This window comes from Artemia sp. Qi Xiang Cuo, chromosome 18 (assembly GCF_049724085.1).
Source record: "Artemia sp. Qi Xiang Cuo chromosome 18, ASM4972408v1, whole genome shotgun sequence".
NCBI classification, from domain to species: domain Eukaryota; kingdom Metazoa; phylum Arthropoda; class Branchiopoda; order Anostraca; family Artemiidae; genus Artemia; species Artemia sp. Qi Xiang Cuo.
Genome location: NC_142811.1, coordinates 14,686,807 through 14,758,895, shown reverse-complemented (window position 1 = coordinate 14,758,895; position 72,089 = coordinate 14,686,807). Strand labels below are relative to the sequence as shown.

General features: G+C 36.1%; 1 protein-coding gene across 1 annotated transcript; it reads left to right on the top strand.

The window, feature by feature from the left end:
- Positions 1-22,868: 22,868 nt before the first annotated feature.
- On the top strand, positions 22,869-57,225 carry LOC148941233 (very long chain fatty acid elongase AAEL008004-like). Its single transcript, XM_089103960.1, has 4 exons — positions 22,869-22,997; positions 29,089-29,229; positions 39,066-39,256; positions 56,422-57,225. The coding sequence occupies exons 2-4, from the start codon at positions 29,106-29,108 to the stop codon at positions 56,977-56,979; spliced, it is 873 nt and encodes a 290-aa protein (XP_088960086.1). The 5' UTR covers positions 22,869-22,997; positions 29,089-29,105; the 3' UTR covers positions 56,980-57,225.
- The last annotated feature ends 14,864 nt before the right edge of the window (positions 57,226-72,089 follow it).

The window sequence follows — 72,089 nt, the reverse complement described above, 5'->3', positions numbered from 1 at the left end:
GGTACAAAAACCTAATGATGAAAAAAGAACTAGAACTGAAAATCCGTCTAGAAAGCAACAACGAAACAAAGTAAAAGAAAAAGAGACAAGCGACTCACACAAGCAGGTAATTTCGTTCTAACTTTAATCAATTGAAGCCTTAATTAATATGTTTGAAGGGTTTAGCTCTATCTATTATTTATATTTGCGTAATTTCACAATTTGAGCGGAGTGAGGATCTGGACTCTCCCAAAATCCCACCCGACTGTGCTACTATTTATACCAGAGACGTATGTAGGAATTTATTTCCGTAGGGCAGGGGTAGATTTAGAGACCCGTTGGGAAGAGCTTTCTATTCCTTTCTATTTAGCAATAGAATTGTGATGACCCTTTGGCTTTTTATTCCCATATCCATTTGTACGTACCGTTACTGCATTTAACAAAATTCAATGTAGACGTAATTTGGCTAGTAATCGGAATAATTACTTTCTTCAGACACCAATAACATGGGGGATTAGCCCCTCTCTTTGAAACTCCTTGTTTCTGCTCTGCTAATTAGTTATGGATTCCTTTCGCCTTAAAAAAAAAAAAAAAAAAAAAAAAAAAAAAAAAAAAAAAAAATGCGTGGAACTTTGTACAGACTTAACCAGAGAGGAGCCAAAAGTGACAGATAGGCAATTCCCATCTGGGGGAAGTGTTTGATTTCCCATCTGGGGGAAGGGAAATCTGGGGAAGTGTTTGAAAAGCAACCTAGGAGGAGAGGGGCAATTGCCCCATATATTTTTTTCTTTGGTATTTTCATTGAAAAAACCGGAAGGCCAGAAAAACTGAAGCCCCCCCCCCCTAGGTTTTGAAATTACACTTTTTGCATCTTTATTAGCAAAACCGCTGGGAAGAGCTACCGGGCTGGGAAAGCTCGGCTAACCGAGGTCTGGTAGTGGCAGTCCCCCCCCCTGCTCCAAAGCATATGGAACGAGCTTTTAGTACTTTACTGGCTGCTCATAACTACTACTGCTTTCTTCAGAAGTTCTCTTGCCTCTCTCAGAAGAGTGTAGCCGATATCTTTCTTCTGTTTAACCGTCTTTTTTAATCTTAAAATGTCTTGACTCTACCGGAAAGTATTAGACGGTTAATTTGTTTTTTTTTCTAATTGGTTTTACAGGATTTGAATGGCTACTTTTGTGATTTTAGTACCAAGGGGCAAAGCTTTGCTCGGTGAAAGAAAAGAACTTGAAGTTCATTTTATTCGCCAAGTCTTTCTACATATTTATGTTGGCTAATGATCGGAATAATTGCTTTCTTAAGCCTTTCTACGTAAGTTTTTGACAAATTAAACTATACTATCGACATTGAAATCAAATTTTAATGTGCTTTCTAAAATATTTAGCATAGGCAAACGGATTTTCCAAAATTCGCGACCTATTTAGATCATTTTTACACACCAGAAAAAAAAAACAAAAGAATTATTGTGATATATTTGACAAAAACTTGCAGATAAATAAATATATACACATATATACAATTATAGTTTGTTTAATTTGTGGTTATGCTATAAGCAGCAGAGCGGGTCATTCATTATGTTCGTTCTTGTAATATTCATTCTTGTTTGCAAAATTAAGTTATTCGCGAAAGCCAATAAAGGATCTAAGTGGCTCATAAATTTTTCTGATCTACTTTTCCTGAAGTTCAATTCGTGATAAAACAGAAACCTGTCTTAAGTGGAAAACTCTCCTGCTCCATTCAGGTTCCGCATAACACAGGTTTTACTTGAGGGTCTAACCGATATAAGAAGTGGTGTTCAGCTCGTGAAGCACCCCACGCGTGGTGTTAGTTGGTGATGCGTGGCACAAAGTATTTGTGTGTGGCTTAATGAAGCATGATATGGCGGAAGTGCGTTATGTCTGACGGGACAAATGGGGCTCTGAGACGGGCTCTAAGTGTTGGAGATTAAGGCCATGGTTTTCTGTAACGACAGTTGATTAATACTGTCATCGTTCATTGAGGTTTGGGGTTTGGTCCAGATTGAAATAGTTCTTTTCACTAGTTCCGTGTTTTTGCGAATTATCATGAAAAATATAAGCAATTCGTCTCGACCCTACCCATCCGGATCCCCCTCCCCATCCAAGGTCTTTGCAAAATAGTTGTTATGATCTTCATCTAAAGTTTAAATATAAAACTACACAAATTAGTCTCGTTTTCAGGAGGGGGTATGGCTAAGACCCGAACCTAAGCCATAAGATATCCAGGCTTTTCAATTACACTATAACTTATTTAAAAATTCCAGGAAAATTGTCTGTTTTTCTGAAGCTCTTCCCAACCCGTCTCTAAGTCTACCCCTGCCCTACGGAAAAAAATTCCTAATTAATTCTCTGGCATAAATAGTACCACAGTCGGGTGGGATTTTGGGAGAGTCCAGATCCTCATCCCGGTCAAATTGTGAAATTACACAAATATAAATAATAGCTAGAGCTAAACAATTCAAATATATTAATTAAGGCTTCAATTTTTTAAAGTTAGAACAAAATTACCTGCTTGTGTGAGTTGCTTGTCTCTTTCTCTTTCACTTTGTTTCTTTGTTGCTTTCTAGTCATATTTTCAGTTCTAGGTCTTTTTTTTATACCGTCGTTAAAGAAATTCTTTTATATATTGAGGAAGCATTACGGAGTCAAGCCCTCAACTTCTCCCCCTACCTTAGCAAAATATTCTTAAATTTCCAAACAAAGTAACCCAAGTTAGACAAAGATCTCTTTTTCAAGCATATTGTACATATTGAAAAGAACTAAAAACGAGTACAAAACGAAAACAATTGCTTCACAACCTCTGCAACTCACATTCGTGTCTATAATTGTAGCTCCGAGCAAAGCTTTGTCCCTTGGTACTAAAACAACAATAGCAATTCCGATCTTGTAAAACCAATTAGAAAAAAAAGACTAGTCTAATACTTTCCGTTACAAAGTGTTAAAACGTCTGCCATTACAAATTAAAACCGTTTAATCGTAAGCGGTTAAAACCGTTAAGTGTGCTTTAATTCCGTTGGCTTGTTTTTTGGGATGTGCTTTCGTAAGCCAATCACATTATTTTTTAAGCTTATGTCAGAAAGGCGAACCAAAGCGCTCGTCTTTTTCTTCTTGTTGCATTTAACGGATATTGCTATGTCGATGTTTGAGATAGTAAAACAAAAAACGCAAAAAAATGAATGACTCTTTTGTCTAAAATTTTAAGCCACTTTTTCAGTTTGTGGTGACGAACTGTGAGTAAGAAGCGACTCAGCACAATAACAACCAGAATTCTAAGAAACGGGACTTTATGGCCGTTCGATACCAAAAAATATCATTTTGTGAGTCTCAGCGTAGGCTGACAGTCTGAAAAACAAAAGTCCCATTAGCAAATTCTCTCAGCAACGCAGGGAGCTTCCGAAGCAATTTTGGTATAAACTGATATGGGATCTTAGATGTGTCAGCGGTTCGAAAAGCTAAAGAGAGGCTAGCTCAAAACAAAGGAAACATGTAATCTTTAACTAATTGTTAAGCGAAACAATGCCTAATCAACGTACATACAGCATAAAAATATGTATCCTGTGTCTGCAATGATTTCAATCAAGTTAGTTAGCCCAACAGGAACCTCCAAATCTGTCAAATTATTCAGTGAAACTTCTTTTGAGCTGATTTTTAATATTCTCCAAGCAGGCATATTAGAATATTTTTAGAGACAGTCCTTTCCTGAATTTAAAAAGAAATTTTGCTCCGTTCAATCAAAAAACACAATTTAAGGTTTTTAATGATGTAAGTTTCATTATAGCTGAATATCTCTATCTCTGGCACAAAACTGGAGAAGTTACCTGGTTTTTCTAAGATTTTTTAAAGATTTTCTAAGATTTCTGGGAATGTAGGTGTTGGGTTTTAGTTTTCTGTCGTTTATTCTGACCTCTTATCTAACACTGCCCAAGTAATTCTGAATAGCTTGGCCACGCAAACTGGAAAAGCTTGTAATGGACGAGATAGAGTGATAAAACAAGGTATCGAAGGACCTTAATAACAATGTATCCATCAAAAGATTTGGCCTTTTGTACTGATTCTAAAGATATAGAATTCATTGAGTCTAATAATATCCATTAAAAGCTACGAGGCTGAGAAAATTTGCCTGAATTTCAAAAAGGGAGGAAACATCCTTTAACAAGTCAAGGAATCTTAATGAAAATCACACCGTCAGACTCAGGGCATCAAAGAACCCTACTGAAGAGGTTTCAGGCTTCCATCGGCAGAAAAGCGTTTTTTTTTTTGCATATTAGTGTAATTTTTTATTTTGATTTGAAGAAAGATCACTGATGGGTGTTTATTTGATTTTTTTTTCCAGTGAGAATATTATCAAACCAATGGACCTAGAAGATCGGAAGATTTGCGACGTAATACCTTAAATTAGGAACTTATCACCATTTGAACGTTTATTCGTGCGATCGGAAGACGGATCATTCTAACGGGAATCAAAAGTTCTAGTGCCCTTTTGATTGACCAGAAAGAGTGGTGGGCAACTAGCCCCCTTCCCACACCCCCTTTTCCCTAAGTCGTCCTATAGACATTTTGAGATAGACATTTGATTCAGCATTGCTGAATGGTCCAAAAACTATGCATCTCTGGACGACATGACCACCCACAGCTCCTGGGGAAAGGGCTGTAAGTTATGAATTTTTCGTAATGTTTACTTATAGTATTTGTTATTGGGAAATATACAGAAATTCTTTGAAGGAAGATTTTCTTCGGGGGGATTTATTACGGAGAGAATTTCCCACGGGGAGGAAAGGCATGGATTCAAAGGACAATTTTACACGGCGGGAATTTTCCAGAATTCCTATACGAAATTCTTTTCATTTGTCTTACTGTCTCTCTGCTGCTCCAACTTATATGGAGATGTTCTGGAGGAACTGTCCGAGGGAAATTTTGAGCGGGGTTGGAATTGCCAGGGAGATTTTCCTGTGAGGGGGATTTTCCACGGGAGAAATGCTCTATGGGGGAATTTTGCGTGGATAAATTTTCCGTTGGGGGGGGGGGGGCATTTCTGTAAAATTTTCCTCAGAGGGGGGGGGGGTCCGTTGATTTGAAAAAGATCAGAAATTAAATAAAAAAACAAGTCCTTTTCAAAGGAGAGTAGGCTAAGAAGATTCACTTGTAAAGTAGGCTTACTACACTTGTTTCAGTTAAGATCTATTTAACACTAGGCTGGAAATTGTGAGTACAGGAGTCGGGGTGTCGCTGGTTATTTGGTTTGGAACGCGGGTCAATGGTCTGACTCTGTAAGCTCAGCCAGGGTCGACAAAGCCCTAAATGTGTTGGATGATTTGCCCCAAACCATGTATTTCACTCCCGGTCGAAGGCAGAGAATCGGAGATCGGTACCTGCGCAACTTAGACCGTTGGTCAGCATGCGAAGAAGGAGTTAATTGTTCGCAGGAAATTTTCCGAAAGGAATTTTAATTAAGAATTTATTTAGGACATGTATTCCACATGAAAGAAGGCCACCTTCCTCGGACAACCTACAACTGGAAACCAGGCGACAGAAGAAGACGAGGTCGTCCAGAGAACACTTTGCGGCGAACCTTTGACCGAGATCTGAGGACTACTGAGACCTCGCTATTACCTGAATGGGAAGATGTCATCGCTGCAGCATCGCTTCGAGACGAGTGGCTTTGTCGACACCCTATGCGCCACTAATGGCACCAGAGGAACTAAGGTCTAATGGGATTGTTTGGGGGAAATTTTTGGAGAGTGAAATTTTACGTGGGAGAAGCTTTTCATGAAGGAAATTTTTGTGAAGGGATTTTCCATAGAGGAGAGAGGCTGTTTTCCCGGCATTATTTGAAAAGTGACTAGAAATTAATAAAAAAACAAGTTTTTTCAACTGGAAGTAAGGAGCACCATTAAAACTTAAGACGAGCAGAAATATTCTGTATATTAGAGGGACTGGCCCTCCTCAATACCTCGCTCCTTACGCTAAAGTTTGACTATTTGTCCCAATTTCTTAAGAACGACTCATGAAACACAAGGGCCGTTTAATAAGAATAAGAAGCTTTCTTAAAATACTAAAATACTTTATTGTAAAGAGCGAGGTATTGAGAAGGGGTCAGCCTCACCTTTATACACGGTATAATTTCTATTCACTTAAAGTTTTAATGTTGCTCCTTAATATCAGTTGAAAAAAGTCGTTTTTAATTTATAAAAACAAAAAAAAGATTTGAACACAATTTTTTTTTCTTGTGAGCTCACTGTTTCTCTGTGGTGAAATCCTTGGCATTGGTAATGTAGTGCCTTTTACTGGGGTTCCCTCATACACAGGAGAAGAATGTGTCATATGGATGCTACAACGCCCCTAGGAACCACTGAAGCGTATCAAGTTGAATGAACTTTATCTAGGTCATCCCCTAGGGTACTCTTGAGGTTGAACGAACTTTATCTAGGTCATTCTCTATCATCCTTCTGTAGAAACACAAGAAAGCACTGAAGCGTATCAAATTGAATGAACTTAATCTGGGTGACTCCCAAGGGAACTATTGAACTCGAACGACCTTTATGTTGTTTCCATTATCCTTTGTAGAAGCCCAAGGAATCACGGAAGCGTATCAAGTTGAACGAAAATTATCTAGGTCATCCCCTAGGGCACTCTTGAGGTTGAACGACCTTTATTTAGGTCATTCTTTATTGAGGTTCCATTTCTATAGAGGCCATAGGAAGCACTGAAGCGTATCAAGTTGAATGAACTGTATCTAGGTCATCCCCTAGGGCACTTTTGAGGTTGAACAACCTTTATCTAGGTCATTCTCTATTGAGGTTCCATTTCTTTGGAAGCACTAGGAGCCACTGAAGCGTATCAAGTTGAATGAACTTTATCAAGGCGATTCCTTAGGGCACTCTTGAGGTTGAACGATCTTTATCTAGAATAAGAAGCTTTCTTACAGTACTAAAAGACTTTAGTGTAAAGAGCGAGGTATTGAGAAGGGGTTAGCCTCACCTTTATACACGGAATAATTTATATTCACTTAAAGTTTTAATGTTGCTCCTTAATATCAGTTGAAAAAGCTCGTTTTTTAATTTATAAAAACAAAAAAAAGATTTGAACGCAATTTTTTTTGAACGCAATACAAAGATTGAACGCAATACAAAAGTACCGTTTGAACAGTGTTGTCAATATAAAATACGGTCTAAAGTTTTTTTTTAACTTCTTTTTTTATTATTTTTTTTAACATCATATATTTTTTCAACTTTTTTTTACATCTCTTAGAATAACAAGAAACATACTCAAAACATAAAAAAAATCACATTATTTTACAAATTCAAAACGAGAATGATATAGAAATGGTAGTGGTGACTTTTATTGCTAGAAAAATAATGTTTGTAGTAACACTTTTTTTTTAATAATTTTTTTTTGGGAATCTAAAATTATTCAACCTTTTTTTAGGAAGATTATTTGTCGGATACGTCGGACAGCACTGATTACATCTATGTATTATAATGAATAAATTCCTGATCAACATCTTTTGTCGCGTATTTCAGAGAAAACGGATAAAATCTAAGTATCAAAGTGTATAAATGCTTTATCAACATCTTTTGTCGGATATGTCGGATAAAATTGACAAATTCTAAATATCAGAGTGAGTAAATTCATTATCAATATTCTTTGTCGGATGGATGGGATAAAATTGACAAAATCTAAGTATCAGAGTGATTAAATTCTATATCAGCATCCCCTTTCTCGGATACATGGGATAAAATTGACAAAATCTAAGTATCAGAGTGAAAAATGCTTTATTAATGTCCTTTAAGTGCGTTATTAACATCATTTGTCGGGTATATTGGATAAAATTAACAAAATCTAAGTATCAGATTGAATAAATGCTTTATCTACATTATTTGACGGATATCTCGGATAAAATTGACAAAATCTAAGTATCAGAGTGAATAAATTCATTATCAACATCCTTTGTCGGATATGTTGGATAAAATTGACAAAATATAAGTATCAGAGTAATTAATTTCTATATCAACATCCCTTTCTTAGATACATGGGATCAAATTGAAAAAATATAAATATCGGAGTGAAAAAATGCTTTATCCACATCCTTTAAATGCATTATCAACATCATTTGTCGGGTATATCGGATAAAATTAACAAAATCTAAACATCAGATTGATTAAATTCTATATCAACATCCATTTCTATAATACATGGGATAAAATTGAAAAAATCTAAGTGTCAGAGTGAATATTTTTTTTATCAACATCTTTTGTCAAATACAACGAATATAATTGACAAAATCTAAATATCAGAGTGAATAAATGCTTTATCATCATGTTTTGTCGGACATCTTGGATAAAATTGACAAAATCTAAGTATCAGAGTGAATAAATGCATTATCAACATCCTTTGTCGGGTATGTTGGATAAAATTGACAAAATCTAAGTATTAGAGTCATTAAATTCTATATCAACATCATTTTCTCGGATACATGGGATATAATTGACAAAATCTATGTGTCAGAGTGAATAAATTGTTTATCAGCATCCTTTGTCAGATACATCAAATATAATTGACAAAGTCTAAGTAACAGAGTGAATAAATGCTTTATCAACATCCTTTTTTGGGTATATCGGATAAAATTGACAAAATCTAAGTGTCAGAGTGAATACAATTTTTTTATCAACATCTTTTGTCATATACTACGAATATAATTGACAAAATCTAAACATCAGAGTGAATAAATGCTTTGTCAGCACCCTTTGTCGGATATGGTGGATAAAATTGACAAAAACTAAGTGTTAGAGTGAATAAATTTTTCCATCAACATCTGATAAAATTGACAAAATCTAAGTATCAGATTAAATAAATGCTTTATCTACATCATTTGTCGGATATCTCACATAAAATTGACGAAATCTAAGCATCAGAGTGAATAAAATCATTATCAATATCCTTTGTCGGATATGTCAGATAAAATTGACAAAATCTAAGTATCAGATTGAATAAATTCTTTATCAACATCATTTTTTGGATATCTCGGATAAAATTTACAAAATCTAAGTATCAGAATGAATAAATTCATTATCAATATCCTTTGTCGGATATGTCGGATAAAATTGACAAAATCTAAGTATCAGAGTGATTAAATGCTTTATCAATATCCTTTAAATGCATTATCCACATCATTTGTCGGATATATCGCATAAAATTGACAAAATCTAAGTATCAGATTGATTAAATTCTATGTCAACACCCCTTTCATGAAAACATGGGATAAAATTGACGAAGGCTATGCGTCAGTGTGAATTAATTTTTCTTACGAGCATATTTCCTCAGTCGAAACAAAAATAGTTGACAATAACTAAGTATCAAAATGAATTAGTACTTCATAAGCATCCTTTGTTAGATATGTTGGATCAATTTGACAAAATCTAAGTATCAGAGTGAATACAATTTTTTTATCAACATCTTTTGTCAGATACTACAAATATAATTGATAAAATCTAATTATAAGAGTGAATAAATGCTTTATCAGCATCCTTTGTCGGATATGTCGGATAAAATTGACAAAATCTAAGTGTTAGAGTGAATAATTTTTTTTCATCAACATCCTCAGTCAGATACTTCGGATAAAATTGACAAAATTTAAGCATCAGATTGAATAAATCCTTTATAAACATCATTTATTGGATATTTCGGATAAAAGTGACTAAATCTAAGTATCAGAGTGAATAATTTCATTATCAACAATCTTTGTAGGATCTATCGGATAACATTGTCAAAATCTAAGTATCAGAGTGATTAAATTCCATATCAACATTTTTTTCTCTGATACATGGGATAAAATTGACAAAATCTAAGTATCAGGGTGAATAAATACTTTATCAACATCCTTTAAATGCATTGTCAACATCATTTATCGGGTATATTGGATAAAATTGACAAAATCTAAGTATAAGATTGATTAAATTCTATATCAACATCCCTTTCTCGAATACATGGGATAAAATTGACAAAATATAAGTGTCAGAGTGAATAAAATTTTTTTATCAACATCTTTTGTCAGATACAACGAATATAATTTACAAAATCTAAATATCAGAGTGAATAAATGCTTTATCAGCATCCTTTGTCAGATATGTTGGAAAAAATTGACAAAATCTAAGTGTCAGAGTGAATAAATTATTTTTATTAACATCTTTCTCAGATACATCAAGTAATAATTGACAAAATTTAAGTATCAGAGTGAATAAACGCTTTATCAGCATCCTTTGTCGGATATGTCGGATAAAATTGACAAAATCTAAGTGTTAGAGTGAATAAATTTTTTTCATCAACATCCTCTGTCGGATACATCGGATAAAATTGACAAAATCAAAGTAACAGATTGAATAAATGCTTTATCAATATCATTTGTTGGATATGTCGGATAAAATTGAAGAAATCAAAGTAACAGATTGAATAAATGCTTTATCAACATCATTTGTTGGATATGTCGGATAAAATTGACAAAATCTGCGTATCAGAAAAAATAAATGCATTATCAACATCCTTTGTTGGGTATGTCGAATAAAATTGACAAAATCTAAGTATCAGAGTCATTAAATTCTATATCAAAATGCTTTTCTCGGATACATGGGATACAATTGACAAAATCTATGTGTCAGAGTGAATAATTTTTATACCAACATCTTTTGTCAGATATATCGAATATAATTGACAAAGTCTAAGTATTAGAGTGAATAAATGCTTTTTCAACATCCTTTGTCGGGTATATTGGATAAAATTGACAAAATCTAAGTATCAGATTGATTAAATTCTATATCAACATCCCTTTCTCGAATATATGGGATAAAATTGACAAAATCTAAGTGTCAGAGTGAATAAATTTTTTTTATCAACATCTTTTGTCAGATACAACTTATACAATTGACAAAATCTAAATATCAGAGTGAATATATTTTTTGTTCATCGACATCATTTGTCAGATACATCAAATATATTTGACAAAATCTAAGTATCAGAGTGAATAAATACTTTATCAGCATCCTTTGTCGGATATGTCGGATAAAATTGACAAATTCTAAGTGTTAGAGTGAATAAAATTTTTTTCATCAACATCCTCTGTCAGATACATCGGATAAAATTTACAAAATCTAAGTATCAGATTGAATAAATGCTTTGTCAACATCATTTGTCGGATATCTCGAATAAAATTGACAAAATCTAAGTATCAGAGTGATTAAATTTTATATCAACATCTCTTTCTCGGATACATGGGATACAATTCACAAAATTACAATTTTTTTTCATATGATAAAAAAAAATATTCACTCTGACACTTAGATTTTGTCAATTTATCTCATGTATCCGAGAAAAGGATGTTGATATAGAATTTAATCACCCTAATACTTAGATTTTGTCAATTTTATCCGACATACCCGACAAAAGGATGTTCATTATGCATTTATTCACTCTGGTACTTAGATTATGCATTTAAAGGATGTTGATAAAGCATTTATTCACTCTAGTACTTAGATTTTGTCAGTTTTATCCGACATATCCGACAAAGGACGTTGATAAGGCATTTATTCAGTCCGATACTTAGATTTTGTCAATTTTACCCGATGTATCTGGCAAAAGATATTGGTAAAAAAATTATTCACTCTGACACATAGATTTTTGTCAATTTTATCCCATGTATCCGAGAAAAGGATTTTGATATAGAATTTATTGACTCTGATACTTAGGTTTTGTCAATTTTATTCGACATACCCGACAAAGGATGTTGATAATGCATTTATTCACTCTGATACTTAGGTTTTGACAATTTTATCCGACACATCCGACAAATGATGTTCATAAACAATTTATTCAATCTGTTACTTTGAGTTTGTCAATTTTGTCCGATGTATCTGACAGGATGTTCTTACAGATAGATTATGTCAATTTTATTCCATTCATTTGAGAAAAGGATGTTGATATAGAATTTAATCAATCTGAAGCTTGAATTTGGGCAATTTTATCTGATATACCTGACAAAAGATGCTGATAAAGGACTTATTCACTGTGATATTTAGATTTTGTCAATTATATTCAATTTATCTGACAAACAATGCTGGTAAAGAATTTATCTACTCCGAAATATATATTTTGTCAATTTTATCCCATGTATCAAACAGAAGGATGTTGATATAGAATTTAAGGACTCTGATACTTAGATTTTGTCAATTTTATCCAACATACCCGACAAAGGATGTTGATGATACCTTTATTTACTCTGATACTTAGATTTTGTCTATTTTATCCAACATATCCGACAAAGGATGCTGATGAAGCGTTTATTCACTCTGATATTTAGATTTTGTCAATTATATTCGTTGTATTTGACGAAATATGTTGATAAAAAAATTATTCACTCTGACACTTAGATTTGGTCAATTTTATCCCATGTATTCGAGAAAGGGATGTTGATGTAGAATTTAATCAATCTGATACTTAGATTTTGTTAATTTTATCCGATGTACCCGACAAATGATGTTGATAATGCATTTAAAGGATGTCTATAAAGCATTTATTAACTCTAATACTTAAATTTTGTCAATTTTATCCCATGTATCCGAGAAAGACAAGTTGATATAGAATTTAATCACTCTGATACTTAGATTTTTTCATTTTTATCCGACATATCCGACAAAGGATGTTGATAATGAATTTATTAACTTTGATAATTATATTTTGTCAATTTTATAAGAGATATCCGTCAAATAATGTAGATAAAGCATTTATTCAATCTGATACTTAGGTTTTGTTAATTTTATCCGATATATCCGACAAATGATGTTGATAACGCATTTAAAGGATATTGATAAAGCATTTATTCACTCTGATACTTAAATTTTGTCAATTTTATCCCATGTATTCGAGAAAGGGATGCTGATATATAATTTAATCACTCTAATACTTAGGTTTTGTCAATTTTATCCGACATATCCAACAAAGGATGTTTATAATGAATTTGTTCACTCTGATACTTAGATTTTGTCAATTATATTTGATGTATCTGACAAAGGATACTCCTAAAGAATTTATTCACTCTGATTTATAGATTTTGTCAATTTTATTCAACATATCAGACAAAGGATGCTGATAAAGCATTTATTCACTCTGATATTTAGATTTTGTCAATTAAATTCGTTATATTTGACGAAAAATGCTGATAGAAAAAATTATTCACTCTGACACTTAGATTTTGTCAATTTTATTCCATAAATTCGAGAAAGGGATGTTGATATAGAATTTAAACAATCTGATACTTAGATTTTGTTAATTTTATCCGCTATACCCGACAAATGATGTTGATAATGCATTTAAAGGATGTTGATAGGGTATTTTTTCACGCTGATATTTAGATTTTTTCAATTTGATCCCCTGTATCCAAGAAAGAGATGTTGATGTAGAAATTAATCATTCTGATATTTGGATTTTGTCGTTTGTTTCTGATATATCTGTCAAATGAGGTAGATAAAGCATTTATTCAATCTGATACTTAGATTTTGTAAATTTTATCCGATATACCCGACAAATGATGTTGATAACGCATTTAAAGGTTGTTGATAAAGCATTTTTCACTCTGATACTTAGATTTTGTCAATTTTATCCCATGTATCCGAGAAAGGGATGCTGATATAGAATTTAATCACTCTGATACTTAGATTATGTCAATTTTATCCGATATATAATAATAATAATAATAATTTATTTATGGCCCACATATGAACATTATAAATGACACTGCGGAGTAATGGAAAATATAAAAGAAAAAATAACAGCATCATTACGAAATCAAACAACAGCAAAAAAAATACAAATTAAGCACTATCACGATGAAAAAAACAAACTAAGGGGTCAGTGACATAAACAACATTACTAGTATTCATAATCATATTAGAGGACACACTGGCCCGTCGCACGCAAGAATCAATGACACCATAACGGGAAACAATATTTAGATTTTTAAAACGATCGGGTAAATACATCAGATATTTACAATATCTAAAGTAACCACTTCTAAGTCTCCGTAAATCTTTTTCCTCAGTAAGTGGTGGAAACCAGATAGAAAATTTACACCTGGAGAGCAAAAACAATTATAAAGCCGGGCTAGGCCCTTACGATTATAACGCGCTCTATTTGGAGATATCTTACCATATGACACACGAATATTTTTTAATGCATTAGTAACCAACTCGGAGCAAGTTTTGTAAACGGACGGGCAAAACGATATACCAAGCCACTTGATTTTATCCAACCTATTAAATCAAATCGAACCAATGTTGAAGGAAGCTACAGAAATAATACTTTTAAAAAACATAAACTACCTCTCTTCCATATTAAGAAATATACAAGTATCACTAAGTAAAGCTGATAGCTTACTGATGTTATGAGCCAGCTCTCGACAAGAAATACAAACTAAATGAACATCGTCGGCGTATGCAATATAACTTACACCAATATCACGAAAAAACACAGTAGGAGATAGATGTTTTAAACAAGTAGCGAGAACACATTTAAATATATAAAGAGATAAAACTCCTCCCTGTCTAACGCCTTTCCTTTAAAAACAGCTACCGAATCAGAAGTATTTGACAGCCACTTAATACGCACATAAGAATTATCATACCAATATCGCAATGTAGAAATAACTAAATAATTGACTCCAGAACAAGCAAGGGAATGCAAGGCCTGGGCGTGAACAACATTATCAAAAGCCCCGGAAATGTCTACTGTGCAGCAATACAATAAACGCTTCTGGGCAAAAGCTTCCTTTAACAACCGGCTGAGCACATAATGCGCCTGGGGGCAACCAACCCCTCTTCTAAATCCTAGTTGAAAAGACGAAAAATCGCACTTAGAAGTTATTTCAGGCAAAAGGACATACTCAAAAATCTTACTCATGAAACATGATACAGTAATCGGTCTATAATTCGAGCATGAATCTGGATCTTTACCGCGTTTAAGTATAGGCGTGACACTACCGGAAAGAAAACTATCAGGTACCAGAGATTGAGCTATACAAATCTGGAATAATAACTGCAGGTGGTTCAACAATAATGGGCAATCATAAGCAAAATTCCTAAAGCATAGGCCATCACAATCAGGAGAATCTGATCTTTTTACTTTCTTCAGCTCCCAATGTAAATCACTCATACTTATCGCAGGGACTCTATATTGACAAATAGAAACTGTCAGGACTGAACTAAGTAGATTAGAAAAATGTTTCTGAACACACTGATTAAATACAGAAAATACGTCAATAAAATGGCGCACAAAATTCATAAGGTTTAATTCCAACTGAGGTGGGGGATAACAGCTACTGCTATTGATAACTATATTCCAAATCATTTTACTATTTGGAGCATCCCACGCGTTGAGCCTTGCATTAAGTAAACAAGATTTGTATTCTTTCTTCGTTTTTGCTTGACTGTAAACACAGCACCAGAGGAGGGTCGATCGCAAGCGTTCCACAATCGCAACCAAAACTTTGCGCGGTTCTTTACTTTTTCCACTTCCGGATGTATATTCCACAGGGGTTTGCGAGACCCAGAACGTACGTGCTCAATCGGAACTGCAACTTTTGTGGCCGACTTTAGACATGCCACTATCTGGTAATAATACGAATTTAGGTCTTCCTTGGAATCAGGGCACTTTATCGAAGTCTGGAGCAAGTGAAACGGGACTTTAATAGTTGAGAGTAGAGTGCATAAAGTAGTAATATACATCTCAACGTTTATCCGATTCCAATTGGGCTTTTGATACCATTTTGAATGGGGACCCTTAAAGTGGGCTTGAACATCAGGGGGCTCAATAAGGCACGAAATAGGGAGAAGGTCATCATTGATTTTATCTTCATCAACAAACACCTCGGATTTAATTAGACCGGGCTTAGACACAATAATATGGTCGAGGTTGGATTTAACGGAGCCTCGATTATGAATGTAAGTATAAGCCAGGTTCTTAGAAGCGACATGATAGACACTTGGCAAAGAATCTAGCAGGAGTTTAGATCGATCAGATGAGGTCAATATGTCAGTATTCATATCCCCGGCTAAGATCCAATCAACATTTTTATCTGCAAATTTTATGAAAAGAGATTTCAGTTTATGGCAAGCTTTAGCAAAAGCAGTAAATAATTGAGAATTTCGATGATTGCATGGGAGATACACATTTACAAAAGCCAAGTTATTACACTGGATTGCTAGAATATTAGCATCAGAATAAATTTGCATAGGCTGATATTCCGACCGAATGAAGATAGCAGTGCCACCGGAAGGGCGACCGCGGGTCTTTTGTGCTTCTCGAATAAATGTATCATGTGTAGCAGACCGCCTTAAACTGTTCGTATTAACTTTGGTAAGTAGATGCTCCTGTAGGAATACAAAATCAAAATTTAGCAGCTCGTCAATTTGCAGATCCTTATCTTTAGTACCATTAATGTTCAGAGAAACAAAACTTAAGGCTATAGGAGAATTCATCATGTTGTCTCGGCAAGCGCATTTCTCAGTACTGTGCATTTTAAACTATAAGAAACATGATTTCCTCCGCAATTGGCGCACTTAGGAGCAACTGAGCAAGGGTTGTCCGTGGTGTTTTCGTGAGCCCCAGCACAGCGGGAACATGTTGGTAAATCAGGAGAACGTGGGCATCTAGCAATAGTGTGATCTACCCCTTGGCACCGGAAACAACGACGCGGTAATTCTTGGTAGATTTTAACACGAAAAAGCTCATATCCAAGTCGGAGACCATGGTTAATTGCATTTTTCAGTGCTAACTGATCCAGAAATTCCAAACGAAAACATTTTGAATGTCCTATTTTTATAGCACGTACTAATCCCGGTATGCTTTCCTTTAGAGATGATTCTGATACATTTTTAGGGATACCCCGAACAATACCACGAGCTTTTTTATCAAGGACCTTGGTTTGAACATTAGGTAGGCTCTTAGAGGCTGAGGCGGCAAGAGATACGGCTGACTGCCTATCTCGAGTAACTACGATCAACTTTTTATTCTTATTATCAGGTTTTAGACTTAAAATCCCTCTATGACCTTCAAGCGTATTCAATTTATCTTTTCGCAAACCAGGATCACTTAAATCGGTAGGAACATTTTTCACAATTACTGCATATGTAGGTTTATCTTCAACTAAAGGGGGAGCGGTGGGGGGGAAAGGCGGCTGGGTTTGAAGCTTTTCTAACAAAGCGCGTAGTTCATTAAAACAGGCGTTTACCTTACTACTAAGCATTGAATATGCCGAAGCGGGAATTATCGGGATGTCACTCGCGTTCCTTATCACGAAGTCCGGCACATCTATATCTTTAGAGTCGCATCTTTCAAACGCTGCAATAATATCGGCAATACTATTTTGTTGGGCGTTGTTACCAACTCGCCTGGGTGGAACTTCCCTCGCAAACGCTTTCTGGAGGAAAAGCTTTCTCGCATCTAACACATCAGTAGCCGAAAAAAAATCCAAAGCATGATCTTTAATCGAATCGTGGGAAATCCCTTGTTCAGATTTTTCTGTATGAAATTCAACCCTGGATTATAAAAAAGTTTATCTTTCGCCGAAATTCCAGGATCAATCATTTTCAGTTACAGTAATATAGTCCATATATCGTAATCCATTATTCCACTTATGAGACCAGATTACTTCGATTAATCGTGTCCGTAAATCAAAAGCCATAAAAACTTATGTAAATGTCAAGAAACTAGGTTAAAAGATTTAGCAAAGGTCTCATATATAGATCAGGAACTATAATCCTTTGAAATATTGCGAAATGTAACTAACTTCACTGGGATTATAACTCAATGAAAAAGCTTACTGGTTTGACAATGTTAATAAAATATCCAATTTATGAGAGGTCCGTTCACTTTGAACTCTGAATATATATTGGAATCAATATATCCGACAAAGGATGTGGATAATGAATTTATTCACTCTGATACTTAGATTTTATCAATTTTCTCTGTCGTAACCGACAAAAGATGTTGATAAAGAATTTATTCATTCTAATACATAGATTTTGTCATTGTTTTCCTACGTATCCGACAAATGATGTCGATAAAAAAAGATTGAATAATTTCGAAGTCCAAAAAAAAATTTGTTAAAAAAAGTGCTACTACAAACAATATTTTTCTAATAGTTAAAGTCACGACTAACATTTCTATATCATTCTCATTTTGAATTTGGAAAATATTAAACGTGATTTTCTAAGTTTTAAGTATGTTTCATGTCATTCTAAAAGATGTAAAAAAAGAGTTGAAAAAATATATGATGTTAAGAAAATAATAAAAAAGAAGTTAAAAAAAAACTTCAAAAAAATTATAAAAAGTATAAGAAATGGGGGAGGCAAAAAAGTTGGGGAGGGGGCCCCTTGTGGGTTGGGGATAGGGGACCTTTGGAGGTCGAGGTCCCTGGTGGTTAGGGTCATTGGTGCTTATGATCCTTGACGGTTCATATTCATATACACCTCACTACTTGATTTGCAAGGATTTCTAAGGGTTGTTCTGAGTTTCATTATTAAAATTCTTTTCTTGACATCTACATCTCTATTAGTATCAACTTTTTAGTATACTATAACGTTAGACCGTATTTTATATTGACAAAAATGTTCAAACAGTACTTGTGTATTATACAGAACACATCGGTGAAGTAAAGCTAGGTCAACTCACAGGGCCATTTTATCATCGTTAAGCATTCCCATAGATTGATGCTATTCCAAATTTATAATAAATTGACTATGAGTTAACAGCCCCTTCAGGAATACCTTAACTGGTAATCAGTTTAACCCTTTTTTAACCACCTTCATACGATCCGGTCACTAATTAGAATCAGTCTCAACCCTATTATTCAATCAACAATTAAGGTCGTTCATAAAGTCCCATTCGCAAATGCTATATACCTTTTTCGCAAATATAGTTATTTTTTGAATAAATGTTACAACTTTTCATCATTCACAGGTCTGTAATTATCCCATGATGAATTCTTAACCAAACCCGATTAGATTTCTTTAAGCTAGAGGCTATCAAACTCTTTGACAGGTTTTGTTCATTCAACTTGATAATTTTCAGTAGTTCCTATGTGTCCCCGCAAAACGGAACCTAAATAGAGAGTGACTTAGATGAAGGTCATTCAACCTAAGTGCCCTAGGGGATGACATAGATTAAATTCATTCAACCTGTTACGCTTCAGTGGTTCCTGTGGCCTCAACCAAAATGGAATCTCAATAGAGGATGGCCTTGATAAAGGTCTTTTAGCCTCAAAAGTGCTCTAGGGGATGACACTGATAAAGTTCAATCACTTTGATACGCTTGAGTGGTTCCTATACGTCCCATAGAAATGGAACCTCAATAGAGAATTACCTAGATAAAGGTCATTCATGCTCAAGAGTGCCCTGGGGAGTAGCCTTGATAAAGTTCATTCAACTTGGTACGCTTCAGGGGTTCCTATACGTCCCATAGAAATGGAAACTCAATAGAGAATGAGCTAGATAAAGGTCGATCAACCTCAAGAGGGTCGTTCAACCTCTAGAGTGCCCTAGGAGATAACCTAGATTAAGTTCATTCAACTTGATACGCTTCAGTGTTTCCTAAGGGACCGATAGAAATGTCTTCCTATAGGGCCGGTAGAAGTATAATAGAGGCTGACCTAGATAAAGATCGTTCAAACACAAAAGTACCCTAGGGAATGACCTTGATAAAGTTCATTCTACTTGATACGCTTCAGTGGCTCCTAAGGGTGTCAGCAAGGTATAAGGTCACATTCTACTCACAGGCAGGAAAGTACACATTGGAGGGCCTCGCGGCCTGGGCCCACCCACAATTCTAAATTTTCTTGAATTTCTGGGCACTTCTTGCTCAATAATCGATTTCTATATTGTTCCTCCCCCCCCAAAAAAAATTGTTTGCCCCTGAAAAAGAATCATACGTACATCCTTGTACAAAGGTGCTAATTTCGAAGCAGACGGGGTCTCATTTTCATAAAAGGGGGGTAACACGCCCAAAAAAATCAAGTGATCTCAATGAAGATCATATTATCATATTCAGCATATCCGAGAACCCTACTGTAGAGGTTGCAAGGTTCTATATACAAAATGTGGAATTCTGCATTTTTTCCCAGAAGAAAGATCACGTTTATTGGTTATTTTTTTGTTTGTTTTCCCCTGGGGTGATCGTAACCAGTGATCCTTGAAGATCAGGAGAGGGCTAATTGGCCGGAAATCAATAATAAGCTACCCTTTTTAAGTGATCGAAATATTTTTTGAGCAGAGAGCCCCCTCCCATGCCTCGTTTTTCTTCTAAGTCGCCCAATCAAAATTTGTATAGTCATTTTGTTCAGCATAGTCGAAGGATCTAATATTTATGTCTTTGAGGATGACTTGGCTGCAAGCTATGAACTTTGCCCATTTTTCACATATAGTATTGGCTATTGGGAAGTATACATACATTTTTCAGGAGGACGGGGTTGGGCATGGAGGGGGGGGGGTTTCTGGTGGTAGGGGGTTTGGGTTACGTGGGAGGATCTTTCTATGGATCAATTTTTCATGGGTGAAGGGAATTTTCCAGTGTCGGAGCCAGATTTTCTGAGCAATATCTAAAACCGATTAGAAATTAAGTTTTAAAAAACAAGTTTTTTTAGCTGAAAGTAAGGAGCAATATTAAGACTTAAAACGAGCAGAAATTACTACGTATATGAGAAGGGTTATTCCCTCCTCAATATCTCGCTCTTTATTCTAAAGCTTTTTTCATAAGTTTTAAAAATGTTCATTATTCTAGTTAAACGGCCCTTGTGTTTCAGGAGTCATTCATAAATAATTGGAACAAAAAGTAAAAATTTATAGCCCAAATTAGTTTCTAAAGTAACGAAGAAACTAACAAAGAAATCGGTTTGTTCTCGAGTTTTACACATCTTAAACTTAAGATGTTTTTACACATCTTAAACAAGTTTTGAAAAACCTTGTTTTTTTAATTGAATTTCTGACCATTTTTAATTAATACCGGGAAAGCTGGCTCTCTCTCTATGAAAAATTCTGGTACTTGTGTTTTATGCGGCACTCACTCAAGTTTGCGATGTGTAAAACTCGAGAACAAACCGGTTTCTTTACTACTTTAGAAACAAATTTGGGATATATATTTGCACATTAGGGGGAGGGGGGGGGGGTTAAAGTAGAGCAGGTCTGCTGGCAAAATGGGTTTTGCGCAGTTATTTTGCATCTTATGAAGTAAGAATTATTTTCTGACTTCAAACTGTCCAAGTACTTTACCCCCCCTCTTATGTGGAAATATATAGCCCAAATTATATATTTGCCATCTATTCTGTCACTTGTTTTTGTCTTGTCTCACGCTAAGCTGAAATAAACTAACGTAGAAATCGGTTTGTTCTCCAGTTTTACACAGCGTAAGCTTGAATGAGTGGCGTATAATACATAAGCACCAAAATTCATCCCCCCCTACGGAAAAGAAAAAAGTAAAAATAAATAAAATTCTCAAATCTGGAAAGCCTTATTTTCCACGAGAATGGGGTGTTATTTTCCGTGGGGTAATTTCCTAGGGGTATTTTCCGCTGGGGGGGGGGTAAACACCGGGGGATGTTTTCCAGGGGAGTGTAAACGCCAGCCACCCCTGCTTAGACCTGTCAAGTGTTGTCAAACTAACATAGGCCTACCGGAATGAGAGTAGATTTTTATTCAAAATAATTCTTGAAACCAAAAATATGGATTAATTATCAGTTTCAGAGAAATTTTAGCTTTAATCTCAAAACATTGCAAAATAATCATGTCAGTTATCCAGTTTTTTTTTTCTACCAGCAGTTTTTAAGATAAATTTTCCAATTTAGAGATAGCTAAGAAACAGACATACTTTTGCATCAGAATTTCATCCTGATCCAAATATAACATTTGAAAATGAGTTCTAACATCTCCCCTTTAAAGTGCAAATCAGGACTTTATCCATGATTTTTCCGGGGGGATACACAAAAAAAAACTTTTAAAAACACATCAAAATTTGTTTATATACATTGTTGTTACGTTTCTACTAGTCGGACAAACATTTCGAAGGGGGGGGGGCTCAAACTCCCTAATCCTATACCTAAATACGACCTTGGTGCGATGATATGCACTGAATTTCCTGTAAATCCCTCTTTTCTTCAAGTTGACTTAACGGTCTACCAAAATAATGGAAGATTCGTCACATATATCATTGAAAATACGTATACAAAATAGAAATATACAATTCATTATTATTATTATTATTATACCAAAACATGATGAAAATATAATTCTTCAGTTCATATAATAATATAATTTGGGATATATTTGCAAATTAGGGGGGAGAGGGGAATAAAATAGCCTAACCTAACGTAACATTACCCCCTCCCAACCCCCTAATGTACAAACATCTGGCCTAAATTATAAAAGTCCAATGCATTCTGTCACCCGCCATTTGTCGTTGTCGCTATGAAACCGGTTTTCAAAGATCTTACATTAACCAAACTTCTAGAGTGTGTGTTGGATTGTACGGGAGTATCCTATTTCTTAGCTATTTCAATATCACGTTAATCGGAAAATTTTGTCAGATAAACATCATAATTCAATAAATAATGAAAAATCCATCAAACTGATTTTATCTCAATAATATATACAAATTTCTGAAAAGCTAATTTTGATTCTTTTTTGTTTTTTCAGAGAAATACCCGGAAGTGCAATATTCCGTGAATATTCGCAACAACCCTCTCGAATGTATGTTAATATTATGCTTCTTTATCAAAAGGCTAAACCTATCTACCCTACTAACCTTGATTATTTATAGTACAGCGGCGAATAAGCAAGCCGCTGAAAACGTCGCCTGACAAAAATACGTATCCGCGTATCTACCCGAAACTTATTTGATTATTTCATCTGCTGATTAGTTGATGTTTAGTTACGGAACAGGAAGGAAAAGGTTTATTTCACGGGTTTAAAGGTAAGGTTGTTGATTGGGTTGCTGGTTTTAAAAGTGACGGCCCGTCATATACATGCGTAAGGGGGGTGGGTAGTGAATGATTTTTAATTGAAATAAAAAAACATATTAAAGACAGGTGAAGCTTTATAACAAGACAACGACAGGTTATTTTTTACTGTCATCAAGAATAATTATTCGTTTTCTAAAATATTTTCGTTTCAATGGGTTGGCGGCATTTGCCCTCGTTCCCCCTTAGACTTATAAAAACGTTTTTTGTTTTCATGGAAAAATGGGTACTCTTCTATTAAACGGACTCTTTTATATAGTGCTAGTTAGGTTAATGCTAATGAAATAAAATATGATGAATATATAACAGTTTAGAAGCAAATTTAGGCTATATATTTGAATATTAGGGTGGTTTGGGGGCAAAGAATAGAATATATCAAATACGTAAGCTAACCTAGGTACCACCCCCCCCCCCAAAAAAAAACCAAAAAACAACACTTTTAATATCTTATACGCAATTAAAACCACGCTATATAGGTAAAGTTCTACCAAATCATATTATTGAGTTAGGAATAAAGTGAATACACCATTCGATGCCTTTTTTATGCTGATTACGAATATAATGATCATTTCTATCGGAAATTAATTTCAGCCCCCTTCTATATATACCTAACATAACCTAACCTAACCCTGAATTGGCATATATAGGGGGGGGGCTGAAATTCATTTCCGATAGAAATGATTATTATATTCGTAATCAGCATAAAAAACGGCATCGACTGGTGTATTCACTTTAGTCCTAACTCAATAATATGATTTGGTAGAACTTTACCGCTATATATTGTATTTCTCTACAGCGGTGTCTTGAATCATCCCGCAAAAACGGGTTTTTCGTCGCGTCTCCTGTTTGACGTTCCATATACACTAGATAAAACAGTCCGGTTAATAGAAGGGTACCGAAAATGTTTTTATTTAATGGAAAACTTCAAAAATGGCAAAACTGTGCCCCTCTAGATTTTAAAAAAATACAATTTGCTCCCCCTCCCCTCCAAATTTTCGTGCATTGACGTGAGTGTTTCTGCTTTGGGTTGACATATCCTTATTCTTTCTAATCCCCCTCCTCCCAGTCAAACGGCCAAGTACGTGCCTGCATCCATCCACAAAGCCTTAAGCCTATTCTTTACAGTTTCAATTAAGAACACTGTGGTAGATGAATAAAACCTAATCAATTTAAAGTCTCTTTTGCATCGGTTACTTACTTCTGGGAAACAACTGAATGCCCTCTTTAGGATATGTTTTGTTCGAAAACTTAATACTGCTGTGCAGGGGCGTAATTTACTATGAGGCTGGGGGAAACTGCCCCCTCCAGACCCTAGTCCCCCCAGCTGAAATTTAGTTTCTTCAAAAATCTTGTCAAAACGAAAATAAGCCTGCTTAATCCAAGCCTCCAGAGAAGCGCTTCAATTTTCTTATAATATAGCCTATCTGTGACTTTATGGTACTATATAACTCATTTTTCATTTTCACTTCATTTGGGAAAATTGGCTCTAACTTTGCATCCTTTCCCTCAGGATTGTGACGGAATTACGCCCCTGCTGTTGTGTCCAAAACAGAAGAGCACATCTAATAGCTTTATGCGAAAAAAAGGTATAACGCTTTTAGGTACAATCAAGGTGGCAAAGCTTGGCAATCTGTCCCCCCCCCCCCCACTTAGAAAACAAGAAGACATAAAAATGTTTAAAAACAAGAAAAAGGTGAAACTTTCAGATTTAAATCCGAAGATCTGTGCTGTATCACAAATGATTCTTAGAGAAAGTGCTTTTGAGGATGAGCGTGCGTAGGTTGCGTAGCTGTTTTGGCCTTAGGCGACTTAGCGTTGTGGTTGATTCCTTAATCGCACCATTAGTCAGGGTTGCCAACTGGATGCATTTTATGTCAAAACGACACATTCCCAAGTGCTGGGACACAATGACATAAAAAGAGCAAAAAATAACACATTTTAGGAATTTGTGACATAAAAGGGCAAAAATAAGACACATTTTGTAAACAATGACATAAAACGAAACAATTCCCAGCTGAATATATATTTTGATGAAAAAAGTCACTTTTCACCAAAGTAGCGATTTTGCTCGTTTTTTTTTTGAGCATCCAGATTTTACCAGAGATGTCGTAAGCAAAACATTTTCTCCAAAGGGAGTTACATGTTAATGAGTTTCGTGCTTTCATTTTGTATTGTTTTAGTTTATTATTTTTAGTTTAGCTTTTTAGTTTATTTTTTTTTATTTTTAGTTTAGTTTAGTTTTTAGTTTTAGTTTTTTTATTTTTGGTTTAGTTTAGTTATTGTTTTTAGTTTAGTTTTGTTTCAGTATTGTTTTATACAAAAGTCATTTTGTATGAATGTTTTAAATGTATTTTTCGGTTTCATTTGATTCTAACTGCTCGCTTTGAAAGAGGTTTACAAAGGGTCTTTTGGTCAATTATAAAACTGATGAAAAAAAAAAAATCACCTCCAGTTTTGAGATTTCAAGACGGACGCATTATAGCTAAAATGGCGTGTTTTTCGATGCTCAGGGGACACATTCATCGACCAAACAGTTGACAACCCTGTCAGTAGTAGAAAATGCTTCGAATCTTCGCTAAATTCTAATTTTTATGCTTTATCATCTTGACATTTTCTTTCTAGTTATTATCGACTAATATAATTTCTGTTATTATTATTATTAAAAATTAAACTAATATTATTAAATATAATATTATTATTTATCGACTAATAGTCATTATTTCTGTATATAAAGATTAACAAACATTTCATAAATGTATATTGGAAAAAAAATAGCCTAGGTAGCAGCCAAAGAAAAAAAACGCAGCTCCTGAACCTGCTCAAAAAATTTTCATATCATAGTTTTTTTTCCAATTTTTTTTCGATATTACGCCAGTGATTTTAAAGTTTCTATTTTTTCTTTCTTTTTTTTAGAGCGTCCACGGTAAAAAGGCCAAAATTGAACTACTTGCACAAATAAGCTTCTGCAATTGCTAATTACTTGTGACAATTCAAAAAGCACTATGTGACACTCATTGTCAAAAGGGTAATTATGCCCTGTCATATTAAAATAAACATGTTCGATTGAATTGTCTAGTCCACCTCCTTACACCTTTTTGTGGCTTAACATATTTAGGAGTTTCTATTTTCCTAAAAGTGCGGTAAAATTACCTCCTTCACAAGTAGTATACGTGTGAAGGTGAAGCAACCCCCCCCCCGTCCCACGATATATAGGGCCTAATGTCATTTTCAAAAGTGGTGTAATTCAAAAAGAGGCTTTCTTAGAAATTTAAATCCTTGGTCTGAAAGAAAGCACTTAAAAACATAATTTTCAGAATAGCATCTAGCATCAGTTAAGAATAGTACCACCTACCCAAACATGCGCGTGTCTTATCTTGAAATCTGGGTAAATAGTTTTGTAAAAACAATTGTTCGTTAATAAAAATCAAAAACTCCAAATGTTTCTTTCTAACTTTTTACTCTCTTCAATAATTTATAATGTGTAAGATACTGCCTTTTGAGTCAACACAGCAGTAATGTCATTACTGTGGCAATTGAGCTGTGGCATTAGTTTAGTTGTGGCAACTAAGCTAAATGAGTCGTATCAATTGGTCCATTCTGTTTTCTCTTATCTTATTTGGTTTTCTAGATACAGAGAAGGTTTTTTTTGGTACTTGTCTATTATATAAAACACACTCGATAAGTGAAGTTTGGTTAATCCTAATAAAAAAAAATACGATCAAAATAGAATACTTTGTCGGCAACATTGTGAAAACTATAACTTAGATACAGGCTCTTTCAACGCGAAAATGTTCTTAAGAGTTATATCAAAACGAACTTAGCCTTTTGCCTTGACTTCCGCCCGCCACATGTACTATACTAAGCATGAATGTTAACGACAAAGGGTCATAGACCAGTGCCGTTTATTCCTCCACTTTGTGGAACCCCATATTATCTCTTCTGATTGGGAAGCGACACTAGCTTCTGGGTAGGAAAAATTATGTTTGACGTTCAGTTTCAAATATGAGTAGTATGCTTGTTCCAGCCCAGTTGTGATGCAGCCCTTCCAAAAATCTGAAGATATTCTTGATCTTGTCCACAGGTAAAGCTTAATTTGTTGGAGTAAAGTCTCTGCTCCTCAGTCGGGGACGTCCACTAAAAATCTTCCATCGGTTTCCCGGCACACTCCACCAAATACCCAATGTTGCGGTACGATTCTTCCTGCATTATTTTTCCTTTTTGTAAATAGGATTCATCTATTTTCACTATATGACCAATTCCTCCAATTTTCCCACAATTTTTCTGTTGCACAGAAAACACGCACACTTCATGGAGGTAGTTATTCCAATCAACAACCTTTGTTTAGAAATGCCTAGCTCTTGTTGACCCCAGGCCACAGACGACAACTCGTTAACCGAGAAATAAATGAAACGAACCACAGTAACAAATGGTATTTTACTTTTTGAAAACAACGTATTGACAGTTTTCAAACAGGGCCTAACTTTTCAAACAACTTGGAAATATGCTCCCAGAACGTAGAAATGTCCTGAATGTAAATGATAGCGGGATGTACCTCGGTGCCGTTTGTTCCTTCACTTTGCGGAACCCTAGTGTTACACTTCCAAAACTGTTGCTTCTTGTAATAGTTCAAAATCATTGCATGTCCATTGACTCACTCTTTTCTTGTTGGCAACAACCCCCTATCCTGGAAAAATATAATTGCCTGTTCTTTGGTCCTTTACAAATCCCAAATCCTAATTTGAACATCCATGGTGAGACATTATATTCTATCACTAGTCAAAGCAAACTAACCGGTGTCCTCAAGAGTTGCGTTAATAATGAACTAAAATGAACTAGGTCAAGAATCGCTTTAATAATGCACTTTTATTTGTCTTTGAGACGGTCAGCTGACGCCGAAGCTCCCAATTAAATGAATCACAAATAACCTTCACCATTTTGGTCATGCAGTATTCCATTTTCGTTTTATTTTTCTGTCACCAAACTTCACTTCTCGAGTGTGTTTTATATAATAGACAAGTACCTTTTTTTCTGATTGCATCCTCTTTTCACACTCACCAAAATTTGGAAATGAGCATTTTTTTTTTGTTCAAAATGATTTGGTTGCATATTAAATGCGTCAAAAACGTTCCTTCTACCGACCGCTGGTCCTGAATTAGAGTTAAAGTCAAACATAGTTTTTGTTCTTCTGCTTTCGTGTAAAATGTATGCTATTTTAAGGATTAATGACGCTCATTGACTACACAGGTCCTAACACCAACTCGGCGGCACCTGTCATTGAGCCCTGAGCCCCGTTTCGCCAATCAGAGATCAATCATCTCTGCTTGGTACAGTTTCATACCGGCAGAATTTATATCATAGATTTGGAAAAATACCTTTATTTTGATATTTTCATGGAAACAGTCGAAAAAATAATAAAAATTCCCCCTCTAGATTTTGAGAAACAATTTTCATCTTTAGTATTTTCCTCCATGACCACACTGCCCTTTCTATGACGAAATCAATAAGAGTTCCAAATAGGGATAGGTCCTTTTATTAGACAGTGAAACAAAAATATAAAATAAAGCTCTAAATATTTCTTTTAGACTCAAAATATTTAGAGTTTTTGTTTTATATTTTTGTTTCACTGTCTAATAAAAGGATCTATCCCTATTTGGAACTCTTATTGATTTCGTAGTCTTTATCTTTTAAAAATGAAGAACAATCCTTGCCCTCCCCCCCAAATTTCTGTGAATGCACGCCCTGTATGTAGCATACCGCCAAGTATTGGGCATTGGCAACAGTCGAAAAAAATGCCCCCCCCCTCCCTCTAGATTTTGAGAAACTTCATCTTTTAAAAATGGAAAACAATCCTTGCCCCTCCCCCAGATTTCTGTGAATGCACGCCCTGGTTGTAGCATACTTCCAAGTATTGGTCATTGGCAACAGCAAATAATAGATATTTAAAGCAAAATTATAATAAAACAATTTTATAGTTAACGAATAATTTTTTAGCGATTAGGCTAAACTGTAAGCCAACAAACTTTTTAATTCAGTATTTCCGATTAGTTTTAGTTGAAAGCAAAATGGACTACGCAATGGACCACGAGGATGACTGGCTCAACATTACACACAACGAAAGCAGGCCTTCATACGATGAGTTTGATGAAGATTGGCAAAGATATAAGGGATCTGCGCTAGTTCCACTCCGTAAGTTCTTGGCTTTATGCCCAAGTCACATCTGTCCATAAAACAGCCAAAATGTTTGAATAACACGGTTCTAGGTGAATACCCCCCCCCCCCGGCGAATACCCCCCGCTGAAAATAATCCCCCGTGGAAAATACCCCCCCCCCCTAAAAGAAAAGCCCCCCCCTCCCCTTGGAATATAAGGATTTCCAAATTTGAGTTTTATTTGAGTTTTATTTTTTTTAATTTCCGTAGGGGGATGGAATTTTGGTACTTCTATATTATGCGCCACTCACTCAATTTTATGCTGTGTAAAATTCGAAAACACCGTTTTTTTGTTAGTTTCTTCGTTACTTTATAAATAAATTTGCGCCAAAACGCTAGCTAATTTCTCAAGAAAGGTGAAATTCACTTCGGCATCCGGATTTTTTCGTCGCCTGATAGAAAGAAATCTTCATGGATAAAAAATTGGTTTGATTCCGTGTCGAATCGGAGTTCAAAAATTATTTTTTTCAGCACGGCTTCGCAGCGAAGCAGCACCGCTTCGGAACGAGTGGAGAGGCTTCGTCGACGCCTGTGCGCCACCAATTGCTTGGGAGGAGCTCTCAATAGTTGAAAAATTGTTACACCCAGTCACTGCATCGTTATTTTCTCTCGAGGTCAGAACTCTGGCTATTTTCTCAAGAGAGGCAAAATTCGCTTCGGCATCCGTATTTTTCGTCGCCTGATAGAAAGATATCTTCATGGATACAAAATTGGTTCGTTTCCGTTTCGGAATTCAAAAATTAATTTTTTCAGCCGGGAAAAATGTGTTTAAATAAATACAAGTTTCTTATTCGACGGATGTACAGTTTCAATGGAATTCAGGCTTTTTATTCGTTTTAGATAAGCTATTGAACATTTGTATTTAAATCCAAATATAAATGTAATTTTAAAGTCAGCGCATAAATCTAGTCGTAAACTTGAGCGCTCCAAATTAGAAAGAAAAAAGCCACCTTAACAAACATATCAAACAAAAGAATTGAAAGTATTCCCCTAAAGAATTAACCCTCAGATAATCTTTCAGAAACCTCTGAAACGATCGTTTATAATCGTTAAGAATGTGCCCAGCTTTTAGTGGAACTGAGTTCCAGATTTTTGACCGAGGACGACAAACGCTGAAAGACCCTCTCAATGTTCGCCGGGTTTCACATGAAAAATCTGATCTATGAGATGAGTTAGAAGCTAATTATAGTAACCGGAATTTATTAGAAATATCCCAAGAAAATCAAAGGCAACATACCAGTCATCGCACATACTAGAAATAGAAATAAGATGTGATTGGTCCAAAGAAAAAAAATCCAAAAGTCCGGTAAAGATGTTTAATTGATGAACTACAATCAATATTAAAAAGAATCTTCATTGAATTATTTTTGAGTGTTTGATGAAATTTAAAAACAAATGAAAAGGTCAGAGGCGGTTCAAGGGGAGGGACAGAGGGGACACTTGCCCCGGGCGTGGAGAATTTAGGGGCGCCAAATTTCAAATAAATAATTTAACGGTGAATTTTATTTTTATAGAAATAAAGTAGAGGGCGCAGATAACTAAATAAAAATAATTAATACGCTATTAATTGATTAATTAAGTGAAATCAATTAAAAGAAAAAATAATTAAATAATAACAATTAAAACAATTAATAATATTTAAATAACTTAAATAACAAATAAAAAAATAAATTATCAATTAATAAATTGAAAACAATTTTATTAATAAATGAGAATTTGTTAAAATTTAGCCTGAAAATTTTGGGGGAGTCAGGGGAGATAATCAAGATTTTGCCCCGGGCACAAGAGAAGCCCGAACTGCCAGATGAAAAGGTAGAAGTCCAAACAGAAATACAATAAAGTAAACATGGCTGAATGAAGGAATAAAAAAATGGCTTTAGAATGTTATTTGGGAAAAAATGGCAAAGGCGTGATGGCACACGGAAAAAGTGTTTAAAAGTTTTTTTTTAGAAATCTTCTAGTGTGTTTTTGGGTAATTTTCAGTTTCAATCAAACATGCCAACCGGAATCCAAGTGGCGACGCCGTTTTACCGGTTTTGTATCACAAAATGTGCCGTCTTGCATTAAAACCTAGCTAAAGTTCAAAAATTAATTTTGGGATAAGGACAATCCAACGGGGAATTTTAGCAAGTTATATATGCGCGAATGAATTGAAAATATAATTCTCTTGTATTTTCCATACCCTTTATTTGGTAGTTTTAAAAACCTTCTGAATGAAAAATGCCTCATCACTCACTATAATCAATTAGTGAACAACATTTTTTGCTCTCTTAGAATTTTCAGAACTTTGTTACGAGAAAAACGGTGGCCACTTGCGTGACATATGCTGTCAGTAGAACAAAAATATTCTTTGCAATAAGCAAGGAGGTATCCAGGATTTTGATTGAGGGGAGGGAGGTTGAAAAAATTTTGTAAACCTCCTTCTTCTGAAATGGGGAAATGAGCATAGGCAAAATTCTGAAATTGAAATGACGCCGAAGTTTTTCTTTTTTTCTATACAGCATTGACAATCTTTGAATTTTTTGTTCTATATAGAATTCATGTCTAAACTTGGCATGACCTTGTCATTTCTGGGGTTTAAAAGAGAAGAAAACATTTGATTCTATTTGATAAAAGTACCCTCTCAGCTGCCCTCTACATCCGAAAATCTTGCAGAACCAAGGGCTGTAAAAAGAAATCAGTTTTTTGATTGATTAGACTGAAACTTACACAACATTGTGTATAGAACAAATTGGGATTTCGATTTCTGATGAAATTAGGTAAAAACACAAATTTTTTTTTAACTGAAAGTAAGGAGTGACATTAAAACTTAAAATGAACAGAAATTATTCCGTATATGAAAGGGGCTGTCCCCTCCTCAACGCCTCGCTCTCTGCGCTAAAATGTTTTATTGTTTTAAAAAATAGAGTTGTGAGACAGAGTCAAACTTTAGCGTAAAGAGCGAGGGGATTGAGGGTGGGGGGCAGCCCCTTTCATATACGGAATAATTTCTGTTCGTTTTAAGTTTTAATGTCGCTCCTTACTTTCAATTAAAAAAACTTGTTTTTTTTCATATAATTTCTGACCGTTTTTTAATTAATGCAGGTCTTGATTTTGGCTCACCGAACATGAAAAATTAAAACGAAATTTGCATATTAATTTTGTTTTTCGTTTTTTTGGCTAAATGGCTTTTTCGAAATCTCGATCGGACGATTTTGAGAAAAGGGGGCCTAGTTGCCCTACAATTTTTTTAGTTACTTAAAAAGGGCACTAGAACTTTTAAGTTTATTTACGAACGTTTTTATTAGTAACAAATATATGTAACTTACGAATTAACTTACGTAACGAACTTCAATATTTGTGTATTTATTTTACGTACATTAGGGAATTCGCCCCCTAGTCATTACCTCGCTCTTTACGCTAAAGTTCGAATTTTATTCCAATTCTCTAAGAATGACCCCTTAATCCCAAAGGCCATTTAATTAGAATAAATAGGTCTTCTGAAAGTACTATAAAAACTTTAGCGTAAAGAGGGCGAACCCCCTTATATACGTAATAATTTCTGTTCGCTTTAAGTTTTGATGTTGCTCCTTACTTTCAGCTGAAAAACCTTTTTTGTTATTTAATTTCTGATCGTTTTTTAAGTAAATCTGGGAAATCCGGCGCTTCCTTAATAGCAATGTCCCTTCCCCCCTGAAAACTTCCTTCAAGGAAAGATCCTCCCACGTAACCCTCGACCCTCCCGCACTACCAGAAAAATCCCCCCTGAAAATGTCTGTATACTTCCCAATAACCAATACTATGTGTAAACATTGGGCAAAGTTCAAAACTTGCAGCCCTTCCCACGGGGACTACGGGGGATTAAGTCATCCTCAAAGACATAGTTATTATATTTTTCGACCATGCTGAACAAAATGGCTGTCTCAGAATTTTGATCAGGCGACTTTGGGGGAAAACGGGCAGGGGAGGGGCCAGGTTGCCCTTAAATCTTTTTGGTCACTTAAAAAGGGCACTAGAACTTTTAATTTCCGTTCAAATGAGCCCTCTTAGGATATTGTAGAACCATTGAGTCGATACGATCACCCCTGGGAAAAAAACAAACAAATAAACAGGTGTGCGTGCAACTGAACCCCCGTGTAACTGAACCCACGTGTAACTGAACCCCAAGCAACTGAACCCCCGTGTAACTTAATCCCGTATAACCGAACCACCGTGCAACTGACCCCCCGTATAACCGAACCCCGTGCAACTGAACCCTCGTGGTCCTGAACCCTCATGCAACTGATACCAGTGCACTTCTTCAGAGTTAAAAGTGATCGGAGGGCTTCCACCCTCAACCCCCGTGCAACTCAACCCCATTTAACTAAACCCCCATGTAACTGAATCCCCGTATAACCGAACCCTCGTGCAACTGAACCCTCGTGCAACTCAACCACCGTACTTACATTGGGTTAAACACAATAGGGTTATGAACCATATATATTTAACTATGGTATAATGTTTTGGTATTAATGTTTAATTGAGAGAGTGTTCAGGTCTTTTTTTTTTTTTTTTTTTTTTTTTATTTTTTTTAAAATTGAAATTTGTAAAAGGTTTAGAATTAGAGGATTGCAGCCGTCTTTCATCAGGCTTTTTGAGCCTTCCCTGGGAGGTTGCTTGTATATAGTTTATTTTGTAATTAGTAGTAAATAAAGCAAGTCAAGTCAAGTATAGTTGTTTAACCTTTAAACCGTTTTAAATAAAATGGCCGTCCCAAAATTTAGATCGGATGTATTTGGGGGAAAAATAGGGTGGGGTGGAAGCCTTCTGATGTCTTTCAACCCTGAAAAAGTGCACTGTAAATTTTGATTTCCAATTTACTGAGCCCCCCCCCCAAAGCTCATACAAAATTTTTTTTACAAAAACCTTATGTGTTAGCAATTAGCAACTAGCTTAACTTACCGCCCTGGCCCACTCTGCCACTGGTGGGGTTTTTAACCCGAAAGTCATATTTTTTATTTTTTAAGAAATTTTGTAAAAATATTTTTATCTTTTTTTTTAGAGGTTGGATTTGGGGGGGGGGGTGAAAGGTCTTATGGAAAGGCAGATTTTCATTTTATTAACATTTAGTAAACGAAATTAAACTTGAAATTTAAATTTAAAAAACAATTATCAACCAAAAAATTTTTTACTATAAAACCTTTTATAAAAAACTTAAATTTTAACAATTGGTAACTTGCAATAACATACAGATTGATACAGGTGTATCAGCAATTTTTTTTAGAACAGCTTAGCGTATCAAGATGAAACTTCTGGGGCATCTACCTGCCACTACTGCTATTAATGCTGCTACTACTACTACTACTAATTCAACATTATTATTACTTCTACTGCTTCTACTACGACCTCTGCTACTATTAAACTAGCAGTATAAAGGCAACGCATATCAAGTTGAAAATTTTACAGAATGAAGTATTTGAGATGGAACATGAACTAAATCAAAAGACACTATGTGCATGCAGATTTTCAAAATGGCATATCTCAAAAAGGGATTTGTGTATTAAGTTGGAACTTTCAGAGAATGCTCAAAGGGAGAGTCAATTCACCAAAAGGAAATATGTGCCCGCTCAGGCCTGGATTTACCACTAGGTCCCTAGGCCTGGACCTAGAAGCACATAATGCTAGCGGGAGCAATACATTATCACTGAGTAATTTTTTACTGACAAATCTGGACTGATGTGATTTATCGTCGCCAGGTGCACTCTGCCGTCAGGCTGCCTATTCACAGAAAAGTGATTTTAAAACAACACAGGAATTCCATGGTAACTTATAAACTGTCAGATTTCTACCAAGAATGGCAGCTGAGAGTTCGGTATCACCTCTCTCTTTCATTACTTTTCGCTCATCAGTTGTGTTCTATTAACACACAGTTACATGGTTACATGTTACATGGTTACACACAGTTACAGTTACATGAGGGTTCAGTTACACAGGGGTTTAGTTAAATGGGGTTGAGTTGCACGGGGGTTGAGTTGCACGAGCGTTCAGTTAAAGGGGGTTCAGTTGTATGAGGGTTCAGTAGCACGGGGGCTCGGTTATACGGGGGTTCAGTTGCACGGGGGTTCAGTTTCACGGGAGTTTAGTTAAATGAGACGGTTCGTTACCACGAATTGTTTGAAATACCTTCAAACGCAGTTATGTTGTATTTGGTGCTAGCAGGTGCCACATTAAGCAAAATAAAAAAAGAAACGCGAGAGAAAAATAAGAAAAAATAAGCTAAAAAAATACGGCACGAAACAGCTTAAAGAAGATGTAGCTTTTCCTTGGAGATGTAGTTGTCTTACATTTGAAATTTTGCGAATGAACAGCATTGCCAAACTCAATTTTTTACTATATAGTATGGAAAGTTCATATACCTTGTGTCTGCTGGGAGTGTCCGCCTGAAATCTGTCTAAAGGACCCCTATTCACAAAATTAAAAAAATAGCATAAAAATGTGTTTTTATTTTTCTGATACGCTCCTCCTTTCAGGAAAAATACGGTCCAATTACTTTTGTCCTTCAATCATGCCGATTGAAAAATGTGAAAATCCTTGTACAGCTGATTTCCAGAAGGTGTAGTATGGCCCCTTTTTCAAGTATAAAAAAAGAAGAATTTATGAAAATGTGAAATAACCCTAAAACTTCATAATTATGAAACAATCAAAAGAGAAATATTATAAATTCGTTAAATGTAAATAGACATAAGATGGATGAAAAAGGTGAAATGAATGAGACAAAAAGGTACTTTACTTTTATTTTGATTTGTTTCGTACTTTAATGAAACTGTCACAGATAGTGTAATTTAGAGCCTCAGTTCGTGGTAACGAACTGTAAGGAAGGAGCGACCCGGCTCAATAGTAACCGAAACTCTAAAAAACTGAATTTTGATACTAGTAGATACATAAAAAGAATTGTTTTTTTTATGCTCATTTTAAATATATAAGTTTCATCAACTTTAGTCTTACCCATCAAAATTTGCCTTATTTTCGAAAAAGGTATAAACACCCCCTAAAAGTCACAAAATCTTAATGAAAATCACACTATCAAATTCAGCATATCAGAGAATCCCTCTGTAGATGTTTCAAGTTCCTATCTTCAAAAATGTGGAATTTTGTATTGTTTTTTGCCAGAAGAAAGATCACGGATGCGTGTTTATTTTTTATTCTATTTTTGGTATGTTTTCCCCAGGGGTGATTGTATCGACCCAGTGGTTATAGAAAGTCGCAAGAGGGCTCATTTAAACAGAAATTAAAAGTTCTAGTCCCTTTTTAAGTGACGAAAAAATGGATGGCGACAAGGCCCCCTCCCACGCTCTTTTTTCTAAAAGCCATCACATCAATATTTCGAGATTACCCTTTTGTTCAGGAAAGTAGAAATTTTTAATATTTGTGTCTTTGAGGACGGATTAATCCCCCACAGTCCCTGGGGAAGGGCTGCAAGTTATGAACTTTGCCCATTGTTTACATATAGTATTGATTATTGGGAAGTATACAAACGTTTTCTGGGGGATTTTTCTGGTGGGGTAGGGTAGGGGGTTACGTGGAAGAATCTTTCCATTGAGGAATATTTGACGGGGGAATAGAATTTCCATGAAGGGGGTGCTGGGTTTTCCAGCATTATTCAAGAAACAATCAGAAATTAAATTAAAAAGGGTTTTCAGCTGAAAGTAAGGAGCAACATCAAAACTTAAAGCAAACAGAAATTATTACGTATATGAAGGGTTCGCCCCCTAGTCAATATCTCACTCTTTACGCTAAAGTTTTTATAGTACTTTCATAAGAGCTATTTATTCTAATTAAATGGCCTTTGGGATTAAGGGGTCATTCTTAGATAATTGGAATAAAATTCGAAGTTTAGCGTAAAGAGAGAGGTAATGAATAGGGGGCGAATTCCCTAATATACGTAATACAAATACACGAATATTGAAGGGCTGGCTTTCGCTGATCGTCATCAAAACAGTTTTACCCACCATGTTCTGCTCTACGGTGGCATCTTTTAATATAATTAAATATATTAAAAACAAGTTTTTTCAACTGAAAACGAGGAGCAACATTAAAACTTGAAACGAACAGAAATTATTACGTATACGAGGGGGTTCGTCCCCTCCTGAATACCTCGCTCTTTACGCAAAGGTATTGTTAGTAATTTAAAAAGAGGTATTTATTCTAATTAAACGGTCTTTGTGATTCAGGGTCATTCTTAAAGAATTGGAACAAAGTTTGAAATTTAGAGTAAAGAGCGATGTATTGAAGAGGGGCAAACCCCCTCATATACGTAATAAAATTATACGAATATAAAAGTTCGAAACGTAAGTTAATTCGTAAGTTACGTATATTTATTACTAATAAAAACGTTCGTAAATAAAATTAAAAGGTCAAGTATCCTTTTTAAGTAACAAAAAAAATGGAGGGCATCTAGGCCCCCTTCCCCGCCTCTTTTTCTCAAAATCGTTCGATCAAAGTTTTGAGAAAGCCATTTACCCCAAAAAAGTAAAATTAATATGCAAATTTCGTTTTAATTCTTCATGTACGGTGAGCCAAAATCAAAACCTGCACTAATTCAAAAACGTTCAGAAATTCGATTTAAAAAAAAACAACTTTTTTTAACTGAAAGTAAGGAGCGACATTAAAACTTAAAACAAGCAGAAATTATTCCGTATATAAAAAGGGATGTCCCCTCCTCAGGGCACCGCTCTTTACGCTAAAGTTTTTTATTGTTTTAAAAAGTAGAGTTGTGAGAAAGAGTCAAACTTTAGCGTAAAGAGCGAAGTGCTTTCATATACGGAATAATTTCTGTTCGTTTTGAATTTTAATTTCGCTCCTTACTTTCAGTTAAAAAAACTTGTTTTTTTTTATTTAATACAGGTATAAACCAGGCTGACATATAAGACGGGGCTAGTAAGGCAGGTATCTATGTCGTTTTTACGAGAGAGGAGAATTAAAGGGCGAGATGAGTTTTGTGAGACGGTTGTATTCAAAAATCTTTTGTGGTTAACTTATGAGCAGGAACGTAATTTGCTGTGGGGCAGGGTGGGGAGCTGCCCCCTCTAGACCCCAGTTTCCCCCCTCCCCAGATGAAATTTAGCTTCTTCAAAACTATTGTCAAAACTAAGATAAGCCAGCATAATTCAAGCATCCACAGAAAAGGGTCAGTTTCTTTAGTATATTACCTCATATAGTACCTTAATGGTATTATATGACTCATTTTTCAGTTCTTACTTTCATTTTTTCTTGATCTGGGAAAACTGAATCCAACCCCCACCCCAGGATTCTGACTAAATTACGCCACTGATCATGGGATCTATGAAATTGACCAACATTTTGTTTGATTTTCTCAAAAGAGAAGTATATATAAAAAACAGCCCTAAAATAAATTATATTCACAGGGAAATACGTTTTAGCCTTTGAGTTCAAAACTCAAACAGAGGAATTTTTGGCAATTTTGCATCAGCATCATCACTAACATTGATACTCAATGTTCCATTAACACCCAAAAGGATGTCAATGACAAAACGATGGGAGCTCTCTAGTAAGAACTGGGACGACCCAAGTGTGAAAAAAACATAGGTTAAACAAATAAGACAATTTGTACTAGATAAAATCCCCCCCCTTCGGCTAAAAAGCTCCTAAAGTGTATCAAACTGTCCATTTTAACAGTACAGAGGGTTCTTCGTTCTTGACCCTTTAGTGTGAATTTTTGGTTCCTGCCATTCCTTAAAGGAAAAAAAAACTGGCATGTTTATGTATATATATATTTTATTTATAGAAAAAAAATTATATAAAAAGAACAAAAAAAAATATTATGTATTTTTTTTAGATCCTTTGGTGCAAGATTGGCCCCTAGTTGGAAATTATCATTACAATATAATGCTAGTAGTTGGATATTTGGCGATTGTGAAGTATTTTGGGCCAAAGTTTATGCAAGATAGAAAGCCTTTTGAACTCCGAGGAATTCTTCAACTTTATAATATTTGTCAAATCTTATTCAGCTCGTATCTTTTCTGGGCGGTAAGTAAACACATTTTTAAATTTCATCAGGGTTGCTAATAGCAACTTGATACCAACTTGTTATTAAGGCATTTAACCTAATACAAACTTTTAACACTACAAACAGTACCAGTTACTTTGTGCCCCTTTCACTCCCAGAAAGCAAATTTTAAATTTCTGCAAACACACAGGTTGTGGAAGACTTCGTTTGGGGTGGTGGGGCCCATAGCCCTTCACGGTAGGTTAGAAGTTGTTTTTTTTTTCATATTTTTTTCAAGGGTGCACACAGGGCTGTATCCAGGATTTTTTTAGGGGGGGGGGTGTTACAAAAAAAACTTTAAAACCCCTCAAAAATTTGTTTACATTCATTTTTGTTACGTTTTTACGAGACAGAAAATCATTTCATAGGGGGGGGGGGGGTTAAAGCCCCTAGCCCCTCCCACGGATACGGCCTTGGATGCACATTAATTCAAAAGTAACTTTTCGTATGGTTCTTCAAAACACGTAAAATTTGTGTAAAAATTTACCTGCTTCAAATTTTATCGACAGCCACAAGAAAATATATCTATTTTATATATAAAATATATATATATATATATATATATATATATATATATATATATATATATATATATATATATATATATATATATGAAAAATATTTATATATATATATAAATTATATATGTTGTATTTTCTCTGAATTTTTGAATATTTCTCTGTACTATTCTGAATTTTTTTTTATCAAATTGTAGCCCCCTCTGGAAAATGTCTTAAGGCTTATTTAAGCTTCATCATAACCAAAATTCAATGTACCAAAACACGAGTTATTCTAAAGCTTGTTTTGGGTTGGGGGGCTCCTAGCTCTAGGCCTAAAAGCACTTTGGACAGTTTTTTTCTTACTTTAGTGAGCTACAGGAATGTTTACTATGGGAGGGGGCTTCGGGCCTTTCCACTTCGAAATTTCAAGAATCTTACAAATCTTTCCCTCATTTCCTATATTATTCATTTAATTCATTTATTATTTGCGTTTCTTTTATTAGCTTGTGTCTTCTGAAATAAATGACAATTTTTGGTCCTGATTATCAGTCTCCATTTTTTTTATAGGTAAGTTACAAGAGTAAGTTACTCTGGTGTTCTCACTGAAGAAACTCTAATAGCATCTTATTCCTACGTGGATTAGTTTGCGCCAATTGTATATTTTTTTTGGTGGTGGTTTTATTTGTTTTTAGTTTTAGTTTGTTTTTTTATCTTGTTCTTCTTGTGTTTCTCTCGTGCTGAAGAAGCCTTGTTTGGATACAGGCGAAATATCCACGTTGTTTAAATTTTTCGTCTTTTCTCTCCACTGGCCACAGTCTCATTTGTTGTTTTTTCTTCTTTTTTTTCACTGAGATTTTTCTCTCTGTTGGTTAATTGCATCATCGTTATTGCTTACCTTTTTTCTTTTAGCATATCAACTATTCCTTACCAAGTTTTCCAATACTTCCACAGCTACGTGAGTGTTTTTATTAGTCAATGTCCAGGAGCTCTTGGTGGGGAGGGGGTCGTGGGGTAATTGCCCCTAGATTCTCAAATTCCTTTTTTCGATATTTTCCTTGAAAAATAACTTATGGTGCTTTCATTGAAAAAAGCGAATAAACAGCCAAATTGCCCACTAGATGTTGAATATTTTGACCCCCCAACCTATTTTATGTTTTGAAATAGGCTGTTACACAATGCCTAATATGGATTTCCTCGCGATAGCTTCTACATACTAATTCAAATTTCTACAACTGAAAGTCTCCGGTTGATTTCTACCTTCACTTAGCCATTTTACGTTTGGTGGTTTATTTTATCTGATTTTATACAGTTGACGTGTGATCTACATTTGACAGTTTCCAACCAAAATTTAACATTTTGAATTCGATAATCGAAAATTAATTCTCAATTGTGACTACATTTGACGCTAGTGATTTAATTGAAACCAACTACAATTGGATCTGGAAAGGACTATCTTTCGTAAGTGATTTACCACGATTAAACAACCCAGTAAATTTTATTATACCCTTGCTGTTAGAAGTGAAGTTATTGCCCAAAATTTAGCGTCCGTAATTAAAGAACGGTGTTTAAAACAAATATTTAAATTTTTAGAATAACTGCTTTTCAAATTTTAATCTCAATATGTCAGTTTTTATTCCTATTCTCGATCCGGCGGAAACTGGATATAATAAAAAGGTTGCTTTTGATTTTGTAAAACAGTGGAGGGGAAATGGCATATTTCCACCTCTTTTATTTGACCCAAATGATCCTGATTTCGATCAAGATGAACTTTATGATTACCTTCAAAAGATCAAGACATGGGTCCCAACAAACCCTCCAGCTCCCCTGAGCACCACCCCAATTAATCCTCCAATAGAACAGCCTCAACAGTCCCAAGTAATAGGATCGCTAATTGACCCTCTTTCAGTAATAACACCACTCACAAAGGCAGAAAGCCGAAAAATAATTGAGTTTGTTCCGCAGTTACAAAATTTTCAGTTGTTGTTAAATTAGTCTGATTCAAGAGCCTTACAGACTGCGTCACTGTTGGCCCATGGATTGTTTCGCCCCTTTTTTTGAGGATCTGGATCCCTCGATTACGAATTTGTCAAGTTTAAAACGTGAATTACTTGTAGCATATGCCCTAGGCAAAACAGTAGGCAAAATGGTTGCAGAGTTTGTAGGCGCGATTCAATTTAAGGATGAAACGGTATATCTGTTCTATAAAAGGATACTAAACTTAGAAGGGTCATGTAGGGTGTCCTTAGAAGCCAGTGATGACGGTTTAGTCCCTGGAAGACTTGCTCTTAACGCATTCAAGGAGGGGATCAGACCGTCCTACAAACGCTATTTGTTAGATCATAGCGCAGAAATTTTTTGTTTAGAGGATGCGTACAAGGTTGCAAAACAGTATGAACAAATAGAACAGATAGTGGGAGAAGTAGAGACGTCGTCTTCTTCTAACGAATATCTTTCTGCTCTGACGAGGGTGAAATTCGGACTCAAAGATGAAGGTTTTCAAGGCCGTGGGCGTGGAAGTGTTCGTTGTCGGGTAAGTTACGATTGGGGGCATAGTAGGGATAGTTATTCTGATGAGAGAAGAAAAGAGTGTCCTACTTGCGGGAGGAGACACAGTGTTACGGAATTCTATCAAAAATGCGGATCATGCGGAAAACCAGGTCAACCAGTGGTTAATAGTTGGGATAATAGTTCGTATGAAGAGAGGGATACGCGTCATGAAAATATACAGTGCTATTTTTGTAAGGAATATGGACATACTCGAGCCCATTGCGAAAGAGCGAATACTCGTAGAAGTGATACTCCGGGAAACGAGTGAACCGACCAAAACTGGGGGAAATGGTTGGTAGTAAAATTATACCCCAAAAGATTCCTACTACTAAGTTAAATGTTCAATTTAAACCAATAGAGCATATAATATTAGGTTCCAGTGATATTTTAACTAGCAGTAGGAAACAATCCAATCACAGTCTGGGGGACGCCTAGCAGAACTTCGATGCTATCTGAGGTGACCTGCCAAAATAAATAATACCATTCAGTCCCCAATGCTCCATAAGTACAAGCTAGGTGATATAGAGTGTTCGGCATTTTTAGATTCAGGTTGTCATAAGTCGACAATTAGCGAAAGACTGTTTAACCGAATCTCCCCTAAATTTCGACAGAATTGTATGCCAACGTTAGCTCGTATAAAACCACTAGGGTCCGAGTCACTGCCAATTACTGGGAAAGTCATGCTTCCGCTTTGTGTTTCCGACAAGAACCGACAGAAGAGCTTAGATTGGGAGTTTTTTATTTTTCCTAATGTGGATTATGAGGTAATTTTCGGATGGGACATTTTGCATGCTCTGAATTCCACAATTAACCTCCAGACAAATACCATTACATTTGGGTTATCAGCTAGACAGATTAACCCCTGCAATTTTCAGTCGTTTTGTACAGGTAGTGTTGTATTACCAAAAGCCGTTTCAGTTGACCTCGGAACTATGAAAATAATCCAATTAAATTTTAGATCCAGAGATAGTAATGACGTTGTAAATAGTTATACAGTTTTATTCTACCCTTTAGATGATTTAGTAGACAATTTGAAATGCTCAATACACGTGGTCACTCGTCATACTAGTTTGGTGGCTATCTTTAATGATAGGGACACGCTAATAAAACTGTCTCGCCGCACGATTTTAGGAGAGTTTGAAGAAATTTCTAATGAATCGATTGAGGCCGCTAAGGCAGATATAAAAATAGAAACCGAGATAAGTTCGTCAAAAAAGGAGGAATGGGATGATGATACTTTTATTAACGGTTTCCAGCTAGATCATATCACTGGTAAGCCTTTACTGAAAGGTAAACTGCGCAGCCTTCTAGTTAAATATAAACAAATTTTTTCGCGCCATAGTTATGACATAGGAAAGAATAACCTGTTTAAAAACAAAGTTGTAATTGATCCAAATGTTCCACCTCCACAACCAAAATCATTCAATTTACCACTTGCCATGCAAGACGTCCTACAAAAGCATATCGCTGCGCTATTAAAGGCTGGCGTCATCAGACCTGGACGGAGTGAATTTTGTAGCCCCGTTTTCCTAATTGGAAAGGCGAAAAATGGTGAGATTGCTCCAAAACACAAATGAAATTTGGATAACTAGACAATAATTTGGGACATCAGAGGTATTAATAAAATGATCAAAGATCCAGCGTGGTCTATGCCTCTTATCAAAAATGTCCTTCGGAAATTAAGCTCCAAAAATAAATACTCCATTTTGGACATGAAGCATGCGTATTATAATGTCGAATTACATAAAGATTCACAAAAATATTTTGCATTTAATTCACCAGAAGGAAAAATGTACACTTTTACGAAGTGTCCACAAGGGTCAAATATCTCCCCTCGAGCCTTTTGTCAGTGGGCTAGCATTTTATTTGATACCGAAACTTTTGGAAATATTGTGACATTATACATTGATGATATTTGTGTTGCGAATAGGGGTGACGATAATGAACATTTGGCAGACCTTGAAAAAGTGTTTGAAAGGCTTTTGCAAAATAATGTTAAACTGGGAATGAATAAATGCCAATTCTTCACTGAGCGTCTGGAACTATTAGGACGTGAAGTGACTCCAGCGGGCATTGCGCCGCTCAAGAACAAACTTGACGCCATAAAAGCCATTCAACCTCCCAGGGATATAGCGGAACTTAGAAGTTTCTTAGGGCTAAAAAATTGGTACCGCTCCTTCTATTTGAATTGCACAAAATTATCGGCACCACTAACGAAACTACTCAGAAAATAGTCAAAATGGTCTTGGGAAAAAGATGAACAAGAGAGTTGACTCGTTAAAAATGGAAATAAGCAACCCAAACTCTGTATTTTTATCGTTTCCTGATCTATCAGAGAACGCTTCATTTTCGATTGCGGTAGATACATCCGGTGAAGCTTTTGGCGGTCTCCTTCTACAGAAAGATGACACCGCACGGTTTAGGCTAGTCTCCACATTCAGTAGAGTTCTTGCGCGCCAATTTAGTAAAATGGATAACATGTCAGGTGAGCTCTTTGGAGTGGTAAAACCTATAAAACACTTTGAGTACTATATCTGGGGATGGGAATTTCATTTTCTAATCGACTGTAAAGCAATTACATTTCTCCGTAAGTGTAAGGATAGGTCATCAAAGCTGTATAGAATTTCACTAGTCTTAGACAGTCCCTTGTATCATTGGCACCATATACCAGGGAAAACACACGCTGCCGACATACTGTCTCGACCAGCGAAAGAAATTGTAGAGGCTACTAGACCCTTTTCAATGACGGATGACGAGTTAGAATTTTTTGCCGCACCAGCAAAATTGAAAGATATTAATTATTTTGGTTTAGACCTCGAACAGATAGGAAAACTTCAAAGAGAAGACACCAAAGTTAAAACTTGAATTGAATATAGTGAGGTGAAAGGGAAAATTACAAATGTGTGTATAGTTACCCAGGAAAATTGAGCTGGGTTTGAGGTCCCTTGGGATGGTACTTATTACTCTCGGGATGGTTTTGTAGCACTGAGAGATGGACCTCATGCATCGCAGGGCGGTTTGGCTACCCAGGGAAAGGGAGCTGGTTTCGAGGTCCCGAGGGATGGTACTGATGCCTCTCGGGATGGTTTTGTTGCACTGCGAGATGGTACTGATGCCTCGCAGGGCGGTTTGGCTACCCAGGGAAAGGGAGCTGGTTTTAAGGTCTCGGGGGATGGTACTGATGCCTCACGGGATGGATTTGTTGCACTGCGAGATGGTACTGATGCCTCGCAGGGCGGTTTGGCTACCCAGGAACAGGGAGCTGGTTTTAAGGTCCCGTGGGATGGTACTGATGCCTCACTGGATGGTTTTGTTGCACTGCGAGATGGTACTGATGCCTCGCAGGGCGGTTTGGCTACCCAGGAACAGGGAGCCGGTTTTAATGTCCCGAGTGATGTTACTGATGCCTCTCGGGAAGGTTTTGTTGCACTGCGAGATGGTACTGATGCCTCGCAGGGCTGTTTGACTACCCAGGGAGAGGGAGCTGGTTTTAATGTCCCGCGAGATGAGGTTGATGCATCGCAGGACGGTTTTGATGCCTCTTGGGATGAAGTTCTTGTTGAAGAAACAAGGACAAAATTGGAAAAAATACCATGGTTGAAACATCTTGTCGACGGAATGTTCATGAGTGATGGTGTATTTTACTGCAAATCCAGTATGAATGGAGATCTAGAATGTGCAGAAACACCAAAACTGATGATCCCCGAAATGCTGATTGACACATCGATTAAATTAGCTCATGAACATCCCCTAATAAGTGCAAATTTAAGTAGCCAAAAGACGCTAAAAAATCTTCAGGCTTATTGTAATTTCAAAAATATGGGGAAAAGAGTAGATATAGTTTGTAGAAATTGTCATGTGTGTCTCCGGAAAAATAAATTCCATGAAATCCCCCATCCACCGTTAGGTCAGAGTGAAGATCCTTCTCATGTCGGTCATATGTGGAGTATGGACACTGCTGGACCATTACCGAAAACGGATGAAGAGTTTGATCATGTAATAGTAGCTGTAGAACATTTCCCAAAATTTGTTGTTCTTGAGAGTGTAAAGAATATTTCCACAAAGTCGATTTTAAATGAAAAAATTATTTCTTATTTTGGGTTATTTGATATATTGCTTACGGATAAACATGCAAGATACCGTTCTAAAGTGGTGGAGGATTTCTGTGCTAAGCACAAGATCGATCACAAATTTTCTAGTGGCTATAACCCATTTTCGAATGGGATTTGTGAAAACAGAGTAAAAGTTTGGAAAAACATATGCAAGGCCTACTGTTATGAATCCGAGTCTAATTGCTTGGAGTATATTCCAAATACTCACCTGGTACTCCCGAGCGCTATGTCATCAATCACGAAATTTCAATCATTCCAACTTATGTTCGGTCGACAACCGATTTCCTATCTTGATTTAAAGTTACTGCGACCGCGACGGGACGACTTCAACAGTTACGAAGAGTTTGCAGCTAGCCAAGTCCAACAGCTTTTCTACCTCCATAGTGTTTGTCGCAAGGAAATCGAAAAATCAAGAGAAGTTCAGGCCGGACAATATAATAAAAACAACACAAAAATTCCAAGGTTGAAAGAGGGAGACATTACCTATGTTCAGGATATGACATGCAAAGGGTTAAAATTAAAATTTCGCGGCCCATATATAATAATAAAAGTAATAAAACCAAAACAAGTTTTCCTACTACAGGAACTAGACGGAAAGGGTACCAGAAGAATAGTAAACATCAGACTAATGAAACCAGACAAAGACCCCTCCGTATTTCTTGCGAAAAATCCAGAGTACTCTGAGTATGTAAGTAATAAACCAATCACTAAAGAATCGGAAAAGACATTAAATGATGTTGGGCGCTTAGGTCAGCGTTTAAAAGAAATTTCTTTATGTATAGATGTACCAGTAGCACAGCAACAAAGTTTAAGAAATAAAGGTAACTCAAGCACCGCCTACTTAGAATCAAGAAGCCAAAACGGGGAATTAACAGCCCAGGAGTCCAATACCACCAACCCATTATTTGTGGATGTAAACACAGGGGATACTCACCTTGACATGACTAATGTATCTACTATTTTGTCGAAACATACTAGTCCTACAAGTAATGCTGTCCAGGAGAGTAGCACCAATAATAATGTAGAGAAATCCCCAGTAGCACTCCCATTTGTTGAACCACAAGCTAGTAAAGAAAAACCAAATAGGTCTAAACCGAGGCGTTCCGCAGCAATAAAACCCCGAGGATTTTATTGGGAATAATATCTTAACGTCATTGCTGCACGGTATGATTTTTAGAGTTTCTGCAATTTCATTTATTTGTCGCTGGTATTTTCAGGATTAATTAGCCTTTCCCGGTCATTCCTTTTGCCCTAATTCAAAGTTTATACATAATCCCAACTTTCCTTGTCCTCATCAAATTCAGGGGTATGGGGAACAAGTCTATTTTAAAGTATACAAAGAAAAATGAAGTGTTAAAATATCCAGTTTCCGACTACTGTTGTTAGTGTGGTTCGTTTATACTATGTAAGTATTTACTTATGCAAGTATTGTGTAGTGTTTATATTATGTAATTGTTTACTAGTTCATGCTGTAGAATGTTAGTAGGTGAGAAGTGAATGATTTGGGAAGGGAATGTTTTGAATTTAATTAAAGTTTGGGGGTTTAATGAGAAGGGGATAAGCCAAATTTGGGAAATTTAACTTAAAACAGGGGGAGAATCTGTAAAGTATTTAACATCAATTCGAGAAGCATTTCCGGGTATCTCCTTTCTTAGTTAGTTGGGCATTTATGCGTCAACGATAGCGGTCCAGGGGGAGCTCTTGGGACTAAAAGCTAGTCGTGGGAAAGGGGTCGTTCCCAGGGCTGGAACTTCCGTTCCAGGAAAGTTACATTCTTCGCTCATTGCTAAAGGGAGTCCATCTTTCGCCTTCGTCTTAGCTAGTTGATCTTGTGCTACCTTATTTTCTCTGTGTGTATTCTCACGTAAATTCCAAAGATAGACGATAAACGTTGGTATAAGGTCTTTATTGAATAACGTGAGAATACACACAGAGAAAATAAGGTAGCACAAGATCAACTAGCTAAGACGAAGGCGAAAGATGGACTCCCTTTAGAAATGAGCGAAGAATGTAACTTTCCTGGAACGGAAGTTCCAGCCCTGGGAACGACCCCTTTCCCACGACTAGCTTTTAGTCCCAAGAGCTCCCCCCTGGACCGCTATCGTTGACGCATAAATGCCCAACTAACTAAGAAATGAGATACCCGGAAATGCTTCTCGAATTGATGTTAAATACTTTACAATGGAGAGGGGCGGGGGCACAAAAACTAGCATTGTCCTCGGGCGCTGAAAACCTTAGCTACGCCTCTTGGGTTGCAGGATAGAAATTGGTTCTATTTAATGTATGGCGAAACTTGATTTAAACTTTTATTATTCAGTTATTTATTTTACATAGTATTTAGAGCTACAATTCTTCGAATATTGATAAGAATCGAGGACTCTGACCCCTGTCTAATGGTTTGAATAACTTCATGACATCAGAGGAAAACGTCCCCCGTTGTTGCATGTTCAAAATTTTGGCTGGCTGAATTTGTGCATGTCCGCGCTTCCTGAGTCAATCGGTCCTACTTCTACTTGAGACTGAGACAGTATCTGTAATGCCCCGAGTTCACACTGGTTGTCACCGAGAATATTATTGCAACAATGGTAAATTAGTGCCCTATAATATGTTCCGGCCACACCTGGCTAAGACTAGAAGACAACCCCATAAAAAGAGCGCTGAGCTGCAAATCTCTATCAAGGCCGTATCCAAGGGGGGAGGGTTAGGGGGTTTGAACAAATTGTGTATGCGTTTTGTATGGTTAAAGAATGCGTTTATCCATACACAGAGACACACAATGACAAACAGGGACACACAGAGACAAAAAGAGACACGGAGAGACACACAGAGAAACAAAGAGACACACCGAGTCACACTCACCGAGACACACAGAGACGACCCCAAAAAGAGAGCGCTGAGCTGCAATCTCTATCAAGGCCGTATCCAAGGGGGGGGGGGGTTAGGGGGTTGAAAAAAAATTTTGTATGCGTTTTGTATGGCTAAAGTATGCGTTTATCCATACACAGAGACACACAATGACAAACAGGGAGACACAGAGACTAAAAGAGACACGGAGAGACAAAAAGAGACACATAGAGACACCCAGAAACACACAGAGAAACAAAGAGACACACCGAGGCACACACACAGACACACAGAGACAACCCCAAAAAGAGAGCCCTTAGCTGCAAATCTCTATCAAGGCCGTATTCAAGGGGGAGGGGGTTAGGGAGTTTGAACAAATTTTGTATGCGTTTTGTATGGTTAAAGTATGCGTTTATCTATACACAGAGACACACAATGACAAACAGGGAGACACACAGACAAAAAGAGACACACAGAGAAACAAAGAGACCCACAGACACACACCGAGACACACAGAAACAACCCCAAAAAGAGAGCGCTGAGTTGCAAATCTCTATCAAGGCCGTATCCAAGGAGGGGGGGGGGGGAGGGGGTTTGAACAAAATTTGTATGCGTTTTTGTATGGTTAAAGTATGCATATATTCATACAGAGACACACAGAGACAATCCCAAAAACCTGCATATCTCTTATCGGTTGAAATAGAAAGTAGGGGAGCAGATTAAATCTTGGCTAAACAAATGAAATATACCAAGACATGATTAAAGTTTTTGCGCATGATTAAGACATTATTTGCGCATAAGGGGCGGGGTAGGGGTAATATCCTTACCCCCATCCTAATGCTCAAATATATAGCCTAAATTATGCAAGTCAAATGCATTCTGTCACCCGGCATTTGCCTTTGTGGCTATGAAACCGGTTATCTCAGATCTTAAATTCAGCAAATTTCTCGTCTGTGTTTGGTATAATACATAAGTACCCGATGATATTCGTGCGGAGAGGCTCGATAAGGAATCAAGGACACCAAATTAAAACATTTTTGCCTCCTTGACACATCTTGGATTTTCAAGATGTTTCAATGGCTGATCAAAGATTATGAAGTTTTGAAGGCAGTGCCACTTTTTCGTCAGTTTTGCCATGTTGAACCGTGAATGTAAATAAACGAAAAAATTTCACAACACTTTATTCAAATTTAGCAACACTTCTTGTCCATAAAGAATATATCATGCAACACTGGTTAAGTAGTGCCATCTAAAATGGTTGAACATATCTGTCTAAAGCCAGAGGACAGCCTCATTAAGGAAACACTGAACTGCTAACCCCTTACTTGACCCTTACCTATTAAACCAGAAAGTGGAGGGACAGATGAAGCCTTTGCTGAATATACTGGGTTTTGTTTTCATGGTCGGAGAAAGTGCAAACAGTAGCTTAAAATACACTATAGTATGCGCTCTATTTGGGAGCGATGAATCATCAATCAGACGATCAGCGCTTACCAAGTTCTGATAAAAGTAAAATTCCTGCTAATAGATTAATATCCTTTCCTTTGCCTTTTTACCTTTTATTTTAGAAATTCGGATTGAAGTCGTAGTAGAAGGCATGGTTCCATTTTCTCAACAAAAATAACTTGTGGCAGTTTTTACTATTAACATTTTTCCGCTGACAAAAAAAATTCTTTAAAAGTTACTAGTTACTTTCTCTGAAAAGCGAAACACCGTTAAGGAATATTTGGATGAATTTCTAGTGTTAAATTGAGCAATCCCAAAAATAAAAATAAAACCTCAAAATTTCTTCATTTAAGAAAACACGAGTGAACGACTTTCGTCTTCAGTTTGGCATATTATTCGTACCTTTTTTTTGAACTGGTGAATTTGTTTTTCACGAACGAAAAGCTTCTTGTCGAAAATTAGAAAAAAATGAGCTAAAACATATTGCACAATTGCACATAAAACATATTGCACATAAAACATATTGTATATTTCCTTTGAAGGCGAAGTTGTCTTTGGGAATCAACATATTGTCAGCTTTTGAATTCTTTTGTAAGAAAAGCGCAGATTGAACTAATTAGTTTCGTTTATTTATTATCACGGTTCAACGTGGCCACAATGAAAATGTGAGGCTACCCTTAAGGCTTCATAATTTTAATACTATCAAAAGAAATTATTTGAAAATCGTGGTTGCAGGTAGGAACAGACCTATTATGGGCCCAGAGGGTAAGCAGAGCCGTTCATAGGGTTGGTGGTGCCCGGGGAAAATTAATTAGGACAGTGCTCCCTCCCTATTCAAATATAAGCAAAAACAGCCGAATCAGAGCGGAAATTTTGGTCAAAGTGGGAACCCCTCAGTCACGCCGCCCGAGACAGTTTGTCCCAGTCCCCCCTTTGAATGGCTCTGGGGGTAATAGATATTTTTATTTTGAGGTCCTTGGAACTTTAAGGCAACAGATATCACATTCAGAGGGTACGTTTTTATTCATTTGAGTGTTCTAATATCTGTCTTTAGGCTTAGAAATCTCTGCTTCAGAATTTTTTTTTTCATATTAATAGTTGGCCCTAATATTTGTTTTTTAATCTGATAAAATTCGTAAATCAAAAATAGCTCACAAAACAATATTTAGGAAAAACGAATAAAAGCAGAAAAAATAAAAAGAGCAAAAATTTACACCAAACTGATTAAAGATAAACCTATATAGTGCGAACGGCTGATGAGACGATTGGTCAGTCAGGAAAAACCCGTTTAAAAGGAGAAAATGAAAGTTTGGCTATGAAAGTCAATGGAGAAACTACCCAATAATCATACGGTGTTAGGTTTTTTCATTGTGAAGGTCAGCGAAGGCATGTTGTATGAATTAACCAAATTAAGCTTTGCTTGTCTCATTGCCAATTAATTTTTATGCGCAAAATGCCGTCAAAAATTGAAGTAGGCGGTTGAGGTAGGTTGCTGTTGTCGGTAAAAATGCTCACCTCGTTTGTTTGTTCTTAGAAGTTGTGTTTTGTTTTTCGATCTCTTGTGGTTTTTTGTGTGTGTGCGTGTGTTGCTATGGCCTACGTGCTTTTTGCAATAAAATCTTATCTGAAAGTTTGCATGTTTTGAAAAACTAGTGCTTCACTGAAAACACAAAGTCGACACAAAAAGCACGATTTTCTCTAGGAGCAAAATGGTCCTTAAGTAGCCTGAAACAAACCGTAAACAAATTTATAAGCCTCTCAATAGCCTTTTACTGGCCATGAAGATAATAACTTAACATATAGGCTAATTTAAATTCACTTGAAAAACTCAAGTAATCATTTTTCAACAAAGTGCTAGTTTTTCAGAATTCTACAAATATACCTTCAAATAGCTATCATGTAGGAATAAGAGTCGGTTTATTAGAGCTACCTTTGTAGAATTATGTTGCAAAGCTGCAAATCAATAATTTTTGTCTGCTTTAAGTTTCAAATTTAATCTTCACTTCTATCAGAAATTTTTTTTTGGAAAATTAATTTTTATTCATTTTTTTGGGGGGGGGGGGCTGTAAAAGTTGTCTTCTTTTTCGGTCGACAAAAAAATATCTAATTTTTACTCTCGCTGGCATTAAATTGTTTCTTTTTTTTCTATGGCCTACCGGCGTTGGAAACAAAACCTTATCTATGTTATATAAAACAGGCGATACACAAATTAACATAGGTATAAAATTGAACAGCTCTTCGGGAGAACGAACCTAGAATTATTTTTTTTAGGGAATGGGGAATTTGATGTCTAAAGTATGTTAAGTTTTTTTGCAAATCATCAACGCAGGAAACTATCAGGGGTATAATTTGGTGGGGGATTTTTGAAAAAACTTTTAGTATTTCCATTAAAAAAGGTAAAAAATAACAACAAAATATTTCATTTTTACTCTCGCTGCCATTAAATTGGTTCTTTTTTAATTCAGGTTTTAATTATTTTTGAAAAACTTGATTTTCCAAAGAGATTTTCCAGGTACATTGCTATCCCCCATCCTGTTTTGTCTCTAATTTCTCCGAACAATCCGGGCTTCAAGTGGACAAAATTGAAACACAATCACGAGTAAACCCACAAATATTCCCGGGCGGGGGGGGGGGGTAAGACCCCTTCCCGAATTGCAGTTTTGGAAGAACTGGGGCTAACATCCAAAATATTGGTGGGAGGGATTTAATACTAGCAGATTCTTATAAAATCTTTTCGGTTAAATGAACATAACATTAAAATTATGTTATAATACAAACTTATTTCTTACACTTAAAGAAAATTTGAATTTTTTAGTGTCCTTCTGGGGGGGGGGGCCAAACATCAAAATATACCATTAAAGTTATTAAATAAACAAAGTTTTTCTGGAAAAAATTTCCAATACAGTGATCCTTTTCGTCATCAAACCCTCCGTCATGCAACTACCCATCAAAGCCGATCGTACGAAAATGAATTTCTTTTCCTTGACTCTCCAGTCTCTTAGTGAAAGGTTTGATGTAACGTCGGTGGCTATTTTCTAGAATTACATAAATTCACCTCTTTCTCTAGAGCTTTTTCGTATTGTCATCTCCACTGTCCAACCGACAAGACAGACACGAAGGTACACAGTTCGGCACAATTATCTTAATGTTGACACACCAAGTACTTAAACAGAGTACTTGAAGAACAACTCGATTCGACGTTACACTTCGATCTGGAATGATCTTCCTGGAAACGTTGTTTCTAAAAGTTTCTCTGTCGACTCTTTAAAAAAAAGGTTCAACAGTCTTCTAAAATTTCGTGATGGAGGGACGTAAAGGACATGGAGTGACACATCGGCAAATCTGATATTTCAATGTACCTAGGGCCGCGAATTTAGGAATAATAATAACAAAAAAAGAACTCTAATTTCGAACTACACAGAAATAGAGAGCTTACTCGGAAAAAAAAGTAACTAAAAAACTTTTTTTCTTTTTGCCAGCCGAAAATTTCACACACTAAAACAGGTTTTGCTTTCTTTTTAATGGCTCAAGGTTCGACACTTCAAAAAATGGTATGTGCAACAACGGATAAAAAAAAGGCTATGTTATCGGGCTCCCCTTTCTGGCATACTCTTAAGACACATTGGCTTAAGAAAATGCGTCACATAAAATAGCCAATGGGATTGCAGCACACTTTTTTAACACTGAGTGATTTCTCACGTTTTCTTCGGTCAAACCTGCATTGCGTAGAAAATGCAGAATTTCTTCCCGACCACTTTTTCTTCCTTAACCCTCAACGTGCATGAGAAAAAAAAACTGAAATTTCTCAGTCACTGTCATCAACGTAATCAGTGACGTAAGCAACTGAAGGACAAAACGCTGATAAGCAGCAAATTATAATATACTTTTAGAGTTGAATTGCAGAAAAAAATATTGAGAAAGCTGTAGAATAAAACTGTTCAGGCGTAAAATGTTCTCTTGGTGTTTAGACACTGCTTAAGAATCGTACGTGCCTATGCAGAAGAAACAGAAAATATGAGATCATTGCATATAAAGCATTGGTTGTCGGTCCCAGCAGAAAACTTTGAGGCCAGACCTGGTGTCTGGTGTGTGAGGTGAGGTGGTGAAGCCAGACTTGGAAAGCGAATTTATGTCCATTTGAATCAATACTTTTCAATGGTTCCAAAACTTTTTATTTTTGAGTTAGTCTTTTCAATTTGAAATTGCATTTAAGAGATGAATCGGCTTTCCAGTGATTCTCGCGTTCAGCCTTTTCTTGTGCTAAAGGACAGGGCGTGAACAACTCAATAAAATTATTGTTCCCGCCCGAATCTTAAATATTTTAGAATTTCTTATGTTTTCTGTGTAATTTTTCCTTTTTCCCCATTTTGAAGTTGTCTCCACCCCTTAAATGTCGCTTCCCCAAAAGAAAATCTAGTATACGCGTTTAGTCGTATACATATTTGCTTGGTAAATTTTCATTTTCTTGTGCTTAACCTCGCGGACACGGCTTGAGCACTAGAACCGCATTGTAATTGCAACCAGGCACTTAACAGGGAGGGAGAGTCTGGGGTCCAATGGCCCACAAAATCTAAACAAATTCTGTTTTGTTTTCTATACAATTCTCCTATTTTTTGTCACTTCTTAAAGCTCTGCTCTCAGTCCCTCTCCTAAAAAAAAAAAAACTTCATATACGCCTGGTTATTTACATCCATGCCTTGTACATTCACCTTTTTGTTCATTCATTTTTTTTCCACTTAAAGACACTGCTTGAAGGAAGGATTCCCTTTGTAGCTACAGCCAGGTACCTAAAGCAGGGGGGGGGGCTCCTTCCGTGTATTCCAAATTTCGTCATTTTCCCCATAATTTCTTCTGTTTTTGGTGTAATTTGCCTATTTCTTGTCACTTTTCATGTCACCTATTTCTTTGTTCACTTTTGTCACCTTTTTTTTTTTTGCCCTCAAAACGTCTCTTCCTCCAAAGGAAATCTCCAAAGAAAGTCTACTCACCTTATTATCTGCGTACGGCATGGGAAACTTCCGTATTGTTCTGACAGCTATGTACGCGAAAGAGGGTTTTGACCTTTGACCCCCCCCCCCCCCGCCCGTTTTTTTAAAGACACTGCTTGAAGGAAGAATTCCCTTTGTAGCTACAACCAGGTACTTAAAGCAGGGGGGCCTCTTAGTGCCTCTCCGCTCGTCCTCAGAGCGTCTCTCCGCTCGTCCAGAAGTTATGCTGCAGCAGTGACGATTTTAAGAGATTGTTGTCGACTAATTCCTCATTTCTAACAAAAATAAAGTAAAGAAAAAAAATTAGTTGAGTAAAAGAGCATGAAAGAAAGAAGCGAAAACACGTTTCTAAGACATGCGACAAGGAGAGCAATGGAAAATCCTGGATTCCTCATGTAATTCTGAGATTTTCATCATTGTTCTTCCATTTTTCCATGTAATTTACTTATTTTTGTCCTCTTTTCTCGAATCTTTGCCCCTCCTAAATAAACGTTCTGACAAAAATGCTAATATTCTGACATGTAAGTTTTTTTTATTCCCTATAGAGGTTGAATAAGCAATATCTTGTTTAAAATAGAACAAAAAACATGTAATGTTAAGAAACATCCTATTTTAAACGTTAAACGAAACGTTATGCAGATAACTTCATTTAAATCTGAATAAAGTCTCTGTATTTCCTTTTGTGTTTAATTCTTCTGTTTTTTTTTAGTTATTAAGCAATGGATTGTTGAGTGGGTATAGCTTGAAATGCGAACCCATGGACTACTCAGTTCGAGGCCTCGCCATTGCTCGTGCATCTTGGCTTTACTACATCTCCAAGCACACCGAATTTTTTGATACATTTTTTTTTGTGCTTAGAAAGAAAACAAATCAAATCACCCTACTTCATCTTGTCCACCACGCCGGCATGCCAATAATTGTTGGATTTGGAATGAGGACAACCCCAGGAGGTCAAGGAACCTTTTTTGGTGTTTTAAATAGCTTAGTTCACGTTGTTATGTATACTTACTATTTTCTGGCTGCACTTGGTCCATCTGTGCAGAAGTATTTATGGTGGAAAAGCTACATAACACAAATGCAGCTCATACAATTCGTCATTGTGTTCTTTCACGCTGCACAAGTTTTTATCTACAAGGATTGTGATTTTCCCAAGGTTATTGCTGGTGTGTTATGTAGTTTTTCGTTTTTAATGTTGATCATGTTTTCCCAGTTTTATATCACAATGTACTTAAGAAATCGGAGCGCTAAAGCGAATAAGTTGAAGTAAATACTTCATTAGATTTTATTTCACTGGTGCCCACAGGGGAAGGGGTGGCAAAAGGCAGGTAGACTGGGGGAACTAAAAATGCACAACAAGTACAAAGTTGTCTAACTTTCAGATTGTGATACTTTTCTGAAAAACTTTTCGACTCGCCCCTCCTCCCTGGAAAAAAATCAACCGATGTCCTTATTTAATTGTTTTGTATATAATACGTTGTTGTAATTTTGTAAATGCTTTAATTAAACTATTTAATACCTATTTCATTTTGGTTTGTTTCTTTTTTATTTCCTTTTCTTCGTTCTTTTGGACTTGACAAAAGCTTGATTTGAATTATTTGAAATATAATAAGGTGTAATCAACAGGTAAAAAAGAAATGCAAAAAATCAAAAATGCTTAAATAAAAAAACATCTTGGTTTTCGGCATATTTAATGCTTTAAGGCCACATGGGCCATGGTCAGATATAGCAAAAAAGAAAACAACTCACACATATTTCCAGCAACAATACATTCCAGCGCTCAACATTGGCACATAATTCATATACATTGACAGAAGTGACCACTAAACCCTCTTTAGTCTACTAATAAAGATTAAAATAAAAGTAGGAAAAAGGAAGAAAAAACCTAACTGCGAGAGACAGAACAAAGACAAAAAGAACTAAAAAGCCAAAGCTAGAAATTAAAAACCATCGAAAAAGTCGGATTAATATCCACTTATTCAAGGATTTGTCCATATATTTGCACTATTAGGTACAGCTATTTACTCTAAACCTCAGAAAAATAGAGACGTTATAGCAAAAAAATGTTGTGACTAAAAACTATTTGTTCATCTTACCGGCTCAAAATTTGACATTTCCGCAACTGGTAACAAGTTAACAGGCCAGGGTCAATCGGCTCCACTTTCTGAAATGCGCTTAAGGGGTAATACTTGTGAAAATGCAACACTAAATGGACCAACTGAGTTAAAGTGACTCTTTAACTCAGTAAGGATATAGATAGGAACTGCTCCCTGTTTAATCACATGTATCTGTCCATCATTTGCGTTTTAAACGGTGCGGTGACCCGGGTGAACTCTTCTTTTTTTGCATTTACTATGCTGGAGTGTCAATCCAGGGTAGCTCAGCTTGTGTGTGCAATGGAGCTGCTGCATATGTGGTGTGTTATCGTACCAAAAACTAAAAGGATATTCAAATATTTCTGGAAATGATTTTTAAGGTGTCATCAGATGAACTGAAAGTCACGGTAAGTCAAAAAGTGTGACAATCTGAAATGTCTGAAAGTGTTCATGTCCCTAATAGTCCACTATAGCTAAAAGATTTAGTCTAAAGGATGCATTTGGGGCGGCTTATTTTCTCCTATCAAGGTAGGAAAGATCAAACATGTTTGCACAAATTTTTTAGTACGTATAGGCAAGGCCATATCCAGGGGAAGGAGTTCGAACCTCCCTCCTCTTCGAAGTAAAAACAACAAAAATGCATGTAAACAAATATTTGATGCGTTTTTTGTAAAATCCCCCCGGAAAAAAAAATTTGTTGGTATAAGTATGTATGTTGTCCTGCAACCGAGGAGAATAGAGGTCAGATCTTACAAAATTGTGTAGTCGTTCTTTCACCGTTAGCCAAGAGTTCCTTTTAGTTCTTAGAATTAAAGAATGGAATAACTAGTAAAATAAAGAACCCCCACCCCCTTATATTTTCAAAAATACATTTTTTGTATTTTCTTTGAAAAACAATCCTTTTCCCTCCACGACATTACCGTGAACTGGCGCTTCTGCTCAGTGCCTAGAACCACATATGCTGACAAACTGACAGAACTTTTCATTTGCAAAAGGAAAACACATTAATTAGCTGCATTCTGCTATTTTTGGGGTTGTTATTTTTCTGTTATTTTTCAAATATTCTAAAAAATAACTATCCCTGCCCAAATCTCAGGACTATAAATTATTTTCAGCTTTCAGTAAAATTTAGGATCTTAGATATCACCTTTGGTCATGGCTATTTTGACATAACGCTCAATGCAAAGAATGTGGGAAATTACGGTAAATCAGACCTGGTTACTTGAGGACCTGAGAGATACTAAAAACGCAAGTCAAAAAGTGGTATGTTACAAAGTATAAATTTTTGCTGGAGAGTTAATAACTAAAAAAAACTGTTAGTAAAAATATACTATTCATAGTATATTTAATAGTATACAACTATTAATAACTATTAGTAAAAAGAAGTCGTTTACAAAAAGGAGATTTTTTCCGATATCAAAGACACGATAAAAACTGGTTTGATTCCAAATGTTTGATTTTCTAACTAATTCTGAAACTGGAAAAGGGGGCTATAATGCATTTCATAAAAAAAAGATACAATTTCCAAACATGAACAGAACCAAATAAGGCAGCGACAGATGATAAAAAAATGTCACGTCTCTGTCGACATTCTTCGAATCACTGAAACCAAAGTGGCACAGTAATGCCCAGTTGAAAGAAAAAAGATTGCCACTCTAGATTCTTCAATAGAGGTGATTGCAAAGTTCTAAAAAAAATAATTATGTAGTCCTACTACACTTGCCACTACAACTGCTACCAGTAACACCTCGTAACAAGCCGCCTGGGATCAAAACAGCTACGCTCAACAAACTGTTTGTAACGTACAAAAGACGTGCATAGCTGATTTAAGGACCGACTAGTAGAATTGGCCTAAGCTGCCCTCTTTCCTCCAAGTGGTATTCCTTACGACTCCTTGGTTTAAAATACTTCAGAATCGCCGTGTTATACACGGGTTAGTTGGAATTATACAGCAGAATGGTGAAGGTGAACTCTCCTGACATCTCTTGCAGATTTGACCTAATAGCTGACTGTTTGGACCAAAGAAAGTTGCTCTTTTCTACCAAAGTGTATTTACTTATAATTGTGGGCCTTGAAACTGCTGAAAATAACCATGCTGTGCTAGGTTAAGTCATATTTTCACAGCAGATTACATCAAGGATAAACTATTTCTAATGTCTTCGAGTTGTGCAGAGGCGACGTGAAGAGTGATTTTAGAAATAGCCAAAGCTGTTCTTATCGCGCCAGAAGTATTCTTACAACTCTGGGCTTTGAGACAATTCATGGTCGCCAATTTTGTCAAAAACCAGCTGCAGCTGCAGAGGGGTGAAGGTGAACTTTCATAATATCTATTAGATATTGCAGTTTTGATCTGAAAGCTGACTGTTTGGACTAAAGAATCTTGCTTTTTACGCCCCAAGTGCCTTATTCATAACTGTTGGTTTTGAAATCGCTGAAAGTAACCATGCTGTTGTAGGTTTAGCCATGTTTGTACAGTAGAATACGTCAAGGATAAACCATTCTTAATGGCTTGGAGTTGCACAGAGGTGACGTGAGCAGCGACTTTAGAACTAGACAAAGCTAATCCCATCATTCCAGTAGTATTCTTTACAACTCCGGGTTTTAAAACACTTTAGGGTTACTAATTTTGTCAAATGTCAATTGCAACTGCAGAGCAGAGTGGCGAAGGTGAACCCTCCTGATATCTCTTAGATATTGCAGATTTGATCTAAAAGCTTACTCTTTGGACTAAATAACTTTGATCTTTTTGCCCCAAGTGCCGTCTTCCTGACTGTTGGATTATAAATCGCTGAAAATAACCATGCTGTTTACAGGGTTATCCATATTTGCACAGGGGAATGCGTCAATGGTAAACTATTCCTTATATCTTTAGAGTTGTGCAGAGCTGACTGAAATAGCGACTTTCGAACTAGCCAAGGCTGCTCTCGTCGTTCCAGCAGTATTCTTTACAATTCTGGGCTTTGAAACACTTCAAGGTTATCAAGTTGTTCAAGGATCAGTTTAAGCTGAACATCATAGTGTTGAAAGTGAACTCTCCTGATATCTGCGGTATATTGCAGATTTCATCTAATAGCTGACAATTTGGACTAAAGAACAGTGCTCTTTTCATCCCAACTACTTATACTCATAACTATGGTACCTGATACTTAATACTCTCAGCAGGACTCACGGCAAATGAGTGTGGGGAGCTTACTCATAACTATGGGCCTTGAAATCGCTGAAAGTTACCTTACTGTTCCAGAGTTAGTCATATTTGCACAGCATAATACGCCAAGGTTAAATTATTCCTATTGTTTTAGTTTTGCAGAGCTGACATAAAGAATAACTTTTAGACATAGCCAAAGCTGCTCTCATTATTCCAGTAGTATTTTTACAGCTCTGGGCTTTGAAACACTTCGGGGTTATTAAGTCGTTCAAGGGACATTTGGAGCTACAAAGCAGGGTGGGGTGAGGGTCAATTCTCCTGACAACTATTAGGTATTACATATACGAGTTATATTAGGTATATTAGTTATATTAGAGTAATATTAGGTATTACTCGTATGTACTAAAGAACGTTGCTCTCATTGCCCAAAATGCTTTTCCTCGCGACACCTGATCTGCAAACCCTTGAAGATTTCAATGCGGATTTAAAGTTAGTCCGAGTTGCATGGTAGAATAAGGTAAGTGTAAAATGACCTAATACCTTTCAGAAGTGCGAAGTTGAAAGTGGAAAAAATACTTTTTCAGTGCTTGGAAACCAATCGTTAATGTTTAACGCTTTGGGAGGTAAATTTAAATTTCATTTCAGTAAAGATTTTGCTCTTATGGTCTTCGAATGGAGAAATCAGAAGAAGATTTCCTGTTTATTTGTATTGGTGTGAATTACAAAAATCCAAGAGGGGGCAACCTCATCCTGGAATGAGGTCTAGAGGTGATACATGCTCCGTAGAAATTTATACTCTTGCTTTCTTGCTCCTTGATGAAATCGATGCATGACTCAGCGATATCCACAATTTTATTTCGGTCTAGTGTAAAGTTGTAACAATTCAAATAAGACCTTTACAGAGAGGGGGATGGCCAGGGGCGTCGTTTCGGGGGGCAGTTGTCCCCCCCAATAATTTGGAGAAAAATTATTATATAACCCATGCCCCTTGACTATCCAGATATGAACCCGTCTTGCCCTCCCCTCCAATCAAAATTTTGGAGCTACACCCCTATTAATGGCCTAAGACCAGCCCCCCACATATTCTTGACCTCCTTTGAAAGATACTCACGTACGTGCCTGATTCAAATGGACGGTACATTTTCACATTTTGCGGGGTAACCAGAATCCAAATATACACGAATATTTTCGAAGCATATGCTCCAGAGCTCAACTATCGTCAATATTAAATATGTATTGGTTAATATTTACGTTCCATGACAGCAAATGAAACAAAATCATAAACAATTTGTATTGCTATAATTGTAGACCAGACTGAGATATTTGCCCCTTTTATTTATTAACAAGCATTTTAGAGGCTAGATTTGTTGCTATCTAACATTTTATGCTGAAGAAGACATTTTAGGCTGAAGAAGACATTTTAGGCTGAAGGCTGAACAAATAATTAATTATCAATAATATTTGAGTTCTGGAACAAAGTCATAGTCAATGTTCCTTCAAATCTGATGAACTGAAGATGTTGAAGTGTCCTTTTTATTCAGAAAATCAATCTTTATTTTCCTCTGATCAGTAGTCTAAGGCAATGACACCAATTTGTGGGTGCGAGAGAGGGGTAATGGCTCCCCTTAGACTCTGAAAAACACTTTATATATATTCATTAAGAGAAATCGAAAAAGTCCCCCTTGGAAATTCTTTTTTGTTTGTCTTCCTTAGAAAAATTGGAAAAAAAAATCCTTGACCTCCTCCCGTTTTTCTGTGTTGCACCACTAGTCTAAAGACGTTGATGAGAATATCGTCAGAAGCATCTTACACATGTTCAACAGGATAGAAAACCTTTAATTATAATCAATTTTGACTGGGACTTGTGAGCCCTAAATTTTATTAAGGAAAAAACTAAAATTTTAGCAAATAAGTGTTTGCAGTTTGGGGATTTCCCCTCAAAATAGGGTTTTTGAGATCTACCACGAGTTTTTTGTTTAGAAATTTGAGTATTTCAAGGTGCTTTCACAAGTCTTCTGGATTTTTAAGGCTAGAGTTTCTAGTAAAGAGAAATCATATGGTTTTTGGATTTTTTTGCAAAGTAGAATGACGAATCGGAAGCGCTTTGCGTTTGGATGCTTGCCTGTTCTGATAGAAACCTTAATATGTCGTCCAAACCAATTTAACTGACCTATAAGTCAACTGAAGTGGGGTCCAAACTCAACTTAATTTCGATAACAAGAATTAGACATATCCAAAAATAACTGACACTGTGTCAGCTCAGTCACTCCAATTTGGCCCTCACCAACCCCTTGTTCGAAAGTATGGGAAAGGATGGAAACCAAATTGACCAGGTCTAGAGGACCAGAACTGGAGGACTGAAATTGACCAGGACAATGTTGAAAATACGCTATTGCTTATTGCCAATTTGTTTTTTTTTTTAAAAGAAAAATGCCGCCAGGACAGAATTATTTGTAAATGTCAGCTGTAATGTTCAGGTTTACTCTTCAGCAGTAACATCAGCAGCAACTACCGTCAGCAGTAATGTTCAAATTTACTCTTCCCACCTCCAAATTTACTATTGAAAGATCGTTTAGTGAATAAAAATAAAAAAAAGTCAGGCAGACTTGAACAAGCTTAAAACAAAATTTTTTTTACGTGAAATTCTGGAATGAAATACGTGATGACGTGGTCTAAAGGAAGTGCCACGTGCATTTGGGGAGACGGGGAGCTATTGCTGCACGTGCATAGATTTAAAGCTCCAGGTGCCTATGGAAGAAAGGATAAAGGTGAAGTTAATAAACTAGATTCTGATTCTGATTAAGAATAAATTTTATTTATTTTTACTCAAAATAACTGAATTCGGAGCAATTAATGGAATATTCACATCTGATAAGCATTATTGCCTCATAACCAAAATTAACTAAAATAGCAATATACAGCAATCATGTTATTAAATTTGACCACCTTATCCAGTCCTGGTGTGCTGACTAAACCAATTAAGCATTTTGACTGATCATGGATAAAAGTAAATAGAACTTGAGTCTATTTCGCATGCCCTTTTTACTGCACCCTATACGCCCTATCCCTCCTTACTACACGAGAATACCTTTGCATTCTTTTGTTTCTCAACTCTTATGCATTACTTCATGTATATCTCAAGTAATTTTATATTTTTATAGTTCGAATTTTCGGTCAGAATCTGACAGATCTGTTGACGGATAATTATCTTCCTATGATCCAGACTCCGAAATCCGGTGCTAGAATTAACCAACCAAGAGTGACCTCAAGTAGTCGACAATTAAAAAGAACTGTTTTAGACGTCGAAAGAAGGTATCTTAGTACGCTTCCAGTGGCGGAAATTCATGAAAATTAAAGGGGGAGGGATAAAATGTATTTTTCAATATCAGCGGAGGGGGGAATCTGACAAAAAAAATTTATTTTTTAATGAAAATACCCTCCAAAAGGAATTATTCAATATTTAAAAGGGCAAACAAATATACGGGGCACAGGCCCCCGGCCCTCCCTGTTGACACCACTGTATATTGGTCTTCAGTTGCAAAATAAGTCGTCTTTAATAACTGGCTGGTAAAAGTCTGCATAATGAAGATTTACTAGTGATTTTGAAAGAATTGAAAAATGGGGCAACCCCTGAGGATTTTGGTATTGAAAATGGGGATTTCCCGGACTTTCCATCAAGCTTTTAGGGATTTGGAAAATCCTATAGTAGAAACACTTGAGCAGATTGATGTAAGATCCGAGATGTAAGACTTTAGCAGCCTAAAAGAGATGAGTGAAATACAACTCTTCTGTTGCACATTTCAGTTTCACGTTATGACGAAATTAATAAGGAAAAAACCTAGAAGCTAAACATTTATGTAATAAGTCAAAAATACCTATACATACATACATATACCCAAAACACATACAAATACGCAATATATACCAAGAAATACCCAACACACATACTTATGAAAAAAATTCCTGCTTGGTAGTTGGTACTACCCATTTTATTTAGTCAAAGTCGTTATCTAGTCAAACTGGTCTGAAGTCTTACGCACTGTGTCAAAGATCGTAAAAACCCAGCTAAGATGGAAAAAGCTTATGAGAAAATACCACAAGGTTGTGAATAGAGTGGTAAACATTCCTTAACCTGGAACCAACAGGTAACCGGTTGATTTTCCGTTAATATTGAAGATGTGCGATCAAAGAGGTCTATATCTCTATATCTGCATTGCAGGTCCGGTGTTTCCAACACAGCACAGTTATGTTGTATTAGTAAAATTTAGTACACCAGACAAGATATTGCCGTCACCAATACCTTCATAATTGTCGTTGTCATCAGTCTCTTCTACATCATTGGGATCACCGTCGTCACAGGTTTGCTACCACCAACAGAGTCGTATCCAGGATTTTTTTCGGGGGGAGGGGGTACAATCTTTTTTCCGGGGGTTTACAAAACAGACTTAAAAAATCACATCAATTTTTTTTATATTCATTTTTGTTACGTTTTTACGAGTCGGCCAAACATTTAAGGGGAGGGGAATTAAAATTAAGTAATTGCTAATTGGAGATAAAGCCAAGACAGATAGTCTGAGCGAGAGGCAAAGCTGACATAAGCCTTTTCAGGATTGTATAAAATTGATATCATTTTCACTTGTTGATAGATAGTCTATCATCCATCCAACCATTCTAGGGCAGAAATAAGGTAGATAGTCATACAACTAAGGGATGCTTGAGATTTTTGGGTTCTCACGACGGACAATGTCGAATGAACTTGTATGTCTTGTATGGACTTGTTATATCCCCTAGATCATTTGCGCCAATTCACGAAAATGTAGGGGGGGACAAGGATCTTTTTTAGGATTGAGTTAAAGCATTCGCTATAGATCTCGAAGTATGAGTACTATTTGTCTTAAATTCCGTCCATGCTTACATACAATGCCTATGTCTTTTAGAACCATCATGTTGCTTTAATAGAACAGAACTGTCTTTCCACTTGCAAAATCCTGACTCAATGGAAGCCTTTTTTCCAGCAATTTCTCCTGCCCTTAGAGTTCCCATAGAAAAATGGTGGCAAGCAAAACAAAACACGGAATTCAAGTTTTTGAGCATTCAATCCATTCATAAGTCTTATAGTAATGTGCACTGAATTTCCTTCCGTTAGAAATGGAAGCCGGATATCTCTCAAGAATAGGTTGAGGTGGTTTGTCGTGACGCGTCGTAGAGATATCTGAGAGAGGTTCTTGACTGCTACAGCTACTGGAACCCGCAAGGGGTTCAGGATGCAGATCTACCTTTCATGTTGAACTCTTGTTCCGCTTGTTTACGAAAGACTGTCACAGGTGGGGAAATTTATCTCCACTAACCCAGCACATTGAGCGCTGACACTATTGCCGGTTTCTTCATTTTTTTTTTGCATTTCAACCGCAAAAAAAATCCAAAGTTTGTTTTCGCTTTTACACAAAAGCGGTTACAATTTTTGGTTACGAATTCTTCGCAAGAACCAGGGCCTGGATACGTCCTAGACCAATAACATAAATGATCTCGCTAAACGTACCAAAAATCAGTAAATTTAAAATGTGACCCTAATTTTCTTGAAATTGTTAGTAAAGATGTAGTTTTCGATGATATATGTATTTAGAATAAGTTCAAGACAGTTTTCAATGGAAAGAAAGTGCAAAAGTGATCACCGTGGTTGGAAATAATTTCGTGATATGCCAGCTCCCTGCACGCCGTCACTGGTCAAAATGTTTAGGGGTAGAGGGAGCAAATTTTTATTAATGCTTTAGTCTTTTTCATCAGCTGGTTTATTTAATCAATAATTCTACTCAGAATGTCTGCATAAAATTAGAATACCAAAACTAATTTTATCCTGAATCAAGCGTTTTTGTGCCTTTTCCATTGAATTTTTACCATATTCTTGCGATTATAAAATAAATTACTAATAAAAGTAAAAACCACTAGATTTTCTTCAAAATACGTAAGATTCACTAACCAAAATAAAATCCCTAGACAAGAAAAATAAATCAATAGAAGTAGTCATGAATTACAAGGAGATAGCAACCCGATTTTGCCAGACCGGATTTCGACTGTGTTCGATATTCCGCGGGTTAAACTTGACCGAGCAGAGTTTTGGATTTGCTGGATTGAATCTTGTATTGGTCGAATTTCGAGTCCTTTTAATTTTATGTGGCCTGATTGTCACAGGCATGAGTGAATATAGGGTTGAATCCGACTGTGTTGAATTTTGTACGATTGAAAACAATGTGGCAAGAACTTTAAGGATTGAATTTTGCTTATGTGAGTTTCAACAAAACTTGCCACCAGCAACAGTAAGCAGAGCTTCTTGGTTGACCCCATTCACATTTGTGTTTCGCAGTAAAGTATTCGCTACACAAGCTTTCCTAATTGATCGATTGTTCAAGCTTATCAAAAGCCACTATTATGTCTTAAGCAAATACAGCATACCATCCTTCCGTATTCAATTTCCGGCATCAAATCTGAGCATATTGATGTTGAAAGAGAATTAATCGGAATTTACAAGTATTTTCCCACAGTGTGTATGGTATCAATTCTTGATCAATATATCCAGTGTTGAGCGTGAGGGTAGGGAGTGGGTTCCTAAAATAAAAAAAAAATTCGAAACTAGAACAAACTTTTGATGCCCTTTCCTGTATAATTTCTTCCTTCTTTTATTTCCCTGGTCAATTAGTACGGAAGGGGCCGTCGTAGAAACTTCAGAGGGGCCTACTTGATTTAAATTGAAAGTTGTAGTGCTTTTTTAATAGTCGAAAGTGGTTGGGAGAAAAGAAGCCCCCCTCCTAAGCCTTGGGATATTTTACCTGCAATCACCTGGCTATGGTTTGGGGAACAGGAAGACACTATGTCTACCCAGGTCAACGATATGTTACATCTGCAATATCTTGGGAATGGCTTGTAGACGGAGTTTAAACTCTCAGAAATTACTGGGGGAAGGAAATGAGGAGTGTAAGACAAGGGGCTCCAGGTTTTGTGGGTCTGAAGTTTTGAATTGGGGGGAGAGGTCATGTGTAAATCTAACGACACTATGCTTGTCTTTGGAACTACATAGGGGATGTACCACAGACTTTGAAGCACTTGCGGGGGGGGGGCTAAGGGGACTTCAAATTTGTGTTGAGGGGACAGGTGGCTAAAATTGTTACGTGTCAAGTCTGTCTAAACGTTTTTGCACTATAAACCCCTATGGAAACAAGATTTTATTCATGTCTAAGTAGCAAGGTGAATCCAAAGATATTATGTGGCATTAGGTTATCAAAATAGTATTTCTACAATGCCTCAAGTATGGCTTGAGATATCAAGTTGAAGCTTTCAGGTGGTGTTGTGGGTCCAAGAGGACCTCAAATTTTGACTTTGAGGATGGGAAGGGAGGCTAAGACTGGGTCTCTTTGATCCACCGAAACAATTTTGTGCTGTACCTATAATCTTTTCACGTTTGAATAGCAAGGTAAATCAAAGACATACTGTGCTGTCAAGTAATCAAAAAGACTTATCTGCAAAATCTAGAGAACGGCTTAAGAGACCAAGATGAAACTTCCAAGGAGCTTTCGGAGGAAGGGGCGGGGGGTGGACCTTGGTTCTTGACTTGGGGGGAGGGAAATAAGGAAAAGGATCTAAAAATTTTGGTTTCTCATCTATTTAAAGTTTTAGGGACTATACGCCCCTGCAGGACTAATATATGGCCCCAGTGAAGTGCCAATATGGAGGGAGTGACACTTTGCGTACCCAGGCTATCAAAACAGCGTATCTGCATATCTCATGAACTGTTTTTGAGATGGAGCTGAAATTGTCAGAGGGTATTGTGGTCAAGTGGACCTTGAATTTTGACCTGGGGCGAGGATCAGGTGGAAATCGATAGAAAATTTTTATCCAGGCTTTCAAAATGTCATATCTGCACCATCTTTGGAACAAACTGTGGGGATTAAGATGAACGTTTTGGAGTTTTTTCTTCTTTTTTTTGGGCGGGGGGGGGAGCAAGATCAATTCGTATATTTTTTAGAGGGAGGGGATGATAGAACCAATAAATTTGTTTCTCTGTTTCTCTGAATAATTATTTTCTGGTATGTTTATTGAAAAATGTCCTTTTTTATATTTTCATTGAAAAAAAAAATAAAAAAAAAACAGCAAAACTGCCCCCGTCCCAACATTTTGAAAATCACATCTTGGAATGTACTATAATTTCGTGAAATGGTACCCCTGGTAATGAGGTAAATCAAAAGACAGTATGTTCATCCGAGTTATCAAAATAGAGTTCCTGTAATATTTCGGGAACGACGGAGAGGATCGATTTAAAACTTTCAGGGAGTGATTAAGGAGGACAATTTGACTCCAAATGTTACGCTTAGAGAAAGAGGTAAATTTGCCAAGTTTTGTAAACACTGTTTTTTTTCAAAATAGCCAACCATTGTTTCTAGGAATTATGATACTTCTTATACCCAGTTCTGATATCAGTCTTGATCAAGGTTACCGGCCGCTGAAAGAAACCACTAGATTTTAGTGATTTTGTGGCTGATTTAATCATTTTCTTTAATAAACTTGTTATTTCTGTGCTGATTTAGTGATTTTTTACTTTAGGCAATATAAAACAAAATCCACTAGAAATAGTGATTAATCACAAGGGATAGCAACCGTGATCATCATACCCGGTTACTTGACTTTGATTATTTTTGATTGATCGAGACCAAAAGACTAAAAGATTCAGGACGCACAAACACGGGTTCTAAATCTTGTCTCTATAGTCGGTATGAAAATCAGATTCATAATTTTCCGGGGCCAGGTGGACCCCTATACTTGGCACGGACACAGAAACTTATTTTCAGAGAGTCGGGGACTGTAAAAAAATGATAATAGAAGTGTCCAGGAATCCGGAAAAAGCAAGCATTTCACAAGGGTCTGGGCCCAAAGTCGTAACACAAATTCTCGATTTTTGTGAACAACAATTCTCCCTGAATATTCCCCCTAAATTCCATAGAAAATGGATTATTAAAATTTATTGCACAAACTACTCGCGATTAAAAGTTATGACTGAATGCTCAAATTTTGTCGAAAATTAAAATGACAATCCAATATTTTAATTCTAAACGGACAAATTGAGAAAAACACTTTACATATAGTAATTAAAAGTAATTGTAAATAAGTAAAGGTAATTATTCGATGAGAAAAAAAAATATATTCCTAATAATAACCAATAATAAAAATGATTAATTGAAAAAGAAACAGAAACTAATTTTCAAACATTTTTACAAAAACAGAAATGTTACATTAAAACCTTAGACGAGCAGAAATAAAGGCACATAATAATTCAAAACTAAAACGAACAGAAAACCCAAGTGATCAGCGATTTAAATGAATAGCAGCACCAGTCATATATACTATATATATACCAGTCATATATACCAGTCATATATACCAGGTAATATATACTGCTAAGGATCAAACAACTGAGCTCTAAAAGGAACAGAAATCAAAATGCTTGTTTAATTCAACTTAAAGCGAACTGAAATTACCAAAAACAAGAGTAGGGCTCATCCCCTCCCCCTAAACGTTCTAAAGGCTGGAAAGAAAGTAAAAAACTTTCGATTAGCTGATCTATGTACTTGATAGCAAACCGTAATTGAAATCCAGCCTTTTGAGGGTTTCATCGTGGCGCAGCCCCTCCCCTTTAAACCTTCTAAGAAGCTTCAGTTTATTTGAGCTATATTGAATTAAATAAAAAAAACAAGTTTTTTTAACTGAAAGTAAGGAGCGACATTAAAACTTAAAACGAACAGAAATTATTCCGTATATGAAAGAGGCTGTCCCCTCCTCAACGCCTCGCTCTTTACGATAAAGTTTTTCAGTTTTTAAAAAAATAAAGTTGTGAGAAAGTCAAACTTTAGCGTAAAGAGTGAGGCGTAGAGGAGGGGACAGCCTCTTTCATATACGGAATAATTTCTGTCCGTTTTAAGTTTTAATGTCACTCCTTACTTTCAGTTAAATTTTTTTTTTTTTTTTTTATTTAATTTTTGAACGTTTTTGAAAAAATGCAGGTTTTGATCTTTGCTCACCGTACATGAATAATTAAAACAAAATTTGCATATTAATTTACTTTTATTTGGTTAAATGGCTTTCTCGAAACTTGTTTAATTTTATTTACGAACGTTTTTATTAGTAATAAATATACGTAACTTACGAATTAACTTACGTAACGAACTTCGATATTCATATATTTTTAATACGTATATTAGGGGGTTCGCCCCGTAGTTAATACCTTGCTCTTTAAGCGAAAGTTCGAATTTTGTTCCAATTGTTTAAAAATGACCGCTTAATCACAAAGGCCGTTAATTAGAATAAATAGATCTTATAAAAGTACTAAAAAGTCTTTGGCTTAAAGAGCGAGGTATTGACTAGGGGGTGAACCCAATCATATATGTAATATTTTCTGTTCGTTTAAAGTTTTGATGTTGCTGCTGTTGCAGTTGGAAAACTTGTTTTTTTTGTATTTAATTTCTGATTTTTTTTAAATAATGCTGGGAACTCCGGCATCCCCTTCATAGCAATATCCCTTCCCCCACGAAAACTTCCTTCATGGAGATCCTCCCATATAACCCCCGACCCACCCACCCCCCACTACCAGGAAAAATCTCCCCTGAAAACGTCTGTATACTTCCCAATAACCAATACTGTATGTTAACATTGGGTAAAGTTCATAACTTTCAGCCCTCCCTCCGGGAACTTCGGGGGGATTAAGTCATCCTAAAAGACATACTTATAATATTTTCGAACATGCTTAACAAAATGGCTATCTCAAAATTTTGATCGGGTGACTTTGGGAAAAAAATGAGCGTGGGAGGGGGCCTAGTTGTACTCCATTTTTTGGTCACTTAAACAGGGCAATAGAACTTATTTTTTTTATCCGAGTGAGTCTTCTCATGATATTTTAGTACCACTGGTTTGATACAATAACCCCTGGAAAAAAAAACAAAAAAAACACTCATACGTATTTTTCTCCTGGCAAAAAATAGAAAATTTCACATTTTTGTGGATAGGAACTTGAAACCTCTACTGGAGGGTTCTATTATACGTGGAATATGATGGTCTGATTTTCATTAAGGTTCTATAATTTTTAGGGGGTCTTTCCCC

Coding starts and splice junctions, on each gene's coding strand:
- LOC148941233 (XM_089103960.1), top strand. CDS start 29,106: ATGGACTACGCAATGGACCACGAGGATGACTGGCTCAACATTACACAC. Junction 29,230..39,065: donor ATCTGCGCTAGTTCCACTCC/GTAAGTTCTTGG, acceptor TATTTTTTTTAG/ATCCTTTGGTGCAAGATTGG. Junction 39,257..56,421: donor GCTCGTATCTTTTCTGGGCG/GTAAGTAAACAC, acceptor GTTTTTTTTTAG/TTATTAAGCAATGGATTGTT.